At 36.5% G+C, this 60,948-nt stretch overlaps 5 protein-coding genes and 1 pseudogene across 9 annotated transcripts in view; 1 reads left to right on the forward strand and 5 right to left on the reverse strand.

The window, feature by feature from the left end:
- The window catches only part of LOC146140639 (glucose dehydrogenase [FAD, quinone]-like), a 10,249-nt gene extending 3,133 nt beyond the window's left edge, over window positions 1-7,116 (forward strand). The window contains exons 5-13 of the mRNA XM_083392301.1: window positions 49-175; window positions 1,170-1,383; window positions 1,529-1,642; window positions 1,773-1,867; window positions 1,937-2,033; window positions 2,167-2,359; window positions 2,514-2,610; window positions 3,320-3,430; window positions 5,664-7,116. Coding sequence (XP_083248427.1) covers window positions 49-175; window positions 1,170-1,383; window positions 1,529-1,642; window positions 1,773-1,867; window positions 1,937-2,033; window positions 2,167-2,359; window positions 2,514-2,610; window positions 3,320-3,430; window positions 5,664-5,799 — 1,184 coding nt within the window. The 3' untranslated portion in view covers window positions 5,800-7,116. The remainder of the gene's footprint in view (window positions 1-48; window positions 176-1,169; window positions 1,384-1,528; window positions 1,643-1,772; window positions 1,868-1,936; window positions 2,034-2,166; window positions 2,360-2,513; window positions 2,611-3,319; window positions 3,431-5,663) is intronic.
- A 4,561-nt stretch (window positions 7,117-11,677) lies between these two features.
- LOC146140640 (uncharacterized) lies at window positions 11,678-12,623 on the reverse strand. Its single transcript, XM_083392669.1, has 2 exons — window positions 12,473-12,623; window positions 11,678-12,429 (listed from the first exon to the last, which is right to left on the reverse strand). The coding sequence occupies exons 1-2, from the start codon at window positions 12,621-12,623 to the stop codon at window positions 11,678-11,680; spliced, it is 903 nt and encodes a 300-aa protein (XP_083248795.1).
- Window positions 12,620-17,363, reverse strand: LOC146140641 (uncharacterized; annotated as a pseudogene).
- Window positions 17,364-20,134: 2,771 nt separating this feature from the next.
- LOC146140642 (STAGA complex 65 subunit gamma-like) lies at window positions 20,135-30,199 on the reverse strand. 2 transcript variants are annotated; one of them, XM_083391457.1, is made up of 7 exons: window positions 30,019-30,199; window positions 29,006-29,116; window positions 27,394-27,521; window positions 23,553-23,749; window positions 22,738-22,914; window positions 21,513-21,591; window positions 20,135-20,821 (listed from the first exon to the last, which is right to left on the reverse strand). In XM_083391457.1, the coding sequence occupies exons 1-7, from the start codon at window positions 30,100-30,102 to the stop codon at window positions 20,602-20,604; spliced, it is 996 nt and encodes a 331-aa protein (XP_083247583.1). In that variant the 5' UTR covers window positions 30,103-30,199; the 3' UTR covers window positions 20,135-20,601. The 2 variants fall into 2 exon arrangements, with proteins under 2 accessions (XP_083247583.1, XP_083247582.1); XM_083391456.1 differs by having other exon boundaries at window positions 27,385-27,521.
- Window positions 30,200-33,186: 2,987 nt separating this feature from the next.
- LOC146140643 (actin filament-associated protein 1-like) lies at window positions 33,187-51,438 on the reverse strand. 3 transcript variants are annotated; one of them, XM_083392002.1, is made up of 16 exons: window positions 51,264-51,438; window positions 49,490-49,566; window positions 49,015-49,068; window positions 48,154-48,226; window positions 43,705-43,777; window positions 43,265-43,418; window positions 42,077-42,219; window positions 40,915-41,087; window positions 40,231-40,320; window positions 39,045-39,158; window positions 37,762-37,967; window positions 36,491-36,718; window positions 35,826-36,328; window positions 35,124-35,256; window positions 34,931-34,999; window positions 33,187-33,418 (listed from the first exon to the last, which is right to left on the reverse strand). In XM_083392002.1, the coding sequence occupies exons 1-16, from the start codon at window positions 51,415-51,417 to the stop codon at window positions 33,401-33,403; spliced, it is 2,262 nt and encodes a 753-aa protein (XP_083248128.1). In that variant the 5' UTR covers window positions 51,418-51,438; the 3' UTR covers window positions 33,187-33,400. The 3 variants fall into 3 exon arrangements, with proteins under 3 accessions (XP_083248128.1, XP_083248127.1, XP_083248129.1); XM_083392001.1 differs by having other exon boundaries at window positions 43,265-43,421; XM_083392003.1 differs by lacking the exons at window positions 33,187-33,418; window positions 34,931-34,999 and having other exon boundaries at window positions 35,218-35,272; window positions 43,265-43,421.
- An 824-nt stretch (window positions 51,439-52,262) lies between these two features.
- Window positions 52,263-60,618, reverse strand: LOC146140644 (tubulinyl-Tyr carboxypeptidase 1-like). Of its 2 annotated transcripts, none has more exons than XM_083391442.1 (8): window positions 60,352-60,618; window positions 57,836-58,056; window positions 57,381-57,552; window positions 57,214-57,259; window positions 57,071-57,150; window positions 56,875-56,999; window positions 52,746-52,847; window positions 52,263-52,518 (listed from the first exon to the last, which is right to left on the reverse strand). In XM_083391442.1, the coding sequence occupies exons 1-8, from the start codon at window positions 60,514-60,516 to the stop codon at window positions 52,476-52,478; spliced, it is 954 nt and encodes a 317-aa protein (XP_083247568.1). In that variant the 5' UTR covers window positions 60,517-60,618; the 3' UTR covers window positions 52,263-52,475. The 2 variants fall into 2 exon arrangements, with proteins under 2 accessions (XP_083247568.1, XP_083247567.1); XM_083391441.1 differs by having other exon boundaries at window positions 52,263-52,521.
- Window positions 60,619-60,948: the final 330 nt, after the last annotated feature.

Consider the following 60,948-nt stretch of genomic DNA (forward strand, 5'->3'; position numbering starts at 1 on the left):
TTTTATTTTAGTATACTGTTTCATCATTATAAATAAATTGTTTTTAAGGTTTTAAGATAAACCAAGACTACAATGGAGCTACCATGGAGGGTTTTTCACACTTTCAACAATCAGTGAAAGATGGCTACAGACAAAATTCTGCAACTGCCTATTTGCGTCCTGTTGCCTATTCCAGGTATATTTAAAAAAACAGAAACACCAATATGTTAAACTATACAAAATACCCAGCCTTGCCCAGGTTAAATGTAGTATTACCCAGTTTAACTCTAACACGGCATTGCTCAGGTTAAATAGAGTATTTACCAGTTTAATTTTAATTAGTAAAGGGTTACTCACATTCCCCCGGCAATATAAATCAATTACAACTGCAATTAATGCAATATTTTGCAAACTCTGCCAAATTTTCGATTGGTAAAAATAATGTAAGAAGCCATTAAGCTTTAACCTGTGATCATTTAATAGTAAAAATTGCTATGACCATTATTAAGAGTATTAGTATGGCACTCACTGAAAACTTCCCACCAAACTATGGGAATTCCATCCAGCTCAAAAGCATTTCCTCACAGTTATGACACTTGATACAAGGCAAATATTTTTGTCTTGGTCTCAAGGGTTTAAAATAGGCTTAATAGGCACTTCTTACAAACAATGTAAGTTACCCCTTTGGCGAAGAAGTGTATAGCATCAACATACATAATAGAAAACATGAGGCTTATTTTTACATCCATTTCTACTAGAAGAATGACATATTTGTACTTTCTCTTCTTTCTGGTGGCCTTACTTGATAGCACAAACTCAGTGTACCTCCAAGATACTTATATCGACATAATAGCATGCTGCTCAGCCTTATAAGCATGTCATATTAACACTCCGATTTTACTGATGGCTAGCTAGTTTGCAATCGAATATAATTTGCAAAGGGTTAATTATGTATAAATTTGTATAAGCATTTACTAATCTGCTTTTATAAAAATTTGAATTTTTTAATTTGCATGAAAACTAGATCATGTAGACTAAAAACGACTTCAGATATGGAATTAGGACAAAAATTTATCAAGGATCGGTTGAAATGTAAAGCAACAAAAAATGAAAAAAAAAATTGCCAGTGATATTTGTGTAGTTTTTTGAATAACTTAAATAAAGATAAGATGAAAGTAAAATCCTTTCAGACAGGAATTTCTTCACATTGTTGTAAAGACCAAAGTGATTCGGGTCTTATTTGATGAGTCCAAGTCCGCAATTGGTGTGGAGGTTGAGAGGGCTGGAAGCCGGAGCATCATCAGGGCCAGGAAAGAAGTGATCCTATCTGCTGGCTCAATTGGAAATCCGCACATTCTTATGCTATCTGGTATTGGGCCCCAAGACCACCTCAAAGAGAACAAGGTACAGGTTACTTGACTCATACATGATTTTGCAAAAATATACAATACATAATCATTTGCAAAATATGCAATGAATAATTTTTCTATTTAAAACTTGTGTGTTTTAAGAATAGAATGAGTTCATATATAATTTTTTTTATTTGCAGATCCCCGTTGTATCAGACTTGCCAGGAGTTGGCTCAAATCTAGCAGACCATATCATGGTCCCTAGCTATTTTTATTCACCTGTTATGTCAAAAGAAGTGATTAATTTAAAAACTGTAAGTTATATATTGAAAAAAACAATAAAACAAACACTTACTTTTCTCTTTAAATAAAACAAGTACATTAATAGTATTTTCATAAAAAAACAGTCAAACCTTTAGCCAATGTAAAGTATTTCTTTTTTAGGTTTTAAGATCTACAATGGATTACTTATTAAATGGATGGGGACCATTGTCGGCCAGTATAACAGATTCTGTTGCAACCATAAAACATAAAAACAGGTAGTCTTTTAAATTGCTTACAGTTTTCATTTTGTGATATGCATTAAACAATTCGGTTTTGCAAATTAGTACACTACCACAATTCCAGCTTTACTTTGGTGGTTTGGAAGTCGATGAATCAGCTTTTAAAAATCTCTACAGTATTGCTGGAAACCTTAAACCTGAGGTGATAATACTGACAACTTAAACTTAATGTATGTATTGTACTGATTTTACTCTAAAATTGTTTTTTAGAGCTTTTTTGGTCGCTATTATATTTTGATGCTGTTTTTTACATTTTCTTAAAATTTAATTAACAGAATTATGAAGACGCATACAGAGAGGCTACAAGCAACCGTGATGGAGTGATGTTTTCTTTTTTTATTGTAACTCTTTTGTCTCATCCCAAAAGTAGTGGATTGGTACGCCTGAATTCCTCTGACCCAATGAGCAGTCCAATCATTGATCCAAACTACTTAAATCATCCTGATGACATGAAACACATAATAGAAGGTCAAAAAGTTTATTACAGTCCTGCCATAACTTTGTAGACAACAAGCAATATGTGTGTATATTATTACTTATTTAGGCCACATGAAGGGATATTTTGTTACATTAAATTTTGCAAATATATAAACAAAATATTAAATGGCTGTTACATTTTAAGGATTAAAACTGGTAAACAAGATTTCTAACACCGATACTTTTCAAAAGAAAAACATTACCAAAGTTATGTTCTACAAAGAATGTAGTTCCCTTGAAGGGTGAGTTGTTATGTTTATTTAACTCTAAGATGAAATTGTTTATAGTATAAGCCATGAAAACTTTACAATAAAGATTTTGAACTTTGGTTTTTAATCATGGTTTAAAATAACTTTGTTTAATTTAAATAGATAAATAAGTATTTCTGAGATTCATTGTAATTCTTACATGGCTGAACAAATTGTCTAGGTTATCCTAGCCTTTTAAAATTCTTCTGTTAGTTAACTATTTAATTGAATTTGAAATTTCAAATTGTAAAAGCAACTTAAAATTGTAAAAGCCGCCAATAAAGGGGATCAATCTAAACCATTGGTACACATGTGAGAATATGTCCTGGTCCCTAAAAAATATTGAACAACAACAGTAGCAGGCACATCAACGATATACTGGTTGCCTCCGGAAAGCTTATCAAAATTCTGTCCACCATAGATTTCAGTGCAGGCAGAGCAAGGCTATAAAATCTAGCGTTAAGCAAGGCTGTCACTTTAATAAAGTTAGAAGTACGAAATTATTTTCCTAAAAACGGTGCTGGTTTAATTATTAGTTGGCTTTTCCACTGTACCTGTGTAGCTCCGTTGTTGGCAACGGTCCCTGTACGTTTTATACCAGGTTTACTTTGCTTGTATAGAAGTCTTTAATGGGCCCTTTGATTTCGAATGGTTTCCATGAAGGTTTCTAGTGTAGCCTTTAATTTTTGTCATATATTTGCAGCAACGCCAAATACGAATGCATTGTCCGACATGAAACGTTTACTGGTTTTCATCCTTGCTGCACAGCAAGTATGGGAAAAAATAAAATGTCTGTTGTCGATCCTGAATTAAGGTAAAAAATCTGTGCTTTGTTTTGAATTGTGATTTGGTAAATTAACTTGTGTAGAACAGTAAAAAGCTACCCTATTAGTGTATAATTTTGTTCTTGATTTGTTCGTCCTTCAAGAGACCAGAAGCTGGCAAGCAGACAAAATTCCGAATAAATTATAGCGGCAAAATATTTGTCTTGAATTCACCACGAAGATTTAAGAATATATCTTTACCTAATTAAAAAAATTAAAACTTATTATTTAATATTAATATTCGCCACAATTTCCAAGAAAAAATCATTTACGCACCAAGAGAATAAAACATTCGTGTAGCGCTTGATCAACTGTTTCAACCATGTCAATCGGTGAATATTGAGGCCATGTGCTTTCATCGTCAATAACCGATATTAATATTCATAAGCGATCGCGGTAATTTTGCCTGTCAAATGCCCAATTCGAACGAAATTTTATCAAGACAGTTCTACAAACCTATTTATTTAGTCTCTTGGTGTGTAACTTTATATTTGGGGCCTATATTGGTCCGATGGAAATTCGCGATATTACGCATATTAAATGTTGAATATAAAATATGTTCAACACTAACCTTTTTAATTTTTTTCTTTCGATTACATTATAAGGTTTGTAGAAGTGCCTTTTTAACTTTTTTTCTATGGCAAATTAAGGTTTCTAGATGAGTCTTGATAAAATTTCGTTCGATTGCAGTTCGAGTTGTGCAAGTGACAGGCGTTAAAAAATTACCGCGATCACTTATGAATACTAGTATCGGTTATCGAAGATGAAAGCGCATGGCCTTAATATTCACCGAGCCATGTGTGGGATCGTTCGAAAGGTTTAATCAAGGGCTACACGAATTATTTTGTCTCTACCTGTGTAAATTGATATTTGTGCCTATTTCGGTCGGATGTTAGTGTACTGAAAATTTGCGGTATTACACATATTAAATGTTGTATTAAATATATATGAAATATTTTTAACATTATTGCTTTTAACTTTTTTTGCTATGGCATTTTAAGGTTTCTAGAAGAGTTTTGATAAAATTTCGTTCGATTGCAGTTCGAATAGTGCAAGTGACAGGCGTTAAAAATTACCGCGATCTCTTATGAATATTAGTATCGGTTATCGACGATAAAGGCGCATAGCCTCAATATTCACCGAGTCATGTTTGGTATCGTTCGAAAGATCTGCTACACGAATGTTTACACCGGATTTTTTAATTCACCAGCGTCTCGTTTTTTTTTAATAATGTATTTTTGGAGCTATTGGACTTTTTAAAATGCTAAAAATAAAACTTCAGCATAACCAAGAGTTTTACACATAACACCCAAAAATTAACTAATGTGCGTTGCAGCGATAATCAGCAAAACACCAAAAAAGCTACTGACTAATACCGCCACGGCAATAATGCAGCCATTCATGAAACATTCAATTATTTAAAATTTAAACAATAAATATACATTGATTTATTCTTTAAATAAATCAATGTATTTTTTTCTTGTGTGCAAATTTGTTAAAAAAATATTTTAAAGTCAATTTTTTTTGTCCAATTTTCTAATTTTGGGTCAAAAAATAATCGCCCCATACACATTTGGTGTATTTAAAAAACACAAACAAAATCAGCACATTGATTGATACAATGATGTTTATCATATGATTTTAGAACACATTAACTCCACATCTTTGATACTGCACATAACCAAGCAAACTATAATAAAGCGCTAAAAACCGTTTCTTTACGTTCAAAATTCGTGAAAGTGTTATTTATAAAACAATGTCAAAATTCGAAAAACTTGTAGTTTGGAGGTTGACAACGTTTACTATTCGCGAGCTAACCTCACAGATAAACGCTGAAAGGTTTTAATAACTGTTAACTGACAATTATATTGCATTTTGCTATAACAGCTGTTTATCAAGGGCCTAGAATTTTTTGCAACTGATTATGAGTCTAATTACAAGAAAGACTCGCTCGGAGCGCAGAAAATTGCGTTTGCTAGGTTAAAAATTTTGGTTCAAGCGGCGTCATCCATGATCATAACAGAAATGTAGAAAAAACGCAATAAATGTAATCAATCGTTAAGGACCGTTAAAATGGTAAAATTACAATCAAAGCAAACCTACTGTGGATAGCTTTAGCGTATTTTTATATGTTATTCTATCTCAATAATATTCACCGTATGTTGTTTTAAAAATACCAAAAATGTATTTGACTGAAAGTAAAACACATGTTTTGTCTTATAGGGTTTACGGAGTAAAGAATCTGAGAGTGGCAGATGCCTCCGTAATGCCACACATTGTAACCGGTCCGCTACAAGCAACTTGTTACATGATTGCGGAGAAATTGGCGGAAATGATAAAAACACGTTGGAAACTCTAAAATGTAATGCCCTACTACTTGATGTTTAGCCTATCTACTTGTTTAAAGTTAACTGGGCATCACATCAATCTTGTGTGTAATTCTGTGTTACAACATCGTATCATTTGAACGTCTTCTACTTGAAATTAGGTACTTCTTATATGCTGTCGGAGTCTACATACTGGTGCTATTGGATATGTGTTGGGTAGTTTTTGCTTGCTTGTAAATTAACAAACCCAAATTTATTCGTTTTGGCAGAAAAACGCCAGTTTTTGTGTGCGACTAAATCTTTTCAGATGTGTTAAAATGTGTCGTTCCGCGTCATTTTCGAATATACGTCAAAATTGTATTAACAAAGCCATATTGATGTTAACTGTTAACTAAGCATAACAGCAATCTTTTGTGTAGTTCTGTGTAACTTATAATATCGAATCATTTGAACGTCTTCTCCTTGAAATCAGGTACTTCTTATATGCTGTCGGAGCCTACATACTGGAGCTATTAAATATGTATTGGGTAGTTTTTGCTAGCTTGTAAATTAACAAACCCAAATGTGTTGGTTTTGGCAGAAAAACGCCAGTTTTTGTGTGCGACTAAATCTTTTCAATCGTTATTCTCAAATCTTTTAAAAATTGTATTAACAAATTCATATTGATGTTAACTGTTAACTAAGCATAACAGCAATATTGTGTGTAATTCTGTGTAACTTTAACCGAATTATTTGAACGTCATCTACTGTCAATCAGGTACTTACGAGGCTGTCGGAGCCTACTGGTGCTATTCGACATTTATTGGGTAGATTTTGCTAGCTTGTAAATCAACAAACCCAAATTTATTCGTTTTGGCAGAAAAACGCCAGTTTTTGTGTGCGACTAAATCTTTTCACACGTGTTAAAATGTGTCGTTGCGCGTCATTTTCGAATATACGTCAAAATTGTATTAACAAAGTCATATTAGTGTTAACTAAGCATAACAATTTTTGTGTAGAATCTGTGTAACTTATAACATCGAATTATTTGAACGTCTTCTACTGAAAATCATGTTCGTGCTTACTAGGCTGTCGGAGTCTACCTACTGGTGCCTTTGAATATGTATTGCGTAATTTTGCTTGCTTGTAAACTAACAAAACAAAACTCTTCATTTTGGCAGAAAACGCCGTTTTTGTGTGCGACTAAAACTTTTCAGATGTGTTAAAATGTGTCGTTGCGTGTCATTTTCGAATATTCTCAAAATTGTATTAACATTAGGAAAATAAAATTCAACACATAGTTGAAAATAATGCCCTATTATCGAATGTCCTTTTAATTGATTTATTTTCTTTGTTCTCTTTACAGCAATAATATGGTGTTGTCAATACAATTCAGTTAAAATGCCAAAAGTTTGATTGAAAACTTCTAGAGCGGTTATATCTAAAAACATACAAGGCAGGGTTCTGCAACTATTTTCTGAATGCTTGTGACCGGTATTTTATTTGTTTGTCTGGAAAGGGCAGTTATTTGTGTAGCTAAAAACACTATAACATTTATGCAGTAATTAGCAAAACAGAATACTTGATCTGCACCTGTTATATTGCAACCATATTACCATTAGACTAGGGTTACCATATTTTCGTTGCCTGAAATCCGGAAACTCTTTTCACTAGCGGTTTTTAAAATGAGATATGAACACATTGTCTGTTAATATGACGTCACACTGGCAATGCTTTGGCTATCCATTGTATACCGGAGCGGATTTTGGAACATAGTGTCTTGAATTCACTAGGCTATTGGGCCATCTCTGATTTGACCTCTGGTGATCTCTAGGCTATAGGGTTGCTATATTTGATACTGCGCAATATATAACAAATTTATCTCAGTTGGATTGACCAACTTTAGAATATTACCAATACCAAAGTGCATTACCGCCATTGTTTTTTTGTGAAAGAAGGATAAACACGAAACTATACAAATACATACACAAACAGCAAAGAAATGTTGTATTGCAATACACGAATGCCAGTTCTCATTTGGTCTGCAACAGGCTTCTTGTTGCGTTATTTTTCTACTGCTTTATAATTTTCTTCAGCGAATATACGCTCTTATCGTTTCATACATGTTCCAAATTTTGCAATATCGGCCAAGATATAAAGCCTTCAGCTACTAGCCCAGCTCCACTCATCCATGTATCCCAAATAAAGCGCTGTATTGTCGTTTATGCCGTAACAATGAAACTATTACCCGTAACGCAACAAACAATTTAAAAAAATTCCCGACATTTAAGCATATTTTGGCATTTCCCCCCGGACGCAGTTTGAACACTAAAATTCCGGACATGTCCGGGGAAATCCGGACGTAAGGCAACCCTACATTAGACAGAAATTTTACAACATACAACACTTTTCTATAAGCGTGTCATACAAGTGTCGAATATCTGTCGAGTCTATCCATCTGGAATCCCTAACAAACGTAAAACTTTTAACTTGTAGCAGCGATTATTTGTCTTGTTTGATATTAAAGCAAATACGTAATCCTGGTAAAAAACTGCGTTCAACGTAGAAAAATCTCATTTGAAAAAAAATTACCGTTAAAACTTTTGATGCAACGAACGCAATATTTCGTAAACTCTGCTTAAATTTCGCATCAATGGAAACTGTAGAGCGCACGACCACTGTCAAAACAATTATTGAGCTTTATCACTTTGAAATTATTATCCAGTAGGGCCTACACGATATCCGTGTGTTAGGTTTACCTGTTATTGTTTAATTTGCATGATATTCAAGCAAACACGTAGTCCTGTAGCATTTAACATGCAGTTTTACTCAATATTACCAATTTTTGACTTGACCTAACGCGTGACCTAACGCCGAATTTGCCCTTTCAACGTTTCGCATTCATTCTATTTAATACGTCTTACTAATTGCGGCTTGAATCAACGCGTCGTTATCGCGTGTGTACTGAGATTTGCGATGTACACTCTAAGATTACAGAAGAAAATTCCATGGGCAAGTTGACCCACAATAAACTAGAGAATCGACAGCCAATCGTTTCTCTCCGAAGACGCCAAATAGCTCATCAGCCACAGGATTGAATACCGTGCAAAAACAGTCCCGAAGATGCTCAGCCCTCTTGAGCGTTCGTTAGCAGTCTTGCACCTCAAAGGTGTATATTTCGACAGGTGAGACATGACCACCGTGCAATCTGAACTCCACTATATTGAAACTAAACAAACTGCCATTGCATTTTAAAGTGCATACTATCGGGTCGCTTATGGATTTATTGTACATTCAAATAATTCAGCATAGTTCGCTTTCAATAAAATAGCTTACAGCGCAGTAAAAACACGTGTTGCAAGTAAGGAGTGCTTCGTTGACTGGTTTGCAGTAGAAAGGATACGACTAACATTGCAGTAAAAGCGAATGCGTTGGATTAAAGCTGGCCAGTTGACGAGCAGGATGCAGGGAAAGGAAATATGCCAGAACGACTTTAGAAGGGTTTGAGCACACGCACAACGAACACACAGTAAATAACAAATACAGATGCTGGGTCCTCAAAGGCATTCGACGCACCTAAAGTGCTTAGATGGATTATTTCCCACCAAATGTTTCCTCGCTTTCCAGAGATCTTGACGAGTGACCCAGGAGCGAACGCTTACTTGGAATAAAGCGCAAGTTAACTTCATGCGTATGGAACGGACCGACTATAGGATTTCTTCACGACAACCCAGCATCCCAATAAGACATTTCGTCATGCCACGCTATAAAGACAATGTTTATCCGTGTAAATTTTACGGCAAATGCTACATAGCAATGCAACAAATCGTTGTAAACTTTCCTGATACCATTTTGGGACAATTTTGAGTTCTCATATTGTAATTTTTAATATATTATGTGCAAAGTAATACGAAGCATAAAAATTTATGTTGTAAAAAGTTTTTATATCGTGTCCCGATTTAAGATTTCACACAGTGCATATTTTTAAGCGCTCGCCCGCAGCGCCACTAAACCATTTCCTGTTTTCACGCTTTTATAACATTGTGAGCTGTGGGACCGGGACCACATTGGATCTGCATTATACAGTTTACTTATTGTTCGCGAACCGAGTTCGAATCTCGCCCGTACAAACGTTACCCTTCACCTTTTCACCCTACCCTTTGTGAACCCAAATCTATACCATTGCCATACAAACATGTATTTTGGTGACAAGACATATGGAGGTCCTTCTGCAATATCGAAGGTTTCTTTACATCAACATGCTCCCCAACTTCAAAAGATTCCAGGCGTCCTCACAGCTTAACTACGGATTGGAACCAGCTTGTCACAAGAACAGTTTTCCGACCGCTCATTGTGATCGAATATGATCTCAATCTTAAGTGCAACTCTGAACGCACTTCAGCAAACACTGCGTTGACCTTCACAGCACAAGAATACGTAATGCCACGTCTTTGCCGCTCAACCAGCTTCAGTAAAGTGAATTCTATTGACGAATCACATCGATTTACTGAAGAAATTTCAAGCTACGTGAGACAGCCCTGCTACCTATGAAGATCCTTTGGGAATGGACTATATCCCGGGGAGCGTTCGACTACGCAAATTTGCTAGACGACGCATTTCTACACCTCCTTGCCTCTAACGAACCCCAAACCCACTTACTAACACCTGCAGCGTTACTGTTGGTTTCTGACAGCGCTAGTATAGCGATACAGGCCTCACTTAAATGTTAGCTAAATACCATTAAAGCCAAATGCTAAGCTTACCGGATTGTGCATGAAATTTATCGCCATGTATCTATAAATCGATGTATCGCATCTCATCCATGTACGTCCGAAATTTATTTGTGTAACGTAGGGTTCGAGAAAAGAAGAATTATTTACAAAACAGACAGCCATTCGCTGTCCATTTAAGTTCCTATGGTCATAGAATCCACAGCCGATAATTTATTGCTTCCTGTATTGTATTTTTAAATCGTTTGTATACACATTTATTGCAAAGAAATATATTTTACAAATTCGCCCCCCAAAAAATTATAAAAACACCCATAAAACATTGCTCTGTTAAGTTGTAAATATAATTGTTTTCTTATAACGCCACATATGTGTTTCGCTCGCAATTTTTCGAATGCTATGTATAACGTTCGTTATATGCGCCCCGGTCTATGCGCAGAACGCTATATGAGGCTAAATTCTTGTAGGGAAACGCGTCTCCTATTTCAGCCTCTTAAACAACCACACACAGTTTGAATTTGAAACTTGTTGTTGAACTGAAGAAAGAATCAACGAAGCTGGCATAATACGGGAAGGAGACGGTTTCTACACAAAGGCAACGTGTCAAAATAACTCGTAGTACAATTTCAAATATTATGCTCACCAACTATTTGGGCAACCGGGAGAATTCGAAGCAATCAGCGTCACTAACTTATCAAACGCCTAAATAAATCAAGCAATTTAGCAAACAAGGCCTCATTATGACGTCACACACATAAACTGACCAAGACTTAAAGCAAATTTATGCAGTCAAGAAAGAGTGAGATTTCACTCTGATAAAGTTCACAAGAAAAGGCACTGCAAAACAAGAGCAGTGTAAATACTACATTAATGACGCCATATTTCTAGGCGAACTGACTACTTGTGGTATAGTAAATTTAGCAAATGTTACTTTACATATTGACATATTACCAGGGTTGCAAAACCACATTATACACAACGCAACTCACCAAGAATAATCTTTCGAGTAACAAATACTTCATTTTACAAAAAAACAGCAGCAAAACAACTTTCACCACGACAGTCAGGCGAAAAAGAAAAACCGCATGTATCGGAAAGTAAGCGCACAACGGTACAGCACCAATGTCTCATAGAAATCGGTAATTACTGGCAAATACGATGTAACATACCGGGACAGTAATTGCGAATTCAACATATACGATTAATCACGCTTCGTGTCATCACGGAGTAACCAGTACAATTTCGCGATCGGGCGTCTCAATTCACCAGCACGAGTCTTGACGATCACTTGACGCACGATTCCCTTTCGATCAGGAAGTACATCGATCACGCGACCCAGAAGCCATTTGCTCCTAGGCTGGTTGTCATCTGCCACCAGCACGACGTCGCCGGCTTCGAAATTAGTATGTCCTTTCGTCCATTTGGATCTGGTCATGAGCGTCGGCAGGTACTCCCGAGACCATCGCCTCCAAAACTGGTCAGCTAGGTATTGCACCTGCCGCCAGCGGTTGCGATGGTAACAGTCCTTTTCCGTAAATAGCCCGGGGGGCATGTTCGGCGCTGCACGTTGCAGCAGTAGGTGGTTAGGTGTGAGGGGCCCTTCATCCCTGGGATCGAACGTCACAGGGACCAAGGGACGAGAGTTCAGGATCGCCTCGACCTCCACCATCAGAGTGTTCAGCCTTTCATCTGTTAAGATCTGCTCCGCAAGAATTGCATTGAGAATTTTGCGCACGGAGCGTATCATGCGCTCCCAAACGCCACCCATGTGGCTGGCAGTGGGGGGGTTGAAGTTCCACGCAATTTCACGTAGCTGTAAATATGTGTAAATCTGATGTTGATTCCACTTCTTTAGCTCTTCGCGCAGTATGCGTTCACCACCAACGAAGTTGGTGCCGTTGTCAGTGAAGATTTCGTCCGGACGTCCGCGACGACCGATGAAACGTCGTAGAGCTCCAATGAACGAGCCCAGAAACACGTCGTACCGCTACACCACCTTTAATGATCCAGTAGCGTTGCCTGAGGGACGACCACGTGTGCCCCATCCCAGCATGTCCGACTTCATCATGCTGTTGCATGATCACCAGGTCCGTAACTCGGTGGTTATATGGAAGAATGATTGGATGCTTTACATCAAAGTCGATCATCGCTCGTTCGAGTCTTCCTCCAACTCCAAAATTCCGTCCACCAAAATTGGACTTAGCTTTCTCAGGGGCCCAGTCTTCCTTTGTAGGCAAACAGCTTTGTCCTTTGTCTTAGACACCGCAGCGATTTCTTCGCCGAAACTGGTTTGCTGCACGTATTTCACTATTTCGCGCTCAGCAGCTCTGAGTTCGACAACAGTCAGGCGACCCGTCGCAGCTTGATATTTTGACGGGAACAGCTTTGACAGCAACATCAACTTGTATCGAAGTAACCAGCCAGCAGCCCTCTTCAGGCGATTCCAGGAGGAGTATTTAGCGATTAAGCGATCAGTGGAAGACTCATTGGTAATCAAACAGACAGTTTGATCCTTCTTCCTTTCATTCAAAAACTGGAATGGCAACGGGGACAAGTCCGGTGGGGAGGCCCAGGTATCCTCGCTTTCCCAAAGAAACTTTGGGCCAGTGAGCCATCGACTTGATTTCAGGTATTTTTTGACGTTTAATCCACGTGATGCCTCGTCGGCTGGATTTACGTTCGTGTTTACGTGCCTCCATTGACTTGGACTAGAAACATCTTCAATTTTGGCCAGGCGATTGGCCACGAACACAGGAAATCGCTTCTCGCAGTTGCGAATGCTTTGCAAAACCGCCGTCGAATCCGTCCAGAATACCGATCGGCACTCGCCCAAATCCAATTCCCTCCTCACAAGTTGGTCCAATTTGACCGCGAGAACGGCTGCAGTTAACTCCAAGCGCGGAATCGAACATGTCTTTAGGGGAGCAACACGTGCTTTACCCATCACAAACGAACAGTGAATTAGTCCTCGGTCGTCTTCCAGCCTCAGATATGTCACCGCACCGTAGGCCGCAGATGATGCATCTGCAAAGTGGTGCAATTCTGTGTTTCGCACCTTGCCGAAAACGCGTGGCAGCACACATCTAGGAAGAGTGACACCTTCCAGGCGCGGCAATTGATCCAGCCACCTCTTCCACATTTCGGTGTCTTCTTTGGAAAGCACGTCGTCCCATCCAAGCTGTTTCCTGCATAGATCCCTCTGCATGATCTTTGCCACCACAAGCACGGGAGCTGCAAAGCCAAGAGGGTCATACAACGAACTTACCACAGAAAGGATTGCTCTTCGAGTGAACGACTTCGGTTGCTTCACATCGACATTGAAACCGAACTCGTCGGAGCTAACGTTCCAACGGACTCCGAGGACTCTTTCGCACGAACCATCCAGGTTTAGCTCCTTTACGGATTTTGCTCGTTCACTTTCATCGATGTACGCGAGTACTTGCCGGCTGTTACTTAGCCATTTCGTCAATCGAAACCCTTCTTCTCGAGAAGTGTGCGGATGCTTTGGACCAGCAGAACAGCCTCCGCTTCTGTTGGCATGGACTTTAGACAGTCGTCGACATAGAAATTCTTCTTTACTGTTTCGACAGTTTCTTTCGGAAATTCATTTTGCAGGTCCTCGGCGGCTTGCTTCAAGCCAAAGCTCGCGCACGAGGGTGAGGAAGTAGCCCCAAACAAGTGTACTACCATCCTGTGAGCAGTAGGCTTCTTCGAAACGTCACCCCCCGGCCACCATAAAAACCGAAGTGCGTCGCAATCTGTCGGTTTCACGCGTATCTGATGGAACATAGCCTCAACGTTCGCCACAAGAGCAATCCGTTCCATCCGGAATCTAGAAAGAACACCAACTAACGAGTTAGTTAGGTCAGGTCCTTGGAGTAAAGCTTCGTTCAGCGACTGTCCACGATACTTGGCGGCACAGTCGAATACCACACGTATTTTACCAGGCTTGTGTGGATTTGTAACAGGGTGATGCGGTAAGTACCACACCACGTCTTCATCGGGTTCCTCTTCAGGGATCGCCTCGGCATAGCATTTAGCTATGTAGCCCTCAACGGTATCGGTGTAAGCGCGGCGCAGCACGTCATCACGAACAAAGCGGCGTTCCAACGAGCTCAAACGATTAAGAGCCATGACACGGTTGTTACGCAACGGCTGTTCATTTGGGCGCCACGGCAACGGCAGCACGTAATGTCCTTGTTCGAACTTTACTTCTCTCTTCATTTGATTCAAAACATAGCGATCCTCCCGTGACATCGGCATCTCGGTGCAATTGGTGTCATGGAAGTCGGTCTTCCAGAGTCGTTCCAACTTCTCCTGCAGCGAGTCGTCAGCCACACGAGTGAAGTTAACAGAGAACGAATCATTAGATCGTGTTCCGATAGGTCCTGCCAATGCCCATCCCAGCGGAACCTTGAACGCAATGGGTTGCTTTGGTTTACCCTTCCGTACGTCTTCCACGATAAAGGCCTCTGGAACATCCAGTCCAATAAGCAGTAGAGCTTCACTGCAGTCAACACGTGGGAATGACAAATCCTTGATGTGTGGCAGTCTGTCCAACTCTGCTCTTCTTGGAAATCTGTTAGCCGTGATTGGCAGACAGTCAACAGCAATCACTTCGGGAAGTTCCACCGTCGCAGCACCGTCAAGCGAGGCTACGGAAAAACTCACCATTTTGCCGTCTCTCCGGCGGCTGTCTCCATTTACCGTCTTAATCGTCACACTGCTAGGTTCTCCTTGTAATCCGTGCTTATCCGTCAGCTTCTTGTCACACAAAGTGACACCAGAGCCAGTATCCAAAAGGGCATATGTGTTCACAGCTTTGCCATTGACACTGACCCGCACCGCAACCATCATCAAATTTACGGCCTGGCGACCAGATGAAGCATGACAATCTTCCTCTCTGGCCGACACGACCGAGCATACTGTACGTTCCGGAGCTGGACCTTTGGTAGGGGAGAGGTCCTCTTCTTTCTTCTCCGGAGGGTGCATCAGGTCGTGATGAGCTCCGTTACAGTCCTTCACGGAACATGCCTTTGGGCTATAACACCTTACAGCGAAATGTCCGTATCGAAAGCAGTTGTCGCACAACCTGCTGCGTCGGACAACGCACACGCGGTCACTGTACGACCGGGCTTTGAATTCTTTGCACTCTGTGAGACTGATTTTCTGAGCAGCAGGGGCACAGTCGGTTCGTGGGAAGCTTGGAGGATCCAGGGCGAGCCTGGGCTTCGGGCTCTCCCTCCGTCCAAATAGCGGTTACATTATTACCTTTAGCTTTGACCTTTTTGGCTTTACTCCGATGCTCGTCCAGCATCCGACTAAAGAGTGAGTTCGCGATTCGGTCTTCAGTTTCCACAAAGTCAACGAGATGCTGGAACAGAGGCTCACGACCAGTTTTTTTGACAATCTCGTCAACCCGACGCTTCCAAGCTTCCTGCATCTTAAACGGGAGGCGGCTTGCAACAGCAATCAGTGTTGGATAGTTGTTCATTTCTGAGTGCTCATCAATGTCTGAATGAGTGAGTAAACAGTCGCGCAGCGATTGCGCTAATTCGCTTAGTCCAGCGACATCATTCGACGTAACTCCGGACCATCAACTACGCAACTACGCATGCATGCGCAATAATATGCGACTTGCCGTATTGGTCATATAGCAGTTGTCTTGCTTGTCGATAACCATTGCCCCTCAGTCTGTAGCAATATTCGATCAGCCTTCAGGCCTTGCCCTCACAGTGCTGGACCAAATACGATAATTTGGCTCCTTCGTCATCGACCTTGTCGTCGATACGAGAATCGAAATTGCGAATAAATCTCCAATAGTCCATTGGGTTACCATCGAATATAATTACCTCGGGCTTGGGTCTGTTTATATGCTTCACGAGCGAGGCCAGTTCACTTTCATGCGTGGTTTGTTGCTTGACCGTTCTATTTTCACAAACGGGTAAAACTTTTGGGGTTTCTGATGTTAGGTAATCTCGATCGTCAAAGGAGGGCGTTGCGTTAGGGAAATATCGCGACGGGGGATCAGATAAAGCTACACTGTCAACCACATACCGTTGATCCGAGGGGCTTCTCCTGGACGTGACAGGTGGTGACGTGAATATGACGCGACGCTGCTCCTCGAGCGGCTGCTCTCGTAATGACGTAGGCGTTCCTTTAGAACCTTCCTTCACCGTCATGTACTCTGTATTTCCTGACAACTCGTCCCAGACTTTCTCCTCCACCTCAGCTGCCTGTAGTTGATGTTGTAGTTCCAACATCTCCATCGCGTCCTTTTGTCGCTTCTGCTCGTCTTCAGCCCGACGCCGTTCCTCTTCAACGCGACGCTTTTCTTCTTCAACGCGGCGCCTCTCTATCTTTTTGTGCTGCTGCTCCAGTTCTTGTCGCTGTGCAGTTTGCTGAATTGCAAGACGCGCAAGTCGTGTTGTCGCTTTAACCCGGACTCTACTGCTAGTAGTAGAACTAGAGTGCACACTACGACAACGCGACGAGCTAGAGCGCACGCTAAGACCACAAACTGATCTGTTTTCCTTTGGAACCCCGCTTTGGGTTTCATCGGGGGCTTCAGGGCTGGTTGTCTGCCAAGGTAACGCAACATTCGGCTGCAAGCTAATGCGACGAACCCAGGTAGAAACTCGGTCGTCAAATTCATTTTTATTTTCCTTAATGCTTGCTAAATCGTCTGAAAGTTGAGGATAGGGTTCGTAGGCCTTTACCGTGTCCGCAAAGAGCTGCTCTAAAGTAACCAACGCAACCTCAAGAGCATCCTTGTTGCGGCTATCCTTCATTAAGCACTCTGCGACTAGGTATTGACTACTTAGTCGTTGTCGACAGTCGGCGACCACATCAGGAATGTTTAGTTCGGACAATTTTGAATTATCCATAGTAAAGTGTTGGACTTCTTTCAACCAGGAATATTTATTGGGATTTAGCCAGAGCTAAACCTTTTCGACCAATAGTTGAAACTTTATATAACGTTCGTTATATGCGCCCCGGTCTATGCGCAGAACGCTATATGAGGCTAAATTCTTGTAGGGAAACGCGTCTCCTATTTCAGCCTCTTAAACAACCACACACAGTTTGAATTTGAAACTTGTTGTTGAACTGAAGAAAGAATCAACGAAGCTGGCACAATACGGGAAGGAGACGGTTTCTACACAAAGGCAACGTGTCAAAACCAATTAACTCGTAGTACAATTTCAAATATTATGCTCACCAACTATTTGGGCAACCGGGAGAATTCGAAGCAATCAGCGTCACTAACTTATCAAACGCCTAAATAAAACAAGCAATTTAGCAAACAAGGCCTCATTATGACGTCACACACATAAACATAAACTTTCCAAGACTTAAAGCAAATTTATGTAGTCAAGAAATAGTGAGATTTCACTCTGATAAAGTTCACAAGAAAAGGCACTGCAAAACAAGAGCAGTGTAAATACTACATTAATGACGCCATATTTCTAGGCGAACTGACTACTTGTGGTATAGTAAATTTAGCAAATGTTACTTTACATATTGACATATTACCAGGGTTGCAAAACCACATTATACACAACGCAACTCACCAAGAATAATCTTTCGAGTAACAAATACTTCATTTTACACAAAACAGCAGCAAAACAACTTTCACCACGACAGTCAGGCGAAAAAGAAAAACCGCATGTATCGGAAAGTAAGCTCACAACGGTACAGCACCAATGTCTCATAGAAATCGGTAATTACTGGCAAATACGATGTAACACTATGTCTCTTTGTGTCCCACAGTTTTTGACACACACCCAAACAATATCGATATATTAATCTTACAGATCTCTTTTCATTAATGAACAACCCTTCCTACGTCTGACTTGTTCATTGGAAGGGGTAGCATTTAACATGCAGTTTTACTCAATATTGCCTAATTTGATTTCACTACACACATGACTGTTGTTCACTGATGCGTGACCTAACGCCGAAATGTGCCTAAAGTTTATTGATTGTATTGATTGTAAGATATACGTCTTATAGACTAGCGGATTGAATCACCGCGTTACCTTATCGTATGTACTGCTGAGTGGATTGACTTTGCCTAGAGTCCAAGAAGTTAAAGACAGGTATTTTAGCGGCCTGTTCCTTTGGAGTCAGATTAAGAACGTGTAACAGTCCATAGGCACCCTCTTACCCCTAACTACAGACCTCTCTTCGCTAAAGTCCTGATACCAAATAGCCATCAACGTAAGAAAAAGCCGAAACCCATTTGAAATTGAAAATTGTGAAAACGAACTATACCTAAGCTTTGAGTGAATAAACATACTATAAGAAGCTACATATTAAACATAGGCTACTATTTAACAGATTAAACATACTATTTAATCCGTGACCGTTTAAAAGTGAAAATGGCTATGACCTATTTTGAGATTATTTCGACAAATGCACGCTTGAGAGGAAAAATAGTATTTTTTTCCAGCAACCAGTCCATGCACCTAATTTGCAGCGCGAATACCAGTGGTAACCTTTTAGTCGTGGCACATTTGATGTAATCTTTAACAACTCTGCTCACGCTTCAAAGAACATTGCAGATCGTCACAATAGAGGTCTCCAAAATCAAGCAAAAAACACAAATTTGACTTTTACTATCAGAAAATCAAAATTTCCCCATGCTTGTGCTAAAGAGGTTACTCTCTTCGTAACACATGTTTACAAGTTCTCCGAAACACATTTACTCACTCACTGGTTTGTGCAAAATTAAATCGCCTGAATTTGGACCACGAACTTTTTTTAGATGATTGTCACTGTTCAACAACAAAATGTGGCGCTAGCTATTTTCGTTTTCAGAAATCAGTGAGAGGTGTGTTTTGTCCCGCTTCTCCCTACAGCAGGGATGGCGAACCTTTTCATCGCGCGAGTCACAGACACAACCTTAAGTCTTAAAAAAGGCACAAGTGAGTCATTTATTTAATTATATGCTAATTTTATGCGAATCTTTGCTGCTGCGTTGTTTTAAAGTTTATTGTCTGGGTTGATAATTCAAGTTTTTGGGCGATTTCCAAATTCTGATTCTCACGAGTATTAAGAACCTCCGAAATAGTAAACAAATGCTGCGGCATTTTTTATGGGATTACATGAGTTCAACAGAAAGCTTCTCAGCACGGTAATCAGGGTTTTCAGAAAATTTAGTCTGCGAGCTCTTAATTTGCCCTTTAAATCACCACCATTAACGTTTTATTGAGATAAACAAAACGCTTTTAAGTATGTGCTTCTTCACGAATTTGTTAACAATGTAGGCCTACTCGTCATCCCTAAAACACTTTTGCACGACCCAAAGATTTTGCAACCCTGATTTAAACAGTATGCACGTAGTGCTATTTAACGTAGGTTTTTACTTTTCCTTTCCTAAAAATGATTGATAACATTTCGGTATTTCTAGAGAGACAAGTGGGTCATTAAAAATCTGTGGTGAGTCACTTCGAGACCCCGGGTCAGTGGTTCGCCGTTCCTGCCCAACAGACTTGCGTATTGCAGTGCTTACTGCTTATGTATTGCAGTGCTTCACCGAGGGTCAATAACATGGTTCAAGTTTGATTGGCAGCGTTTACAAACCCTGCGAGTCCGAGAAACTTATATTTCAAGAACGTAAAAGTGTCAATTCGTCACCTCAAAAGACTATTTTGGAAGTCGTTCGTTTTTATTCCCTAATAAAACCTACTAAATACAAACATTTCAGCGAATTTGACATGTAAAGTAAACAACAAAACCAATGCACATTAGTTATTAGCTAAAAATATTGGTTAATACCATATAATAGGTTAGTCAAAATGAAAGGTACATTTTCGGGGTGAAATTTAGTTTTATCGTCAATTTCATGCTCGTTTTTTTGATGTCAGGGTTGGGTTGGAGCTTGACCTTACTGTTCGTATTAAGTTATATTGATCCTATAATTAAAAAAACGGCTAGCTAATCATGTTGTTCAAGTTGCCATAAATATCGAGATTGGTTCTTCCAAACAAATCACAATGTCCAGATTGTACACCAAAGTGTGTCTATCACTTTCAAAATGGTTTCGAACATTGTATTGTCTGTTTAATCAGTCTAGCTTCAATAATACTCTGGAGGCACAGCGATTAAATTTAGCTCCGTTAATTAATTGCGAAATTTCTTTTTTTGTGGTCTGTATGAGTTGCCTTCCTGAGAAGGGCTGATTGGTCGAAAGGTGTTCATATACGATGACAACTCCTGGGCTCTGATAACCTCATTTTGTGCTGGACTTGGTGTCCAGGTTGCTTGAGGTTGAATGCTGTCTTCTGTTTTTGCGAACGTCTGCAAGTTTCCAGATCCAATAACAGAACAGACACTTTGTCCCCTACAATCAGCAATAAGTGAGCTGGTGTTAAACTGTTAAGAACAAATGTTCACTTGGCAAGCACTGCAGTCGTTTTGCGAACTTTTCTTACATATGTTAGTTTGTGCCCGCAATCAAAAACAATTCAGAGTTTACAGTGATATTCAGCTAAGCTCAACCTGTGCTTGTGGACCGTCATAACTAACAATTTTACCCATACGTACTTTTTGAGTGAACATATGACAACCACAAATGTATTTTCCAATAAAGTTAGCGTGTAAAAAGTCATGTGCCACCCTCTATGTTTGCTATAAGTGTTGTTGCTTTTAAATCCAAGTATAAAAAAACAAAAATAACGATACATAAAAAAACATTTTCAAGACGTGTCTAGGCAGAAAAGTATTTTAGAAAAAACACTTTTTTAAGGCGCCTTTAGTTGTCATTTAGGTTGGGGTGGACGTTTTCTTGTAAACGTGCCGACACGAAAAAACATAGTATAATATATGCCAAATACAATTTTAATAACCTTACAAAGAAATTTGTAGGACCCCACAACACTCCCTGGCAGAATATAGTAGCTACGTAATATGGCACCAAAGTTAGATTCGCACAAGTCACATCACAAGTTTAAGTGTAAAATACCTGGTTTATTAGATAGACAGCGAAGTATAGATAGCGAAGTAATAGCTTGAAATAATAAATGCGATTTTACCCAGAGTGTTGTACAGACACCCATCCACTTTGAGATGTTTGTTCCTGCTTCACGACTGTTTCTCGCTGGTAAGGTGTCACTTAAGCATAAAACATATATGTAATTATAAAGTTTCTAGCTATTTAGGAAGTAGCGAGTTTCCACCAATAGTGTACAATTAAAAACTATTTGTCAAAATTTTGTACACAGCTTTTTATCCAGAATGGGAGAGAACAAAAGTATCATAGCTTTCCACATTTACGTATACTTCAGTGACACTCGAAACTTATTTGCGAAAATAGATGCACAAAAATTTATACAAACCAGTAAACTACCTCTAGCAGTACAATACATATTCGGCCCTGTCCGACTATACATTAACAACCTTAAAAGGACAAGCTTATGTTTTAAGTCATTCAAATAGCAAGCGTAGCCTGAAAAGGAAACAACAAAACATTCCGGGAAACAACAAAAAAATAACATAATTTAAACTAAATTGTTAGGAATATTCATATATAGTTTGTTTTTAGCTTTACGACTTTTCAGGTAGTACGCGAACGTATTTGAGATAACGCAATTGCAATACAATAGGGCAACCATGAGTTATATTTTCTATTTGCCATGCTGAATCGACCTTATTTACGACTATCACTGGAAGACCAAAAGCTAGTCAGCAAATAATTTCTGGCAGATTATTTCAACGTCAAAATAAACGTAATTACGTAAATTTTTTTCGAAAAAAAAATTTACCACCGTCTTGAGAATGGACTATATTTCTTAGATTTTAAAAAAAAATATTAATATTCAATATTAATATTCGCCATAAAAAATTTTTGACTTTGAAATAATCTGCAAGAAATTATTTGCTGACTAGCTTTTGGTCACTGGAAGCTAGAGGTTTTATTACATTTGGGGGGCATAAGGAAATTTGAGTAAAATAATTTCTTATGCAACGCTAGTAAAACGCGGTAAGTAATATGTAGCAGAAAAGGTTGATCCACAGGCTAAGGGGATGATAATACTGCTGACATTATAGCCTTTGGCGCAGCAACGAATTATAAAAGGCGTGGCAGCAATGAGTTAAAAATCAAATTGTTTATCTGTCACTCGTAAAATGTCATTTTAGAGTTGAAGGTTTTATTGTTTTTGAATACTACCACATTCATATTTCAGTGAAAATATCAAACATTTGTTGACATTGTGAGCCATGGTCATGTCTCATGTGTTGTTAACCATATATGCTTACCATGCTTTTTTAAACGTCCTACTTTCGCCAGATGATTTTCTAGATGTTTACTTTTCTTAAGAAGGGTGCTATTACACTGAATAACATCAGATTGATAGCCCCTCAATAAAGATGATACGTCATTAATTCCGTATTCATTAAGGAGTTGATTTGCACTGTCATAAAATCCAGTATAGCCTTAAAAGATAAAAAACCTAATTTTAAAACACTAAAAAGGTAGTTTTGTTTCTAGATGTTTAGTTTCTCAAGAAGGGTGACTGATATTACTCTGAATGATATCATATTGATAAAGTTGATACATAATTTATTCTGTATTCATTAACAAGTTGATTTGCACCGTCATAAAATCCAGTATAGGTACAAAAAAACTAATGAATTGTAAAACTTTAATAAAATATTTATTATAAAATTATTAACACAGGCGTTCGTAACTGTTTTGCTTTGCGCCCCCTTAACTCCCCCTGTTCAGCCCCAAAAAAGACTAATGTACAATACTGTTTAGTATGTAGCCTATAATGAGTATCGTGTCACGGCACTTTAACTAAAAATAAAAAACGGGGGAAAATATTCACATTACTGAGTAGAACAGATTAGGTGATACGTTTCAGTCGAATTAACTGGTAAGCTGCTAGTCGAGTCTTTGCCATCTAATTTAATCACCACTGTATTAAGCTATATCGGCTGTACAGCTGGCAAAAACATAAAAATCAGTTAGAGGTCTTGGTCTGAGAAAATAATATTGTTTGATTTCAATTTTTATGTAATAAAATTGTTTAGTTGCTTCAAATCCATTAAATTGCACAAGTAAGTACCACCTGTGATTGCTTCATCATCCAAATTTTTTCTCAAAGACTGGCACATATTTTCAATTCTCTTCATAACCAAGTCAGTAAGGTATCTCAAAGTAGATTCTGTGGTGTGTTCCCAGTCATAATGCAAGGCTAATGTGGCAACTCCTTGTCTGGTCAAAGCTTTAGAAGTGTTAAGATTGATTAATTGTTCTTTGTTGGTCCTGTACAAAAAAACAGCTGTTTAACTATAGTAAAAATTAAATATAAAAACATATATACTTTATTTAAAAGCAGTGTAGTGCAGCATATATCATTTTAAATCTTCAAACACAGTGGTTCCCAACCATTTGGCTTATAGCAGCCTGTATGCTCTAGAAATGTAGCACGATTAAAAATATAGCTAAAAATAAAATCTGAAAAATCTGAAATATCTATGGACATTCTACAACATAAGAAACTGTACTCGGTGTAAACTACAACTTAAAGAGGCTTACCAAACTGAAACCGCAACTTAGCAGGGTGTCGCAGACTAGATCGGGACACGATCCCCAATGTAGCTGCTAAGGATAGGAATGACTTTACTTTCTCGAGCAAGACGTTTATTGGACAGAACGATAATCAGTATACGGCAAATAACCATGCACACCAAGTGCTCGCATTAGGCTACAGCTTGTCTCTAACCAACGAGATTGCAAACTGTGCTCAAAATGCGTCCGATTCTCTCGGTATCCACCCGACGAATGATCCCAAAACGACACCACACAATAGGAAACGAAATCGACACAAAGATATCACGCAGCGCTGAGAAAAGGGAGGCTACGAAACACACACAAAGTTCTATTCCTGAGGGGAAACCGTGGCGACGGGTAGCCGACCCGGATGGCAGTTCCCGCGGCCTAACACATTATGCTTTAAAGAGTTACAATAATTAAATTTGTGACACAGGGTGTAATGCAATAATTTGATTGCGGAGTCGGACTCAGGACTCAAGTAAGACCACATAATACTACCTGAGTCCCGACTTTGACATGCGCATGTGCAGTACCAAATTTTAAACTGATATGGTCGCCAACTGGAAATTGTAATGGTCGCCAACTGGAAATTGTAAGGTGGAATATTTTACAACCAAGTATTGTGAGTGAATGAATTATACAAAACCCCTATAAGTGGATTGCTGAATATCCACGTTATTTTAATTGTAAAACGTAAATTGGCAGAATACAGGGTGTAGGGCAGGGGTTCTTAAACTGGGGTCCATGGACCACTTGGGGGTCCGCGAACTAGTTTTAGGGGGTGCATGAAGGCCTAATTGAAATATTAGTGCATATTTAAGAAATCAATTTTTTAAACAAAACAGTTTAATTAAAAATAAAACGGCTTTGCACTGACTGCATTTAGTCTCCATTTCACTTTTACGTTTTTTTTAAGTCTATTTGTATTGTGACGTAAATATGACGTCATTTTTTGAAATTTTCTTGCCTACCGTGGTCCACACAAAGCAAAAACAAATTTTAGGGGTCTGCGGTAAAAAAAGTTTAAGAACCTCTGGTGTAGGGTCATGGGCAGAATCGCACATTTGACCAGAGTCGGACTTGGTTTATTTTTAACCGACTCCGCCGCCCTGATTTGAAGTTTTCCTAAGTTGGGCTACAATGACTTAACAATAAGTCTAACTTTTAAATATGTTGTGCTTTTGTGTCTTTTGAAACGCAAATGTCAAAACAAATTGAAAACAAAACTTGTAAGATAAGAAACAGTCATCTATAGCAGGGTTTCCCAAACTGTGGTCCGCGGAACTTTGGTGGTCTGCGACGACTGCACAGGTGGTGTTACGACTTTACTAGTAATTCTAGAAAATTACCTAGGCCTCCTGTAAAGTCGCTGTGAGTCCTTATTTTTGGGCAATAAATAACCTACCAAAGAGAACTTATATTAAAGACCACAACAAGAAAACCCAATGTACAGATGTATTGGTTGCAAGAGTAGAATATTACCACACCACAAACAATAATGACACTTAGACACACACAATTACTTACAAAAGCGACAGACAGAGCATAATGAAACTTAAAGTTTTACTCGCTAATTTCACAAGGCTACACCCAGACGTCTATCGAGCTGTAGGCGGTGAGTCGCTCGTAATATACGCTAAAACAAAACTCCTTTTCACGGGAACCAACGCGCTCCCGGAAACCCCAGGCCCGCCTTACAGGGCGGCCGTTTCGTGGAAAGATAACATTGGGCGGACCTTTTCGTGAGAAGTTAAACCGCGCCGGAAAACAAGCGATAAATGATTGTGAGATTTGCAGAAATGTTTGAAGACAGGAAAAAAACATGTCTAGAGTCCAATTAACGGCGAACACCACAGCGCACAAGAATATTACATTAATATACGATTATACATGTCTCGAAATGCGAAAACCTAATTCCTAGCCCTACATTTAAGAACAAAGGCGCTAAATTAATAATGAATGTAAGAATTTACAGTCGGCGTAATTAGCAACCGGTGATAATTTTGTAGTGCTAATTAAGCACGTAACAGGTGGTCCGTGGCGATATGACAAGAAATTAAAAAGTTACACATATACGTTGTACAGCAGGGGTTGACAACCTAAGATACGGCGTGCGAATGTAATTTATCCGACCCGCAGCCTCTTTGACACACTAGACACGAGTCCATTTCTCATACTTTTTGACTATTTTAATTAAGTAAGTGCGTAAAATGTTCACGCTTTTCGTAAACAATCTTTATTTATGTCAGGTTTGTTTGCATTATGATGCTGTCATTTAAACTAGATTAGCGCTTGTTGCGCTGTCTACGACTGACTAACTTCCAAGTGCCAAAGTGCGTCGCGTACAAACGGAAAACGTATTAAAACATATTGGACATACAAATTTTTATTTTTGAAACGTAATACAAACTTGCAAGAAATTTGAAAGAAATGCCAGAATAACCCCCTCCCCTCAAAAAAAATGCGCTCGCTTCGCTCGCCAGGTGCGCCCCAACTTTAATAGGTTAACAAACACTGAACTAGATTAACCATTAAGTTTATCGCGTTTTCTTAAAGTGGTTTTATTACACTTTGCAATATAAATAACGACGTGTGGACTCCCATTGATGTTATCAGTTTTGTAAATATATAAAATTTGGCTTTATATTTAGTTTTTGCTTTGTATAGCGGTCCGCGAAAAAACAGATTTACAAATAGTGGTCCGTGGTCCAAAAAAGTTTGGAAAACCCTGATCTATAGATTACTTGGAATGTTATTGAATTTAAACATCTTAAAATTCCTTAGTTTTGCGCCATAGAATGTTACCAGGTACACAGCGGGCAAGTAGATAAATAATGTAAAATGTAAAACATATTTTCTCTGTCGGGTTAGCTCATTCATCCCACAGTTATTTACAGATAAAGCAACTACGAGGCCTATAAAATACAAACTTAGAAATACAGAAATGCCAGTCTAACCCAAAAAATAAGAGCTAGCCCAGGTTTTTGGAGGTCTATAGGTGCACCGTGAGGTAAAAAAAGAGTTAAAATTAATGGATTTATTTTTATTGCTGCTGCAGTATTGAAACCTTGGGTCATGTTAAGTCTAATTTACAACCACATGTGAAGGTGATCAAAGATTTGTGTTTGAGTTAAATTAAAGCCAAAATGTTGTAAAAAGTGTCAAAATTGTTCAATTTTAACTCTTTTTAAGCTGTTGGATATGTGTTTAGTTATATGTAAAAAAGATTGATTTCATTTTACACATTTTGTTGACCGCAATATCTTTTCCTAGAGTGGTTTCTTTTTTGCTTGCTTTAAGAAGATCTAACTGTGTGTATATAATAAATATAATTTATACAGAACCTTACTGACCAATCAGATGCTGCAAACGGATAGTTTGGTCTTAAAGCACAAAGTGGGTTTTTTGCTTCTGGAATCTTTGGTAATACTCTGTTTTTGGTGCTCCTTGGCCCATTTTCGTCAGCGATATTCTCTTCAATCTGTTGTAAATGTTACATTTTTTTGTTTATTTATATCACAAACTTAAATATTTCTGCAAGAATAAGATAATGTTTGACTTAAATTTTTTTATTTTGTGTGCAGTAAAATTGCTATGATTACCTGACATCATTATATTATTACTTTTTGTTTAAACATCAAAATGAGTACATAACTTAACAACTGGAAATCAGTTAGGTAAGATAAGATTTATATAGAAACATTATACAAAGTGAAAAACAAAAGAAATTAAGAAATTGTCTAAAACATTAGTTCTAGTCATAGGGTCAATGCGATTGAATAGCAAATGCTGTTATCAGTAGGGCAGAATACTGGTGACTTGGCGACTACATTGGCTAAGGAATTAGCAAGAAAACTAAGAAATTTGTGAAAAAGTTTTATGGGGAATATTTATTCAAATTCTTTTGTGACAGTATGTATGACATTTTATACTAAAATTGGAGGGAATTAGTTATGTTAAGCCAGTCTGATATAGGTTAGGCAAATGTGTCAAGTAGACAGTGCATATAAATTGTTTATTAAAATCTCCTCAAATTAAATAAAATAATGTTTTGTGTTTGCAGTTTGACTTTGGCAGCACTTTAAGTACTCCTATTTGACAAAAAAACATCACAATAGTCGCAATTCCAGTTAAACAAGCATAATAAAGTGTGACTTATAACCTCAGCAAACAACTTCTATTAAATTTGGACTAAATGCCATGATTTTTAGCAGTATGCGCAATCTCTCATCAAAAATATTTGTCACCAGGAAGGCTGTCAAGATTCTGCCAGCCTGGTTGTTATTACTAAGGCTATTTAAGTAAACTAATAAAAATCAAAAACTACTATGTTATAAGACATACCTAGCCAGCAAAGTAAATCATGAAAACTGCTACACTGTTAAAGCAAAATTTTATACTTAAAAAAATAAACAACATTATATTACAGGTTATTTCTATGGCAATTGTGCCTACACGGAAGCAATTTGTGATTTTTTTCTAGTTTTGATGTAATTGAGCATTTTACAGCTGTTTAAATTGCAAGTGATTAAATATTTTGTAAATATGGGTTTCAGATGGAAAAACACCACTCTTAAATGCAAAAATTATTACCAAATATGATTTCGATGAGAATGCATTTTGTGTAACCTAAATGGTTTGCTTGGTTTTCAGTGATTTTTTGGCTTTAAGGTAAACATCAGTATTTAACATTGGAATATTTTACTTTTTTTATTAAAATAAAAAAACAATACAGACAGCTGTAAAATAAATAAACAAACACGATTTATTTCGGAGTTAGCACAGTAGAGTTGGATGGACTTGACTTGTTTATTCCGTGGTATTGGTGAAGTAGGAATAATAGTCTTAACATGGTTATTTTATTATTAAATGCCGATTACTAGTGTGCAGTAATATTGACAGGTCCAGCAAGATATACAAGGAACTTTTTCTAGTAAACCAAAAAAACAAACAGTTTATACTAACTTCTTTAATGTAGTGTAAAAGTTGGATAGAATGGGTAACATGAGAGCACTTCTTAAGTGAACTTGTGTGTGCAGGTGGTTCTTCAATTTCGATCTTATTAGTTTCTTTATTCTGTATTGTAAAAATCCATGGTTTTATTTATATACAGGTATTGTTGATGCATAGCAAAGGAGATAGATCTCCACAGTAAACTTGCATTTAAAGTGTCTGCAAGTAGCATATCACTTTGTTTTGTGGCATTTTTTAACAGTGGAGGTGAATAACTAAAAAGACAATACCCAACAATTGAGTGATGTAATTTGCAAACTTAATTCTAAAGCTATTTGTTAAATAAATATACACCCAAACATAACAAAGTTATAATGGTTTAATATATATAACCACATAATGATATTAACACTTTTCAGGACCTTAGTATTAGCGAATATATTTTAATAATTTGTTGAACCGAAAGATTTACAGCTAATTTTTTTTGATTTACAGCTAATTTTCGACAAACTCTTGTGCAAAAATTGTACGGTATAAAGGCTACACCAGAAATGTGACGCTGGTCTGGTAGGACCACATTATATTTTACAGACCCAAAACCAGTCTAAAAATTGCAAACCCAAATGCTAACCCCCACCCTAACCCAAATAATGTGTGTTGATTTAATACATATTTTAACGCTGTGCTGGGAAATAAGCCCAAACTCATGCAGGTGGGAATAAAATAATCAAAATAAATATTTTTTTTAGTTGCAGATTGTATGAATTAGCATTTGGGTTCAGGTGTGTGAAGTATTATTATTATATTTATTCTCCCATAATTAATGACCTCTTGTAATTTTGACAATTGGTTTTATTAATTATTGTAGCTTAAAAAAAGGATGTGATACGATTTTAGACCAGCGTCAAAAGGCAAATGTTTCACACCAAATGGTGTTACTGGCATGGCTTTGGCAAGCATTCCCTGCCAAATATTTTTGGCGAAAAGGCCCTGGAATGCAACCAGGATTATTAGACTACTCTTACTTGACATAGTTTGGGATTTAACATTTCCAACATTGAACGGGTAACTTGTGTTGTACCATCAATAGGAAGAAGTTCACCCCACATGGTAAAATTTATAAATAAAAGTTATTCCAGATATTTTTGTAATTGGATATATTATTTTCTTGTTTCCCTTTAAGTAAATAGGTTCACATGGTCATACTCATAATATACCGAAACGAAGACAATAGGCACTCTCCTAATACAGAGGTCGACAATCGGGGGGATTCCCACTAGGGCGAAATTTCGAAGGTTAGGAATCATCTGAGTTTGCTATAGATTTTGTTTCTGAGTTTGCTATAGATTTTGTTTTTTATTAAATCTTGTATTTATTCACAGACGTTCACTTTACTAAGTTGTTTGGTATTTTCCTTTCCTACTTTTTGCAAACAAGCTTTGTTTGTAATCAAAGGCAGACCCAGGAAAGGAGGGGTCATAAAACCACAATATTTGTAGCCATATATTTGCAGCCATTATAACTATGGAAATTCAAAAATATTTGCAAGGCGCGAATCATTTTTATTATTCTAGTATGTTTTACGCGCGGTTGACGAAATTTTCATCAAAGGCGCCGTTCATACCTTCCACTTATCAAATTGTTATTTTGACAATATTGTTTATTAAATGCGCCAAAGTTTCGATGGCCTACTTAGGTTATCTTCAAGTGCAATAAAATTGCAACTCAGCGAAAAATATCACCCGATCCGTTAGAAATCAGTGCATTTCTAAGCAAAAAGGTCTACGACAATCAGGGCAAAATGGCAGAAAAAGGCAGAAAAGTCTAGACTTTTAGACCTTGAGGTCCTGGCAATGCACTGATTTGGACCTTTAGGTAAACTCCAGGCGTAGATAAATTAAAAATATTCATTAAAAGTTCTGAAAAGATAACAAAAAGTATGAGATAGGATTAATAACACTTGACCCACCTAAACCCTAACGCTAACCCGAATCCTAACCCAAATAATGTGCGTTATTTTAAAAATTCTTTAAATGCTGGGGAAAAAAGCCCAAACTCGGATGGGCATAAGATGGTTTCTCGTCCATTGTATTTAAGATTATTACGTCACAAATTGAAGTATTGGGGCCTGAAGCGTTATAATTATTAAATTATCGCACATTATTTGGGTTAGGGCGCTGGTTAGCGTTTGGGTTTGGTTGGGTCAAGTATTGTTAAACTTAATCTTCTTATGCACATTTGTTAATGCAAATTAGTGCATTGTCCAAGACCTCAAAGTCTAAAAGTCGGACTATTTGATCCTTTGAATCCACTGATTGTCGTAGACCTTTTTGCTTAGAACTGCACTGATTTCTGACAGATGAGGTGAAAATATATATAGCAGTAAAACAATAACGAAAAACACAGAATGAAACACGATTTTCGCAAATTCCCTAATAATCGCCACCATTAAAAAGTTTTGGAGATTACGCCTGTTAGAGATGTGCGCTTTGACGTAATCAAACTGCTATTTGGCGGCCCAGTTTCGCAGCACATACGACGAGAACTCTAACGGTTTATACAATGAAGCACAAATGACAACGCTAAGGTTCCTTCATGGAACTTTAAAGCTGGCCCCTGGTTTACTTTAAAAGATCCACCATCGCTACTCCACAAAACCAACGTTGTGTACTGACTGCGATGCAGTTGCAACCAGGCATACATCGGACAAACGCAACGCAACCTTAGGAATCATATGAAAGAACATCAGTCGTCACCTAAATCGGAGGTTTGTGCTCATCTGCTCGCCAGTCCTACCCATAGATTAATTTCAAGAAACCGGAAATATTGGACCCATGGCGGTGTTCCCTCTAAGGTGCGTAACTGCGCAATTGTGCAGCCACACCAGAAAATTGAGCAGTAAAAATTTGTCTTTTGTACACTTACATCAATCTCAAATTAAAACTAAATCATCTTTATCTTTTTGCCACACTTTTGAGCATTTCGCGTTGGCCTTTTTTTCGTTGATGTTTGTAGCTAAAAGCAAGTAAACAAATCTAATCAACATTGACGATTGTGAGTTGTAACGTAATATATTTTGCTGTAAATTACTTTTTCCAACTCTAATCGGTTTTCATCATCCATACTGTGCATGTCAATTTAACCTAAATAATCGGATATTTTTTCGCGCGACCGCTTTGTTGATTGTTGCCATAGCCTGGACGTATCCCTTGATAATGTTTGTTTCATGACGTCACGCTTTGTGACGTCATCTATAAAATTTTCACGACTCGCTCCATACAAAAAACATTGGTCTGCCCAGACCGCTGCTAACTCAGCCTTAAAATGTTCTTGCGCACTAAAAGAAATATTTGCGCAGTTCAAAATTTCTCGGAGGGAACACTGATACATGGCATGATATGATATACCGTCTATAATTGCTGTGGTCTCTGATGATTCAACATCACAAACAAGTGCTTAACATCAATACCACCTCAGCACCTTTGCAGCTTTTCTTTTTAACACCTATTAGTTCTCCTTCTTTTACTGAATTTTGGTCCTTTTTTTCTTTTGTGTTTGTGTGTGTGTTAACGTTCTTTTCTTTACTTGTATTTAACACTGATGATGGCATGAGATATTGCCGAAACATTTGCAAAGAGCGAAATGTCGATTTTATCGAATATGATGGCTTTACTATTTTAATTAAAAGGAAATGGTTATAGATTAGCGGACAATTGCTACACGTATTTACTTATTTTATAAAATCATTTCTTTCAGAATTAAAATCATCAACTTAAACGTAAATGAAAGATCATTACGCTCCCATAGCAACCTTGAGTCGTACCTCTTTGCTTAACACAGGGTTTGAAAATTTTAGCAGATAAGAGCAAAATACATATTTATAGAGATCACATCCAATATAGAAACCGTCCCCAGCTGCTCCATCAACGAAGTTTTTGTGAACGAAATTGTAAAGTAGGCCCTAATGACTTGGATCTGCTCATAACCATGCATATGCACGCGATTATTGCCCCCAACTATAAAATGTGATTTAATTGTTTTAAATTATTGACGCTATATGATCTATTTCTTAGAATTTTTAACACTAATTCTACTACATGTGTATCTTCCGATTAAATTGCATGTGGTTAGCAAAATTAGGTCACAAAAACGTAGCCTAGACTTGTTTTCAAACATTTAACATTTTATTTCAAACTTGCAAGAAAAATAATTATAATGTAACATAACTCAAAAACGTCCATATATAAATCTATACATCAAGCGTTTAATGAAAACTAATTTAAATGTAGCATCAGCAATCAGTGTAAGATATTGTTGTGTAGCAATAAATGTTAAATAGGTATACATTCTTTACAATAAAGTCGGACCATCGAGTAAACAACCAACATTTTCCTTGCTTCTGGGATTTCATAGGTTTTCAAACATCTGCAAAAAAAATATTTTTTACAAAAATGAATGTGAAAAAAAATTACTAAAATGGTCGATCATGGCCGAATAAACTTATTAATCTGTGCTATGTAAGCTATGGCCGCAAAGAAATATTCTTGCACAAATCTTTAACAAGTTGATACCACGTTTGTTAATTTGGTTAATGATACGACGTCTTTTGGTATTGGGTTGACGGCCGTTTCCGGTGTACTGCTAAAAAGCGCGTACTTGCATGTGTATAAAGCAGTGGTTCTCAACCTTTTTTCAAAAAATTATGCAACGGTCCCCCAGCAATTTTTTTAATTGCTCAAGTCCCTTAAAAATATACACAAAATGACACGTTGTTTTAATGGTATCAATGGGACGGGTGAACTTGCTTCTTTGCTATCATCTCGGCTAGGTTAACCTCTAACGAATCACTTTATTTGAGTGAAGCAATCACAAACAGTTTTAAAGCCGTGACCGTACAGCCCACAGTGGCAGCGCAGCAAGCTGTAAAAACGCAGTTCTCATTAGCACAACGCAAGACTATGACGTCACAATGGATAATTTAACTTAAGCGTGCAATAACGTGAATGAACAACTAATAATCAGCTTGGTTTGTAAAAGAAAGTTTACTGAAAATTTCATTTTACGGTGCTTCGCGGTCCCAAAAAATCACAGGTGCTTTGCGGTCAAAAAAAAAAAAAAAAAATTTGTCTCGCGGACCTCAGTTTGAGAACCACTGGTATAAAGCGATGTGACATAATTGCTGCAATGATAGGCAAAAACAACCCTGTGCAGCATTAAGTCATGGATTAAGTAGTTAAAGAAAGTAATTATAGTTTAATGATAGACATTTTTTGCTCGTGAATCGCATTTCAAATTCGGTAGTTCAATAAATAGTCGCATATATTGGTTCAAAGTGTGGAGTTTTTTCAAACCAAAGTAGCCTACACGTATTAATCTGTTGGGGGACCACAACATAGTGAGTTTGTAAAACCATGCCCCCAACACTACATTTTTGCTAACTTTTACTGTGCAAATAGAATTGTGTTTTAACAACCATCTGTTTTTACTACGTTGTTGGCAGTTCTAAGGAAATCTTTTTCGCCCAAAATCAATATGCACGTTACGGCATGTTGGGCTGCGTGACTTACAAACTTACAAAGTACAACATCTCATATAATGTAGGCTATAAAGTCGTTATTTCGAGAAATGAAATTCATTATGTTTGCACTTCACGCGATAAGATTGGATTGAACTGCATATTATGCACGGGATCGCTAGAGAACGACACGTGCTTTTTAGATAATTGTTTTATAATGTCACGCTAAGACGTATTTTATTACCGTCAGCGAAAAAAAACTCCGGTATGCGGCCTGCGATTTTTTGCTTGTTGCAACATCTATATTATTTTGAGTTGTAGGAAATTAATATTATGGTGGTTTATTCAACGCTTTTAACAGGCAATCATTGTTAGATGTTACTTCAATGTTTTTTGTTTGTTATGAAGATGTAAAGCTTTACCTTTGCCCTCGACATAACATTTCCTGCAGATTTGTTGATGTCATTTCGTGCTTTTTGCTGGGGAGGTCGCTGTAAATACTTAAGTATTAATGCCGCGTATAATTGTATAGGTACTGTAATATAGCGAAAGTTAAAAACAGGAATTTATTTCAATGAACACAAATATGTCGATTTGCAACGTTTAATGTCTGACCTCGAGGTTTAACTTTTCGTCCTCCAAGCTTTTGATTTCTTTGTTTACATCCCGGAAAAGAGCATCTACGCCCGCCTTCTGCTTCGAAGTACTTGCTGCCTCTACGTACTTGGCCAATTCCGCTTTCTTTACTCTGTTACAAATTTTATCTGTTTATGTTCTTATGGTGCACGGGTTGCATATAGTCGTACACGAATAAGACAGTTTGGCAGTATTAAACGATTTAAACTTTTGTCGAAAAGGGTTTTATTAAAGTTTGCAATTTTTGTTTTTAGCTGTATAAAAGCTCCCATGGCCCTTCTCGCTTTAAGTTTGTTTCTGGTATTTCCTCCCGCTGATTACAATGTGGATAACCTTTAAGCGTTGTAAGGTTCACATTACATCTTTGGAGATATAAGGCGTCTGCTACAAGTAATTGTAAACGTTTAATATTTTTGCTTTTGCGTCATCTGCTCGAACGACTTTTTATGTTGAAACATATGTCCCTGTCACACAGGTTTAGAGATAAACCAACGGAAAACAGGCATTCCTATTCTTTTCGGTGTTTCTTTTAAAGGTATTTTTTTCCTATTTTGGTTTTATCAACCTGGAAAAATACGAAACAAGCGACCCAGAAAAATTATCAGGCGACCCAACGGTCGTTAACCGCGAATCACATAACACTGCAAAACTTAGCAAAAAAACATTACATAATAAACTTACTTTAGATTTCGTAATCGATTTCGAACTTCTTCTAGGCGTTTTTCATCGACTTTCTCTTTTTCGAAAACTTTTTGATCGCTTTTTATACCTTCTAAACGGCCACTAGGTGCGCTAGAATCAGTAAGTTGATAGCCACCGGCAAAACTGACAACATTTATTTTCTCCAAATCTTTTTCAGGTGTTTTGGGTTTTAGGATTTTGTCTTTAGGTGAGCCTAACGTGTCTTTGGATTCCGACCGGGGCGGCTTTTTAAAGTTCAAGTGGGTGAGCGGTCGAGTTGGTGATTGAATAGGTTCAACCTCATTGTCCAGAGTTATTGATGAAGAAGACGACTTTTTCTTCTGTTTTGTCCTAGCAGGTGGAACCGGATTACTTCCATCTAGTCCAGAGCTAATATTTGAGGTGTTTTGGGACTTGGTGGCTGCTTTTCGGTTAGGTTTGGGTGAAATGGAAGGAGGGTTCGGCTGTTGATTCACATTGAGATCCACATAATTGTCAGTATCCTACAGTACAAAGAAACGGTTTTATTTATTTACAACAAGGCAAATTTACCGACTTCGGCAACATGGTAGTACAATCACTTTACACAACAATAAGACATCTGAACATTGCCTTACAATGTTCCACAATATTTATAATTCATAATATAAAAAGTTCAATTTTACTTTTGCTTCTTGACGAGCTGATAATGGAAGTGGTTTCTGCTTATCGTGCTGCTTTTTCATTTTGACGGTTTGTTGAAAGACCTCTCTAGCGCGGTCCATCACGCTGTTATAAACATCTGGCTCCACGTAGATGCTCTCTGAGACCTCCGAATTGTCCGGAATCTCTGCACATCCAGTTTCGGCAATCAGCTTTCCGATCCACTTTCCCATTTCTTCAGAAGAACTTGTCTACAATTTCAAACACCATATTTGTCGATTTCAATGCACAAACATAAAGTATAAACATCTTTATTATTTTTAGTAGAAATAGCACGGCCCAGAATATCGCCCAAGCGCCGGTACTAGAACGGCCGGTACCTCATCAAAATTTTGAACAAAACTAACACGATCCATTTCAACGGACGTCATTACTGTTTAAACATGTAAATCAAATCAAACCGAAACTTTCATTGTTTTTGATTTGTTATTAGGCCATAACGTGCTTAATTGTCACCAAGTTTAGTTACCTGAAGTCATTAATCTACTTTTGTTTGACAAATTTGTTATTAAGATAAAAACCACAGCGTTGGATGGTTGAAATGTTTCCAGTGTGGTATCTGATTGGTATCGATACTTCCGTAGTACACAACACGAATCGATGCTATCACTTGGTATCAGGTCCAATGTTATCGGACATCCCTATTTTTTTCTATAATTAAATCATAATTGCGATTAGTATTAATGTGACACGATGTCACCTATGGACGCTTTTAAGTATTGAGATATACCAACAAAACCATCTGTTGTGTTTTCCAAATTATTATTTGTGGCAAAAGAATCTTTTAATTTAAATATAGCTCGAATAACGGAACCAAAAAGATGCCACGAAATAGAAAGATGAATTGTTTTTGCTGGTATACCACAATTACACTAGGGCACAAACAGACCAAATAGTTGTGACAGCAATCGCATTAAATGCGTAAAAATTTTCGTATTATGGGCGCAGATTTAAGACGTCCTCACTTTTAGACTGTGCACATTATAAATATTATGCGTAAAATGCACATATTTGAATGGCCTTTAGCGCATGTCATGCAAAAATGCCTCATCCGCATTCGAAAGAATATGGTACATTTATTCATAATAATTGAAAATGTTTCTAAACAATTACCCTTTTCCGTCCTATTTTAAAACAATAATAATAAAAAAAAAAAAAAATTATAAATAAAAAAAAAATATTTTGCAAGTTGTTATTTTCTTGTGATTAAATTTATGCATAGGTTAAAATTTACCGATAAAAAGAGAAGATCTTTTCCCTCTTTAATCAGCTTAAAAGTAAACTTTCGCTCAGGTTCATCAAAGTATGGCTGAAGATCGCATCCGTGAAGTGTGCGCGTGATTTCTGGAGCTTCTTCTTTGCCGTAAATGTGAAGAGCGTTGTTTATTATGACGCAAAACTTATTGGACCATTTGTTGGGACCGTACACTTCCAATGTTCCTGTTAAAAATGTTATATAGAAACCTCAGTATACTACTTAAAATGAAAAAAAAAGAGAATATTTATATGTTTTCAAAAAATAAGTTACCTTTATATATTTTTTTTAAACGTCCTATTTAAAGGAATTAATAACATATATATGACGAAACAAGCTGATGCACTAATTTAGAACCCTGTGTTTTGTTGTCGCATTAGGAGTCTACTGCCCTGCAGCATGCACGACTTGTGCACGCGTTGCTCGTGTAGGTATTTCGCTAGCGTCCCTAAGGAACAGTAATTATTGATTTACGTTGAAATGGTGATTGCATTCTGTACCCAGGGATGGCGAACCTTTTCATCGCGCGGGTCACAAACACGACCTTAATGCTTACAAAATTCATATATTTAATTATTTGGTCAATTTATGCGAAACTTTGTTGCTGTGTCGTTTTCAGTGTTATTGTCTGGGTTGGTAATTTAAGGTTTTTGGATGATTTCCAAATTCGGATTCCCACAAATATTGAGAAGCTTATTAGATAACAAATGCTGCAGCATTTTTTATAGGATTACAGGAGTTCAGCAGAAAGCTTTTCAGCGTGGTTTATTGGTTAAACCGGGTTTTTAGAACTTTTAGTCTGCGAACTATTAATTTAATTAAACCCTTCGCCACCCTTTAAGTTTTACAGCGACAAACAAAATGCTTTCAGTTGTTTGCTTTTCTGCACGAATTTGTTAAAGTGCAATTAATGTAGGCCTACTCGTCACCCTAAAACACTTTTGCACGACCCACAGATTTCCCAGCCCTGGTTTAAACAGTATAGTGCTATATAACGAAGGACTTTTATTACATTTATCCTTTCATGAAAATGATTGATAATATTTCGGTATTTCTAGAGAGACAAATGGGTCAGTAAAATTCTGTGGTGGGTCACTTCGTGACCCGCGCGACAGTGTTTCGCCATCCCTGCATATAACAATGCGTGCTTGTTGTTCCTATGAGTAATAAACCTTCTAAAAGAAAAAAGAAATACAACACCTTTAATCATAATATTTTGTTAAACTTTCACGTTTTGTTATTAATAAAAAAGTCGTACTTACCACACATTTCTGCTCCCATCTGTTCAGCAGCAATAATTTTCTTTCTGTTTTTGTCTTTTTTCTTTGGATTGGATAGCATGTCGCTAAATGCGCTCTTCAGTCCTTTACTAATATCTAAAAATATGTTACGTTAATTAACAGATTAGTCACTGGCCAAGTGGCAATGACTATTATATATAAAAAAAACGTTTTATGAATGTTTTGCTGTTACGTTTGCTTAAGGACATGTCTAAATATTACATCTTTACGTTTGATGTAAAGCTTCAATCGCAATTAAAAAGTTATTTTGATTACCCAGCATGTAAAACGAAAACCCATAATTACGTGTTAGAATTCGGCGTACTCTTAATTAATCGTGCACTGTGTGAAAAAGAAAACAATTTCAGCGCAACGAGAATGTGAATCTTCGGACTTACAGTAAGAAATAGACCAACACTACACTATACATTATTTTCCGAATGAAAAAGTTCGGCATAAGGGCTAAATACGACCAAATGTATAGTCAGATATACTATAGCATATTTGGTTTTATTATGTCATTAGTCATAACTGGGGCGATTATTTTTTGACTTGTCAAAAAAAGTCAAAATTTTGTCAAAATTTGCACTTTAGGTCAAAATTTGTCAATTTTTTTAATTCAAAGTCGAACAAAAATGCACACAATTTTTTTGGCATTTATACAATTATTGCCAAACAAATTATTTGTTTTCTTTGCATGAATTCCTCTTTTTACGTGAAGCCTATTTTGCTTTTTAGCATGTTTAATCACTTTTAAAAGATTTTTAGCCAAACAGTGCGTGAATGGCAATTCTAAAATAACTGCCGGCAAACCTTATGCATAATATGCGCTTAAAGCACTTTTAACAAAAAAATATGGCGTCACAAAATCACGTCGTATCGTGGCATCGTTAAGTACGTAATTATAAGAAATCCAATCGTACGCGAATGTAGGCAAATATAATTAAACTGAGTCCTATTTCGCAGGTTTTATTTTTCTTATGAAGTCACGTTGTCATGCATCCACCCTGCTTTCCAACTGATAATTTATGAGAAATGTAAGTTTGCCTGTGGTTTCTTTCATCCGGATGCGCTGTCGGCATAACAAAAATGCCCACCCCCCCCTAAGACTTTACTGTAGAGTTGGAGTACAGTATCGGCCATAGCATGGTAAATAATCAACACATACTATTTCGGTTTGGCGACGTCGTTTGTAATGAAGCGCTGGAGTTGTCTTCCATGCGTATCGGTATGTCATTGATAGAAAGAAGTGGTGGATCTTTGGTTGAAGCATGCAAATTATTAAATTGGATAAAAAAACACAACGCAAATAGCAACATGCAAGCACATGTGAAGAGTCAATAGCATATATTAAAAATTGAAATTAAATGCGGTAGGTGGGAAGGAAAACAACCAAAGTTTTTTGGGAATTCTTTAGTTTGCTTATTTTAAATTGATTGTCTTTTAAATGGTATATCAAAGTCGACAGTTCGAACCTCTCCACAGGCAAGATTTTCTTACCTTGCCTTGTTATAATCCGGATTAGTCCAAAATTTTCGGCGGTATTAGCCTTTCAAAAGGCATCTCATATATAGAGTTTGTAGTGTAGTTTAAGACTGATCTGTTGTAGCGTGATTTTAATATTTTTGTTCTAAAATCGTATACGTTAAAAGCGGTACCAAAAAAATACTCGCGTTATCGTTAACAAGATGTGAAATGAAAACATTTTTGGTTCTGTCCTAACCACACAATGATTTCAATTACACGTGATGTAATTACGCCAGCAAACAAAAAAATTACATATAGTTTTATCTATTGCGGCATTTTAAATCGAGAAAATAAGTTACATAAATGGAAAAAACTAAATTTACACCTGCGACTCCAAGTGACGATTGTCTTGTCATGGGTCGCTCGTTACGCGGGAGTGAAGTAACTGGCCTTGTTGCCACTGGAGGAGCTGGAGTGGGGCCTGTCTGAAGCACCGACGCTGATTTTTCACGGAGAACTCTGCTCCATTCATCTGACTTCTCATTGTTCACATAAAATCTTTAAAAGTTACAACATCGGTAAGATCTCCTTTGTGGCAGTGTTGTTTTAAAAGTCATTCACTTTAAATAATTGCACCAAACTGACCATCGTTAAATAGGCGTGACCAAAGTTTTGATGTTCTTTAACATGACCTGATTTTTGTGGTAATTTAAAGCAAACTTTGCGCCACACAAGCATTGTAGGAACCTTTTTTAATCGGTTTAAAACACCTTTGATGTCATTTTTAAACCCGGCAGATTTAATGCATTTGTTTTAAAATGTTCACGCTTGTTAGTTTCTTTGCCACGATTGATCGAAATATCTAAAACGTTTCATTTACGACAAATTTAAAGCTGTATATAAAAACTTAATATAATAACCTCAAAAAGTAAATTAAAAGGAGTAAAATGGCTTCCATCCGATTAAAGTGTATACATTTGTGTATTATGGTAAGCAAACGGCAATTCAAAAAGTGGTAGATTGTTTAAAAAGTAGAATATTATTTAATTAAAGCAATGGTCTTCAACTCAGATTGCTCTAGGGACCAAATATGACCATGTGGCTTAAATTGCGACGCAAATATTAGATCAGGTCATCACCTTGGGCCACAATATTATGTGCGTGTATTCTTTGTCGTTTAACTAAATCATAATGTATTTGTAACACCATACCGTGACGACTTAAACGAACTCATGCGCAAATAAGCAACACTAATCAGGTTCAATCGCGTAAAGCGCTAAAATGTTTTACCGGTACATTCATTTGGTTCAAATTGTGAAAGCTTTTGCTGTAGAAAAATATACTTGACCAACTGGTACATAAAAAAGCACTTGCTCGATACCATGGTCTTTATCACGATAACAAACTATTATGGTCAGATTGCAAAGACCTAAAACAGAAAATTGCAAACTAAAATAGACCGGAGAAATTTTATTTTATTGAATGTTTCTTAAAATTGATGACCGCAATTTATATACAATTCAAAGTTAATAGTTAAACTTCTTAACCTGTAAGCATCCCCTCCCTGGCTTCCCGTCGACTCGAGATTAATGATTAGGGAATTTGAACGATTCTTGCTGCCAAGCTGGACACTATAACTTCGCAAAGGAAGATCCAACAACGCATGAGTGTCACCAAGCTTCTTGAAGCACTATAATTGGCAAGAAGTATAAGGCTGTTTAGCTAGTTATAACTACATGAGTATCGTTTAATAGTTAAATACACAATTGATAAAAAATAGGAATATACGTGCTTAAACAACGTTAAGCTCTACTGTTTCAATGGCGCATCCATTTCAAAAGTGACCCATTGCTTTTGACATCCGATCTGATTTATAAATAGCTCTATAGAACAACGACAGGTTAAGTCGTAGTGAATATTGTAATCTGGTCTAGGTAATCGAACTTGACCATCAAAGCGTATTTGCCAATGCTTGGTTGTCTATACAGCAAAGGAGCATGCTGGTCAGAAAACACAACAGTACTTAACTATTACATAAAACTATGGTGATGGTAAGCTGAACGCCGTTCCGGACGTTTCTGTAAAATACTTTTTTCATGCCATGTCCTTTTTTAACATGGCCAATCCACCATCTCCTTGAATGTAGTTAAACTAAGATTGCAGTTGCTTGTTTGTGCACGAAATCCATCGATAACCTACTATTTTCTAAGGTTAACTGTTTCAGACGTCAAGTTTTGACGTAACTTTGTGACGTCATCTCTGAAATTTTTCTTGCGTTTCAGGTAGAAAATTTTTAATCTTTTCGGTAAGAAAATTATTCAACTTTCACCACATATACCTTGTTCTCGAATGGCCAAAAAACGTTACAAGTCAACGTCGATTGCACATATGACGCAAAATCTTTAGCTTTATTGTATTCTAATTATTTTGTGTCGTTAAGATTTTAGCTGCTTATTAGAGCACGAGTTATCGTGTTATGGTTAAATATTGGTTAATTTTGTTACGTTACAGTCCCAAACCTAAAAACAAAATCCAATTGGCTAAAACTATTTCCTTATTTAGGGTTGAAACCATTTTTATAAAGCAAAACTCCAACAAACAGCTCAATTCATTACCTGGCTACGGCCTTGTATCTTTATTGCCAACATGATTATTTACGACGCAACTCTAATCCTTTTTAAATGAAGAATATAGATTATTCTTTTATAGGCCTATAGCTTAAACAAGTTTATCACCTGAAAATGATATTCACGAACGATGCCAACCCTCTTTATCCACTTTTTGCCGCTTAAAAAAGCTTTATTCTCAAGGAAGACATAACTATAGACGTCGCAGTTTGTACCAGCAAAGTAGTTGTTCAGCTCCTGGGCATCCTTGTCTGCCTTGTTGCTGCTATAAAATGTAATACTCATATTGTTTCGGTTAGAGCCACAGTTTCGCTTTGCACTAATTAGCTATGTTTGCCATCAGTAATGTAGGAAAACGTAGGTTTACTTTCTCGCAATCTGACCTTTAACCATTTTACGTTTATTCTAAATTCGCTCAGGAAAAAATATATTGCCTTTTAGTTGATGGTTAAAAATAGCTAAATTTTAGGTTTGTTTAACTAGGTAAAGACGTCAATCGCAAAACTGTGCAAAAATATATAAATAGTACAAACATATATTGGACTGACCCTACTGCTGCGGTCGCGTGTTCATCATCTGACGGATAGGATTCATATCCTGAACCGCTACATTCGCTTGGGTCTAAAAAACATAGAAATGTTATATAGCGTTTTCTAAAAAGCTAAACGATTGCTATTAAACGAACCAGCTATACCAGTGGTTTACTTTTTTCCAAAGGCCTAGTTAAATTGTTCACTTTTTTCTTCATAGCAAGAATTCCCCTGTAGGATAACCCTTTCAGGAGGGGTCAACATTTCATTGCACGGCGTAATTACTGAAATACTTTATTTATGATTTCATTTCAACTAATGCTATTTTATTTATGTTTTTTTACAAATCGGTGGATTTTTGAGCCTTAACATTCATTTTCGTTTAGCTGCTTCCCTTATTTAGTTGTTTAATAAAGCTGTTTTTTATAGTTAAAAGAAAAAATATGTTGGGGAAGGCGGGGCAAAACGGACCCCTTAAGACAGTGGTTCCCAACCAGAAGTCCACGGACCACCAAGGGGCCCGTGAGAAGGTTCCAGGGGGTCTACGAGTGCACCGAAAACCGCCCGAATTTTTAAGTGTGTGCAATAACTTTTAAAAACAGGGCAAATTAAGAGAACTGTCATATGTAATATTTTTATTAAACCTTTGGGTTGTAAGTTGTGATATTGTGTAATTTTTAAATATGCTGTTGCTACCAGGAATACAATATGCTGAAAATAAGTTCGGTTAGCTATTTAAAAAAACTTTTTAATTTATTTTTTATTTTTTTATTTTTGTTGTTCATGTGTGACGTTTTCATTTGTTTAAGGCTCTAAGCAGTAGCGGCAAATCAGACATTTGACAAGAGTCCAGCATTTGGCAAACGAACCGGTTGTAATTGTTAGGTGGAATTAAGAACCGCGTGCTGGCCATCCTGTACTATTTTAGTATTCAAAAGTACGATAGCTTTCTTAAGGCGAATTTTAAAACGATAAAAAGAGTTTAAAAAAACGAACCAATAAAAATTATTTGTCTATGGCCTCTCCTATGTATACTATGTCGACGTTTTTGGTCTTTAACGGTAACTTAGCGATTCAGGGACCCGGTTATAGTAATATTGGATGTAGGTAATAAACTAAACTCGTTCATGATTAAGTCGTCTCTTTGCAAATGTAAAATGAAGTGGTATAAAAAAATGTTTTAGAAACTCTTATTCAGTCTGACGGAAATATATAGTTTTCCAAAGTTATTGGTCAGGTAGTTTTGAAACAGTTATAGGGGCCCGCAAGCTGGGAAATTTTATTAAAAGGGGTCCGTCATTACTATTTCGGATTATGGAAAAAGTAACTTAGTAGCAAACACATACTTTTACAGTACCAGTACTACCAAAATATCAGCATTCTCCAAAACACATTTTCTCAACTGGTTTGTGCCAAATCAAATCTGGCTAATTTTTTTACGACAAACGTTTTTTCGGTGATAGTCACTGTTAACCAAACAAATATTGACGCTGTTCATTTTTGTTTTTGAGAAAAATAAGGGGGCCGTTTTGTCTCGTTTTCCCGTACGTATAATCTCAACAACATCCCAAACTAATGGTTTATTTTGTTTACTTTGCCGAGGCCGATAAAATTTACAACTCTCATAACAAAACTTAATTTCTACTTCATGAGAATATTTCATGTTTTTTGATGTGATCATAGTCGCGTAGTGATTTTTAAGACTTGCATGAAAGAAATGGAACAAAACGTCACGTGGATCATAGTCCTTGCAAACGTTAGGATGTGCAACCTTGGTCTTCAAAATACTTTTGCCCTCTCATTGTGCCATGGAACCAATGTTTTTATTTGGCCAGTAATTACATTGAGAATAATTTTTTGCATTTCGCGTGTACCGTCTGCATCTTTCAGTGTAGAACAAGAACAATCAGTTAGCTAAGTCAGTGGTTCTCAAACTGTGCGTCGTTTCAATTTTCCAAGGGCGTCGCAGAATAGTTCCGTTTCGTTGCTGAACTCGGTTTATTTTATAAAATGAGGTTAAGTGTAGTTTTATAACTTTTTCGAAAATCAGTTGGACTAAAATTGTTCTTCAAGTGCTGTTTAATAGATTTGATTTAGCTGTTTAAAAGTTTTGATTTCTTGCATGTTTATTAATGCATTGTTACGCAACAATAGCCTTTTATACAGCAGTAACATTGTTTAATTTCAAGTTAGCTAAAAACAAAGCAAACCTGTCTGGAAGCTCTCAATACGAAAAGAAAAGTATGACGCTGCCTTTAAATTTGCAAAGCATATTTGGGCAACATTTGTCCAAGCTCGAGTCGAAATTTTCAAAAACCTTCTCCGAAATTTTGTCAAACTACGAATGGATTCTTGACCCTTTTGTCCAACCTACTACATCTTTTTTACTGCACAAGAAAAAGAAGCCTACATTGACGTTTCCTGTGACAATTCCCTGAAAAGGATGTTTAATTCATGAAATCGGTCAACTTTTTGGATTTCAATGAATGCCGATTATCCAGCTTTGGTGCAGAAAGCACTACGAATTATTATCCCATTCGCCATGTCGTATTTATGTAGGGCTACCATATGTCCTCTTTTAGGAGGATTTGTCCTCTTTTCTCAAGAAAACTGAATGGTCCTCCGAGGACGCTCAAAAATGTTCAAATGTCCTCTTTTTTCGCATTTCGAGTTACTTGCTTACTTTTAACAAGAATTTTAGGCGAGACGTTGTATTGATTCCCAAAAATATACTGTATCCATGAAACATGCTTAATTGCTGGTTTAAAACAGGTTTTCCAACAAATTGCCCTACCAGCCCTACCTTCTTGATTGTTTTTACAAACATTGCGCCAGAAAAATGGCAACAGAACCTCACATCTAAAAAGGCCCTTTAATAAAGCAAAGGTATAAAAGTTTTGCAGGCCCAGTGGCTATGTTCTTATTTCTTACAGAAGCTTGTCTAGTTAGTGTATGACAGCGGTTCTTAACCGGGGGGCGCGAGATCTAAGTTAAATTATATGCAATGATTCTAATGGTTTCGTTTGGGTTGTCCACCATTCCTACAGCGCTGTAGAAACTCTTTTTTGTCAACTTGAATATTGAAACTGCCCAAAATTTTCGCGAATCTTGTTTTTCTACGTTTGTTTACTTTTTTAGCACAAAGTCTCTTTGAGTGCCATTGCATGTTTTCATATCATCAAAGGTATACCGGCCGTATTTAAATACAATTTTGCTGACTTATAGATAAACTATAAAATTCATCCACGGTTCGAATTATATTTTTTATTCATATTTTATATATGATAACAGGCTAGCAACAGGGAACTCAAACTTTTTGGCGCGAATCGATAATATTTTTGCAATATTGCCGTTGTATTGTGTGTCGTCACATCTTTTGAAACACGATAACGCAATGCTTAATTAAATTAAAACGCCGAAACTCTGTTTCCTGATGAGCTACGCTAGAAGTATCCTTGTTTCAGAAAGGGACGTATTAATTTCGAAGCTGAATGCATTACTTGTGGATATGGTACGATTTTCTCAAACGTTACCATTCTACTTTCGTTTTACTTACAGGCAAAAAAATGTCCACTTTTTGGGTGCTGAAAATGTGGTAGCCCTATATTTATGTGAAGCAGGATTTTCTGCCTTGGCGGTGATAAAAGCAAATATCAATCACGAATTAACACAGAAAGAGAAATGCGTGTGGCAATTTAAAAAATTCTCCCAAGATTCAATGAACTTGTAAAAACAAACAAGCCCACACGTCACATTAAATAATATGCATTGCCTTTTGTTGTTGTATCAATAAAACAACTTAAATAATAAGTTTTATCATTAACTTTTATTTTCGGGTGCGTCGCAAGTCCAGAAAACTTTTCCAGAGGCGTCGCAACAAAAAAAGTTTGAGAACCACTGAGCTAAGTAATGCAATATTTTTCCAAAAGTTAAGGAAGAGGTTAGCGGGACAAAAAATATTACTAGCACTATATCAGTTATTTTATTTGCCCACACTAAAACAATTTTCGTAAAATAAAATAGGACAGTAACATTTATATCATATATTATCAGGCCTGAATTGACCATCAGACGAAATAAGCCCAGGGTAAGGCATCAATCCACAAAGTCATCACAGATGATTTTGTAGCGAAATTTTCAGGCAACTATATAAATAGCTATTAATTACAGCTTTAAAGTATGCGTCCATTACCATTATTAAAAGCGTCATCTATTTGACTAATATAACCCCGTTGTTCAATGCATGTTTATAATTTAAATTACGGAAACAACGAAGACGATGTCCCAAATGTATTGCATATTCCCCAGATATACGCCTTATGCAAAAAATGAACTTTGTGTTTATTATTGATAGTCATGAGGTTTTAACGCAAAATATGTTTAAAAGTATGTTGAACGAAGTTTTTATATCCCCTGGAATATGCAACTCAATAGCCTACTTAATAATATAAAAAAGTTCCGCCTTACTGTAAGCCGATAAGCTTGATGGACTTAAGTTGCGTTCTTCGTCTGCGAATGGTTCGTTTAAATCCATGTACAACTGTAAATAAAGAGTACATTTAAACTCGGGTTTAAAGAATACGTTTAAACCCGTAGGGTACAATTAACAGTTTACTGGTAGAATGAGAGGTTGAACATAACTAATCACCATGCCTGAAATACAATACTCTATTGTTTTAAGACTGCTTAATTTAACTTCTTATGTTGAAAATTTCTTAACTTCTTATGCTTCTTGAGTTTGTTCCATTTCGACCGTGTTGCAATGATTTAAGTTAATGAATTGACTTGTGCACTTAAGTTATTGTTTTAAAATGAATTGAATGGGACTTAGGTCTTTAGGACAAATTATTTGACTTAACTTAAGTCTTTTGGACAGACTTAGGTCAAAATGAATGTTTTTATCAAGCAATTTTTATTAATTAAATTAGATTATTTTTTTAATTTTGCACATAAAACAATTTGCTTGCTAATTCTTGATTGTGTATTTTTTTTACTTGAGATATTGCTAATAGTCGGACAATATTTGCCAGATTTAATAATTTAAGGTTTTATTTTTCATAACAAGGTCTCGACTTCAAATTGACTTGCTCTAAGTATGACTTGAGTGGGACCTGACTTAGGCAATCGATGACTTGGACTGGGACTTCGTTATCGCATAGATCGCAGTTTAAGTTTACAGTTAAATATTAAAGTTACCACTGCCGGTAAAGAATGGAAATATGATCATATGTTTTAAACAAATAAACTCGTGTGTAGTTAAACAGTATCAGTTTTCAATTAAATTTTAAATTGGATGTGAATTGTTTCTAAATATTGAAATGTTCTTACTTCTTCCACGACGCTTTCTTGTTCCAGGCCATTCGTTGGATTGTCTGGTGGTACCTAAAATATATATATAGCCCATATATATTTTAAATTAATTAAAACGGTAAATTAGCGATAAATTAATTAAAATATATATATATGCATATATATATAAAAAAAATCTTGAATTATAATCTTTTTAATAAGCTGGTTTACAGAAATCTGGCATGTTGTTTACCATTTGTTTGGTTAACTCCGTACCAGAGCAGATCCAGGGAAGGGGACAAAAATCCATGCCCATGTAGGGCATCTTATCCACTACACCCCCTCAAACGATTTGTTTGCCGTTTTACTTCAGTATATGCTAAATTTGAAAACAGAAGGTTTTCCTGGGTTACCTGACGTCATGTTACGATATAACTTCGTGACGACATTTATAAAAAATTTCATGCCCCTCACAAAACAAAATTCTTAGATCCGCCCCTGCTTGTTAGAATACCTTGGGTAGTGGAATATTTGGTCGGACAATATCAACTGAAGGTCGAGTCTTGGATCGCTGTTCATTCAGAAATTTCTCTGTGGTAAACAAACACCATACATTAAACACCGGATAAAACTATAAATTTCATTTCCTTGTGATGATGCGGCTAGTAGCTTCAAATTTGGTGCTCAACTTGTTTTCCAACAAATGGCCTATTTTTCAAGTAAAGTATGTGTGTTAAGTAGAGCCGGGTTCAAATTACAAAACATCAGGTTTAAAGAACATTAAATCACATTACAATTGTTATCATGCACTTACATCAGTCACAAGCAATGGGCATTGCTCGTTTATTTTATAGATTAACTTCCAGTTTCGTGCGCGACATTTCGCCGTTAACGAATCTAACTTCAATAGCTCACACAAAAGCCAATAACCTCCGTCAAGTGGCAGTTTTGACACATGTGAAATACCACCCGACACCTAATCCGTCAGAAATTAGTGTAGTTCTATGCAAAAAAGGTCTACGACAATTAGGCATCAAAGGGACGAAAAGTCAGACTTTCAGACCTTGAAGACCTTGCAATGCATTAATTGGACCTTTCAGTAAACTACCGGCATAGATAAAATAAAAAATATTGTCTGAAATATCAGAAAAAATAAAACCAATTGTTAAATTGTGACGGTAAACGTAAGAATTTTGACATTCAGAAAAAGTAACCTTATGAACGCCACACATTTCGTTTATTTATGTAAAGTTAAAGCGGAGAGCGAAATTTTTTTACAATCACTTTTAAAATAAGCTACAAATACTTTATGCGGGTAGCATGGCTACGCGGCCAAGACATTCTGGAAACACAAGGAGATTTTTTTAAGGCAAAGAATATAATTTCAAGGATTGGAGCGGCCATGTGAACCCCCTTGACACGTGCATTCGCCCCGGCTATTGAGAATTGAGCTACGTTTATAAATTTATTTTAGGCATCTTGCCACAGCGTAAGTAGCTACAATAGGTCGGTTTAGTGTGGCAATGATTGAAAATAAGTCACGCCAGCTGCAATATTATTAAACTTGCGTTAATTTTCCAAAAAATATGTCGTCATTTTAAAAACTTTAACGTTTGTTTTGTCGGCAGCCTTGCATATTTGCCCGAGGGTCGTAGCAATAATTCGGCGCAGGGGTTTAATTGCGAAAGCGTCTTGTTTCGCAGAAAGCGTCCGATCTGTAACGTGGTCGTGTTTAGAGACAAATATATAGTGTAAATATATACGCTGTATTAAATAGGGTTTGTTGTCCCTTTGTAGCGCGGCCAAGGCCATTTTTAATACATCTCAGGAAGTAAAAGGACTTTAACCCGCAATTCTATATTATGTCGATTTTTATTTTAGCCACATTCTTTGCCCGGTTGAACGTTAATTCCTTTAGTGTGCCGCAAGTGTAAATAAGCCACAGAGCTGTACAGTTAAACATCAACTTAGTTCGCGCATGACTAGTAGTGCACATCACGTTTGCAATAAAAAGTCACCTTTCTCAACCAAAGGCTCCCGACGCCTGAAGCCTACACAGAATTCCTTTAACGACCGAGGCGTACCATTTTTTGTGTGTACAAACAGTAGGCGAAGCAAAGGGCCTACAGTAACTCACTTTAACACTATGCTTGTACTAGTATATAACTGAACACAAGTGTACCATATGTATACTTTTGGGTTAATATCCAACTTATTCGAAAAACAACAAGAAAACACTAATTGGTCCACATGCCTTTTGTAGTTAACATATAGTAGGTTTATCTTACCAAGCTTTTCAGAACTTTTACTTTCTTCAATAACCTCACGTATTTTAGCTGCAAGTTGTAGACGTTTAACGGAATTTTTGGGATTGAGGTTTTCCGAGTTTAAATCCTTTATTAAAAAATCCTCAATTTTTTGCAATAAAGGTAGGTAAGCCATCCTATAGGGTTTTTTTATCTGTTTAACTGGAAAATTATTAGTTTCAAACTTTGTACATACAAAATACAATACTAAGTACAGTTTAACGTTAACCTGTAATGAAGCATAAACTAACATTAATTTCTCCCAGAAAGTTACCGATATTCATATTAAAATCCACTATAAAATCTAAGTAACATCAACATAACGTTTCTGCAACTCCAGTCGTCTCCCATAACAAGTTAAGACGACGGCTTTTTAAGAAACGCATCAATGGAGCACAAAAGCTTCCGGGCGGTTGATTTATACGAAAAACTTTTTTTTTATGTTCTAATTCTTGTTTAACGTTAACTGCCAAGAGTTCTAGCACTTACCGCGGAAATTTAACAAGCGTTAAGTATTTTATTTTAAAATACATAGGTCAACGAATTTAAGAGTGAGTTACAACGATACACTCTAATGTAGTCTAAACTTTTGAACATATAGCCTTAAATAGTAGCCTACCACTAGTTGCTTGGGCGAACCTGTAACTAGTTGTTGACTAATAAAGCGCCGACGCATGTGGCGAATCAGTATTATTCGTACTGCAGACTTCAAACATCACCATAAACTTAACTTTTCCACTTCAGACAGATTTGTGCAAATTCTTAACTAACTCTACTAATATACGCAACAAGCAATTTTGATTTGATTGTAAATCGCGAGACCCAGCCAGTTGACCAATGATTAACCAGTGATTAAATAAACTTATTTAAACACCATTATTACTTCCCAAAGTATAATGGACCATCTTTTACTTCACATATTCGGAGTACGGACTGCTGGCCACCATTAATCTCTCTCCAAAACAATAAACCACAAAGATGTATTATCATAAAAATGTAATCACATTGAAACTTCTGCAATAGTATTAGTTTTATGTATGGTCAATTTATATTTACACACATAATAATATTAGAGTATGTATAGAATATGCTATAATCAAAGCACTTGACCATTATCATTTATTTTTGCAGATTGTTTTGAATTGCCCACAACGATTAAACGATTAATTTATATGAATGAAGATGATCAATCTATCAGACCCTTAACTGGTACTTCCGGTTTCCATCTTTTGATTTGCTGCTAAAAAACAACAATAATGTCAACTATAGCTTTTCAAGACAATTATTTTAATAATGGAAATAGGAGAAAAGTTACAGTATGGATCCTAATTCAAAATTTCCTTAGACTTCGTTAAACCCTTAACTATATATGCAAGTCAGTCCTACTCAACGCTAACAAGTCAGTTGATAAAACTTGTTTTTTTGGTATGCCATTTTTTTTAGATTGGCTGAAAGTTGGTTTACCCCGTGTTGTGTGCTGACTGTGTTGATCGAGAAACGAAACACGTCTGGTCCTGTAGTGGCATCGCCATCGTGTGTTCACGCCTCAACATATACGCTGGCAATCTTGGAAAAGTAAAAGCGGGGTATGCGGTAATGGTAAGTTCAGTATTTAATATTTATGAACTAACTGCAGTTGGCGATAAAGGTGCAGTAGGCAGCGGTATAGGATATAAAAAGACAGGCTGATACAAAAAAGTAAACTAGTTCTTAGTTTAGTTCTGCATAAAAAGGTGTTTTTTTTTTCAACATTGGGCCAGTAGCTTACTAGCCCAGTCTGCTGAATGACCCGTTTTGGTCAAAGTCCTTTAAATCTCACGACAGCGACAGGCTTTTGAAGCGAACAATGGCTTGCTTGCAAACAATTTTTTGAGTAGGCTGACTAATCGACAGATTCAAACGTTTAAAACACTAGTCATATAAGATTTTCATTGCGTGCATAAGTTGTCAAATTATTTGTTATTTAAAAAAATAAGGGGTTATATCGTAGCCTATATAGATATTTATAAAACGAGGGTCTGAATTAGTTCAACTGTGTCTTTCGCATTGTCATACAGGAAACAAGCATACTTAGTAAAATCAATTCAAAAAACGAAATAACGACACAAGCGCAAAAAGTAAATAGCGATAAATGTAGCCATCAGCCACACATTTACGGAAGCACACTTTTATCAGTACGTAGATCGACGCAAAGCTGGTTAAGTTCTGGCGTAATTGTAGGCTAAAGGTATGGACGTATGTTATACAATATTGCGCCATAAAACCTAAATCATGATTTTGCATTATTTACACCAGTTTTGATGTATTGCAGCCTATTCTGTTATCCACTACAGTAATTTTTACGATTCCCTTGTAAAGTATCAAACCGCTAGTCCGTCGTTTCTAATAAAATTAAAATAGAAGTTCGGAAAACAAAAGGCCAACGAAAAGTATTCAGAAAAACTTGTGCTTAAATTGGTGTCAGTATACCAATCATGATAAATAGCCTATCAACTCTGCGCCCCGATGCAGTTGAAGATAAATTCGTATATTTCTGCAAAGATATTGCATTGGTTTCCAGCGTATATGAATCGTGACGGTACTTGACATTTATTCCAATACCGATACTTAATATTTTCGACAAAGAAGTATCGCGCTACGATCCGATAACAAATTACCTCGATCAAACAACCAAATTAAATAAAATGAAAACGTTCAAAGTATTTGTTTTTAGGTTTTTGCCTTGTCGGCATTTGCTTCAACGTAAAAAATTCATTTATTCCAGTAACGGTGCACAAACAGCACCAGCCTATCAAATCAGTCTTAGCCCTGTCATGTTACAAATTTACATCAGAATTGGACGTTTGATGCAAAAATAAATCAGTACAGAAGAGTATAACAATTTATTTGTCACATACAGATAAAACAGGAATTGATGATACATAATTAACGACTAAGAAGGCATGTGTTATGCGTGTTGAGAATGGAATTAAGGCTAAATTATGGGAAAGGTTGAGCGGTAGTTATAGAAAGCCTTGTTTAACCGAATAAGATTGTGTAAGGCAGGGATGTCAAACCCGCGGCCCGCCTGATGTTTACGTGCGGCCAACCACTTATTCTTACTTTCAGTAACAATTGTTTTCACTATCGTTAAAACGTGTAGAACTCGCAGTTTTTGATGTAAGCCTAATCTTATATATTTTAAGACTATAAACGAGTCTAATGTCGCATTTCAACATACGTCGAACACTTTTGTGCAGCATTGCTAAGCAAGATAGGTGTTTTTCTGAATGTGTGCTTTTGCGGACCTTTTGAAGGAAATATATCAGTCCAAAGGTGTCGTACCATGACATGATACGGCATGGCGATATTTACTTGCATATTTACGCACGAGTTCACTCTCGAAGAGCGGGTGTTTATAAGTTAAGTTGTTTTATGACGTCAATGTATGACGTAACTTATGACGTCACCCATTTAATTTAATAGGTTTTGCCGCCTATCGAAATTTTTAAGCTGGCAATGCGGCCCATTCGGCTAAAAGGTTGGACATCCCTGGTATAAGGGATTCTTAAACTGTTATTGGGCAAATGGAGAGAGAAAACATTGAGATTTAAAAAGTCAGACACAGAAAATTGCGTATTTCGTTAATAACAAAAACTAAAGAAGATTAAACCACCTTGGAAGTGCATGCGCGCCGTTTTGACGACCAGCCGGTCAGCTGCGCCACGTGATACATTCAAAAACCCAATAAATATACCAAATAAACGATTTTTTTCGCGCTTCGCCCGATTAGACTATATTTCAGTTCTATATTTTTGCACGAGATAGTTAGACAACAACAAGTATATTTAAGAATAATTGTTCTATGACGTCACGTTATGACTTAACTTTCTGACGCTATTTCTAAAAAATTGTACTGGCGGCCGTGGGATAAATAAAGACCGTCACTGCGGCCGTCAACAGCTAAAAGGTTGGGCACCCCTGGTATAGAGTATAGTTAAAGTATTGTTACTCATCACGAGGCTTAAATATTTTGCCTAATTTACCTGTAAACGAAAAAGTGCATCACGCGAATCTTATCTCTAGTATAGGCCTATAATATGTTTTGGTGCCTTTTGAAAAAATCTGCATATAGCCAAAAAGCAACGTGCGTCCCTTGGAACTCTATAAAATACTTTTTTACTGTTTTCGGTATTATTAATAATATGAACACAATGTGAAGAGCAGGAATGATATCGTATCGCTACTACTCTGATACAAGAGTGGTATAGGTGCCGATCCGATACAGAAATAATTTGTGCATTACTGCCATGTTTTACGATCCAACGTAGAGTTGTATATTTTTTTATTATAAATTCTTAAACATCGACGATAAATATAGGCTTTCTAACGCAAAAGCAAATTTCAGCCTAATACTGTGAAAATCCTTACCAAAACGCTAATCATTTTTTTTACGATAGTAATGAAGTCATTTGGTATCACGGAATTTTCGGCCCAGAGTATGGGGTATAGGAATCAAAATCAAATATAAAGTATTAGACATCCCTTATCGAGATTATAAAGTCCCTACTGAAATTGCAATTTTGGACATATGGAAGAAGACGAACGATAAAATTAATATTTCTTTCCGAAATATTTTTTGCACCCTATCCGAAAGGCAGTTACTTGTTACATGTTACTTTTTGAAAAGCCTTTTTTTATTTAATATAGTTAAAATGGAACTTTACTCTCTGAGCGCGAATTAAAAGTATTTGTAACATGGTGATTGTATCGTAGGTATACTAACATCTCTTCAACTTGAAAGCAAATTTTTTTACGTGCTTTCTGTGAATACAGTTGTAGCTTCTTAATCTCAAATTTGACTTTTTGGCCCTTTGATGCCCTAGATGTCGAAGAACATTTTGCTTAAACCTTCACTAATGTCTGACGGACAAGGTGCACGTTTGATATGTACTTTTATGGCATCTTGTACTGTTTCTTAACCAGAGTTCGATCGAACCCCTGGGGTCCGATGAAGCTGTTTCAGGTTTTCAGCGCATTTGTCCTCTGAAATGTTAACACACGTACTTGAAGGTATTTAAATTATATATTTTTATTTATTTGTTTCCCTACCTACACCTACACGTTTGGGAAATATCAGCTCCAAACCGACTCCTGAACATCGGGTTTGGGTTCAGTTTGAATTCCTGTTTAAAACATTTTTACCGTACTGCGTTTGTTCCGGCAGCAATTTTATTTTCAGAATATAGTTTCTGACAGTTCTGGCTAACTTCACCACTGGTTATATTATCGTTAAATGAACAAAATATAAATAACTATGTAAGAAAAACTGTAGTGAAATTTCGTGAATTATCAATCAGTGAACTATTTTATCAAAATTTAGTTTAGAATTGCATTGGACAACACTTTCAATGCTATATCTTTCCTATCTCTATTAAGGAATTATGACCCTGGCAGGTAGAAACATGGGTTGTAGGTTGGTGACCGCTGGTTTAAACAAACAAACAGTGGAAAAAGGACACAAACAAACTGGTTAGCAGAATATTTAAAACATAAATTTAATAGTGTCTAGTTATTTTTTTTAAACCCTGTGTTTATATAGAAAATAGTATACCTTTTTTCTCTGACTGATGTCTTGGGAACTGCATAAGTTATATGCGACTTGAGATCTCTACCATAACGATCGAGTTTCTGTTGCCGTTCAGCATTGTTATATTTAACCATGTTTATGTTGCAAATCTGCAATGGTGTGAACATTTGTTTTGTGGCTATGCATAAAATCGCCCAATTATAGGTTTGTTTTTACTTACACCCCAAGGAATTTTTTCTTGACTGCACATGTCATGTGGAATAATTCCACCAATTCTGACTTTTTTTAGTAAGTGGTTATCTAAAGTATGTTAAAACATAAAGATACAGCATGTACTATAAAATTAGATTATAATGTACTTACAGTTGGAATATGCAAAATTGTAGCTTTCTATCAGTTCATAAAGGCTCTACAAAAAATAAAATAGTTATATATTTTGTAGCAAAGAATAGTGTTGATACACATAACTGATTTAAACAAAAAATTGAAAAAAATTACACTTAATAGTTTATAATATGCGAAAAAATTACCTTAAAAATTAAAGGTTTGTCCATTAAATCAGATCGCCTGCTTATTCCAAGTGCGCCATATTTACCTTTATACACAATACCAAGAACCACATGGTAATAAAAATGTCCATCTAACATAGATTTGAATCCAATAGAAAATCGGTCAACATTAGGTAAACAATTCGTCAAATATCTAGAAAAGCATTTGCTTACTTATGTAAAATACACTTTAATTGCAATATATGTAGCAGTTTGATTTATGGCACAATACAGCCACATATGTAGCCGGTAGCAAAATAAAAGTGAACATAAAAATATTGTAAAAAAGCCACATATTTTCCAATAAAAATTTGTTTCTTCGTTTAAACATTTTTAAAACATAAAATTATATCAGCCACTGTATTTTATGTAAAAATACAATTAAATTAATTTATCAACAATTACAGGATCAAAACATAAATTTAATTCCACTTTACATGGCTAAAATTACTGCCTCAAGACATTTGATTGGCAGGGCTTCTTTAATCATTTCTTTAGCCTTATCCATAAGACCAGCCAGAGGTCTCATTTTTTTAATTTCAAACAGCTGTGTTCCCGTGTGGTTGTATTGAAGACTCTGGATGTAGTTTTGTACACTTCGCAGATAGTTGCTTGTTGAGAAATTGGAATTAAAAACCGGCGGAGAAGGGATAGGAATCTGGGATAGAAAAAAAGCCAAGAAATTGGTTGTTAATAAGTAACAATAACTAAAAGAATTGAATTACCAAGAAATATTTGTGTGGCATAATATTAACAATGTTGTGAAGTAAGTAGGCCTATAAAATCTGTTCAAAAACAGTTTTGAAGTTCCTATTCCTTCTTTCAAGTAAAAACCATGGTTTTCTCACAAAAGTCTAAACAAAAATTACCTCAGCGATAAGCCTACTGTGACTCACGGTAGTGGCTCAAACCTATTCAGTGTTATGTTTGCATTTGATGGCTTAGATCAGGTTTCTCAACTAAAGAAACTGTAACAGAGGTAAACATGTTGAAATAAAACATAGACAAATTTTGTAAAGCTTTTCTGGGTTCATCTTTTTTAAATTAGAAGACACTATCAGTTGTGGCCAACACAAGCTCACATGCGGCTTGTCAACCAGTTGCATGTGGCTATTACGTTTTTTGGTTGTAGGCCTATTTGAGTTTTAATATTTAGGGAAAAAACATTTATGTCTTAGCAAGTTTTAAAAATCATGGTTGAATAAATACGCTGTAATTTTCGTTGCACATTTTTGACTGAAACTTATTTTATGGCGTCACATTTTACCAAGTCCCCTAAACAAAATTACGGGATCCATACCTAGTCGGATCATTTTGCTTTTTTGTAAAATCAAGGCAGAGTTAGAAAACTTGACTGCGTGGTAAAATTTATTTAAGAAGTCCTGCAATGTGAATAAAAAATCACTAAGTGAAGTTTACACAATATGGTTAGTGTGCAACATTTATAGGAAATCTAGTTGAGCAAAGGGTTTTGTATAAATGAAAAAACTAACTGGGTGACATTTATCTCTGCCCATGTGAAAGGTGTGGCTCTTTGCGCTTAACCAACAACAAACACGGCTCTTGGGTGTATTACTGGTTGACCAGCCCTGCACTAAATATAATGGGTTCCTAAGTTTGTGGACCTTTGCATGTACAAAAACATATTTATTTGTATGAAAGCAAAAAGTGTTAATAAAAAGATAACACCCTCATCCTTTTTTGTATAAAAAGTAAAAAAAAAACAGAAGAAATAGCAACATCAGTAGCATAAATTAAAATAGGTTGATAAATCTATATGGATCATGACCCTCACTCTCCCACCAGCAGAAATATAGAGATGTAAGCAGTGTTAGCAAAAAAGCAAAAATAGAAATAGGGGAAGGTGTCAAAAAGGTAATACAAGGCTTAGACGATCTTAAACTAAAATAAGACATGAACTATTTAATGCCAGGCAAAACTATTTTTTAAATGTAATATTGGCATAAACCGTAATATGCCATTTATCTTCAGCTATATCTAAAAGGTAGTGCCGACGTTGTGCAAAATGTTTTACTCATCATTAAATAATGGTTTGGGAGACAAAAACGGCAGAATTAAGCTGTAAAGTAGACTTGTAGTTGTGTCGTCCAGCATGCAGTTTTGTTTGTCAATATTTAAATAAACCATGTTTTGTCATAATATGATTGGGGAGTTTAACTTTACTTTTATGTCTTCTAAATTTATGTTAAGTGCAAAATAAGCAACCGGAATACAATCCATAATATATGTTGTTCCACATATATAGGTTGATGACCTTCCTTAAGGCTAGTGTTGTATGTTATCAGTAGGCCAATGTCATGGGGTTTTAATACTTCAACTCAAGGTTGTGGTCCATACACTTTTCTAATGTTTGGACTTTATAATGGTAGTAGTTTATTGTCGTTTGGCTGGAAATGTTTCAGTCCATTTGGCGACCATAACAATGACAACTTCAGGCATTGGTTTCTGAAATACAAGCTGTTCTCCCATTCAAACAATCATTACGGTTTCTTTAAAATGGTTTGTTGAACAAAACTAAACAAAAAAGTTATAACCTGTTGTTCCACATCTAAATCCACTTTATTTTAATTATTGATCTGATTAACCATTTTAGGCAGAAGTTTTTAATGTTCAAATTGCTTTGTTATTTTTTCTCAAGGGATCGATTGTGCCATTATACTATAATGCGTTTTTCTTTAAATTTTATAAAATGACTGACATTTGGTTTTGCAAAAAAGGTTTGAAGAATACTTTATTCATATGAATCACATGTTGTGATACCCTATAGACTAGTTTCTATAATCACACTTAATTTGTATTTGTTGCAAACTTGAACAGTGGGCAGTTCTATATGTATTTTGCTTGAATCTTACAAAGTTTTTCTATCCCAAAATCTCCAATTGGGTCCATGCACCAAAAGTTGGGAACCACTAAATTTATATCATCTACTTACATCGCATAATAATTCGTTGTATTTTAGTTTGTCTATGTCTCCCTTCGCACCAGGATGAATTGCAGCAGCATGGGACCAAATTCTATCCCAAGTGGAATCTTCAACAGGGAATCCAGTTTTGTTAATAAAAAATGGTACATTTCCTTCTGTCACAGTTTCATCCATGTCTATCAAAACTTTTTAAAACATGGGCTCTTAAGCCGTTATTATGGGTTACACCCCACCATAATATTCAAACATGGTTGGTATGGTACATTAGAATCACAAGTTTCCTAAATATAAAAACAAATAAGTTAAGCTTGAAATTTAAATCAATAATAGACTGAATACATGTTACATGTGTTATTTTAAGGTGTGTCCACTGGCCAATCTTGATTTCTAAACAAAGTTATACACTACTGCTTAGCAAGAATTTTCCAAGATTCAGACAAATCTTGATTGTAAACAAAATTATACACTCCTGCGTTGCAAGAATTTTCCTAGAATAAAACCAACAGTTTTTCATAATTTAGGGTTAATCACACATTTTTTAAATAACATAGAAAAAAATAAAATTATTGCTAATTGGCTCATTTAAAGTATTTTTATTAATTGAAT

Source organism: Ascidiella aspersa, chromosome 6 (genome assembly GCF_963924565.1).
Source record: "Ascidiella aspersa chromosome 6, kaAscAspe10.2, whole genome shotgun sequence".
Taxonomy (NCBI): Eukaryota; Metazoa; Chordata; class Ascidiacea; order Phlebobranchia; family Ascidiidae; genus Ascidiella; species Ascidiella aspersa.

What these genes read in the sequence shown, in the direction of transcription:
- LOC146140640 (XM_083392669.1), bottom strand. Translation starts at nt 12,623, where the DNA reads ATGATCGACTTTGATGTAAAGCATCCAATCATTCTTCCATATAACCAC. An exon ending in ACGCTACTGGATCATTAAAG is followed by an intron (nt 12,430 to 12,472) that starts GTGGTGTAGCGG and finishes CGTTCATTGGAG; the next exon opens with CTCTACGACGTTTCATCGGT.
- LOC146140642 (XM_083391456.1), bottom strand. Translation starts at nt 30,102, where the DNA reads ATGTGGGGTGAACTTCTTCCTATTGATGGTACAACACAAGTTACCCGT. An exon ending in TTTTACACTACATTAAAGAA is followed by an intron (nt 27,522 to 29,005) that starts GTTAGTATAAAC and finishes CATTTACAACAG; the next exon opens with ATTGAAGAGAATATCGCTGA. An exon ending in GCATCTGATTGGTCAGTAAG is followed by an intron (nt 23,750 to 27,384) that starts GTTCTGTATAAA and finishes TTTTTTGTACAG; the next exon opens with GACCAACAAAGAACAATTAA.
- LOC146140643 (XM_083392001.1), bottom strand. Translation starts at nt 51,417, where the DNA reads ATGGCTTACCTACCTTTATTGCAAAAAATTGAGGATTTTTTAATAAAG. An exon ending in TTCGTGAATATCATTTTCAG is followed by an intron (nt 42,220 to 43,264) that starts GTGATAAACTTG and finishes TGCCAATTATAG; the next exon opens with TGCTTCAAGAAGCTTGGTGA. An exon ending in GATGGGAGCAGAAATGTGTG is followed by an intron (nt 37,968 to 39,044) that starts GTAAGTACGACT and finishes CATTTTTAACAG; the next exon opens with GAACATTGGAAGTGTACGGT.
- LOC146140644 (XM_083391441.1), bottom strand. Translation starts at nt 60,516, where the DNA reads ATGGATGAAACTGTGACAGAAGGAAATGTACCATTTTTTATTAACAAA. An exon ending in ACAACGAATTATTATGCGAT is followed by an intron (nt 58,057 to 60,351) that starts GTAAGTAGATGA and finishes TTTCTATCCCAG; the next exon opens with ATTCCTATCCCTTCTCCGCC. An exon ending in GAGGCAGTAATTTTAGCCAT is followed by an intron (nt 57,553 to 57,835) that starts GTAAAGTGGAAT and finishes ATGCTTTTCTAG; the next exon opens with ATATTTGACGAATTGTTTAC.